The sequence below is a fragment of the Phragmites australis genome, chromosome 5 (assembly GCF_958298935.1).
Source record: "Phragmites australis chromosome 5, lpPhrAust1.1, whole genome shotgun sequence".
Taxonomy (NCBI): Eukaryota; Viridiplantae; Streptophyta; class Magnoliopsida; order Poales; family Poaceae; genus Phragmites; species Phragmites australis.
In genome coordinates this window covers 35,803,731-35,875,819 of record NC_084925.1, presented here as the reverse complement: position 1 = coordinate 35,875,819, position 72,089 = coordinate 35,803,731, and the positions used below count along the sequence as shown (strand labels likewise).

At 46.5% G+C, this 72,089-nt stretch overlaps 3 protein-coding genes and 1 pseudogene across 3 annotated transcripts; 1 reads left to right on the top strand and 3 right to left on the bottom strand.

The window, feature by feature from the left end:
- Positions 1-15,432: 15,432 nt before the first annotated feature.
- LOC133918019 (probable enoyl-CoA hydratase 2, mitochondrial) lies at positions 15,433-34,807 on the bottom strand (annotated as a pseudogene).
- Positions 34,808-36,805: 1,998 nt separating this feature from the next.
- LOC133919437 (phospholipase A1-Ibeta2, chloroplastic-like) lies at positions 36,806-38,796 on the bottom strand. Its single transcript, XM_062363823.1, has one exon. The coding sequence runs from the start codon at positions 38,668-38,670 to the stop codon at positions 37,087-37,089; it is 1,584 nt and encodes a 527-aa protein (XP_062219807.1). The 5' UTR covers positions 38,671-38,796; the 3' UTR covers positions 36,806-37,086.
- An 8,488-nt stretch (positions 38,797-47,284) lies between these two features.
- On the bottom strand, positions 47,285-51,084 carry LOC133919436 (GTP-binding protein YPTM2). Its single transcript, XM_062363822.1, has 8 exons — positions 50,915-51,084; positions 49,440-49,512; positions 49,077-49,124; positions 48,924-48,971; positions 48,154-48,225; positions 47,903-48,058; positions 47,684-47,787; positions 47,285-47,591 (listed from the first exon to the last, which is right to left on the bottom strand). The coding sequence occupies exons 1-8, from the start codon at positions 50,926-50,928 to the stop codon at positions 47,495-47,497; spliced, it is 612 nt and encodes a 203-aa protein (XP_062219806.1). The 5' UTR covers positions 50,929-51,084; the 3' UTR covers positions 47,285-47,494.
- A 4,072-nt stretch (positions 51,085-55,156) lies between these two features.
- Positions 55,157-56,134, top strand: LOC133917624 (uclacyanin-3-like). Its single transcript, XM_062361502.1, has 2 exons — positions 55,157-55,354; positions 55,547-56,134. Exons 1-2 carry the CDS (start codon positions 55,201-55,203, stop codon positions 55,993-55,995), a joined length of 603 nt encoding a protein of 200 aa, XP_062217486.1. The 5' UTR covers positions 55,157-55,200; the 3' UTR covers positions 55,996-56,134.
- Positions 56,135-72,089: the final 15,955 nt, after the last annotated feature.

Here is a 72,089-nt window from a genome sequence, read left to right as displayed (position 1 = left end):
AACCTCGTCCGGGGGCTACAACACCGTCGCTTGGTCCAAGGTCTGCCGACCTCTGGACTACGGTGGACTCAGTATTCTTGATGTCCGATGTGCCGGGGTGGCCCTCCGCATGCGCTGGCTTTGGTGGCAGAGGACGGACCCTGATAGGCCGTGGGGCTCTCTTCCTTTGCAGCATGAGCGCCCGGTTCTTGCTCTCTTTGACGCTTCGACGACCGTGGAGGTCGGCAATGGTAGAAGAGCGCTGTTCTGGCGAGATGCTTGGTTGGGCGGCAAGTCTATTCGCTCTCTGGCTCCTGATCTCCTTCCTTGCGTTGCGCCTTCGGTGGTCAACTCCAGAACTGTGGCTGATGCTCTGTGTGGGCACCGTTGAACCAGAGACTTGTCAGGGCCGCTCCATCTGGACATGCTTGCCCAGTACCTGCGGCTATGGGTTCGGTTGGATTCTGTCCACCTCTCTTCTGGTGAAGACTAGCCGGTGTGGAGGTGGACCGCAACTGGCGAGTACTCGGCTCGTTCCGCATATAGGATGCTCTTCCGGGGTTCCGAGTTCTTCGTTGGGGCCAAGTTGATCTGGAAGTCTTGGGCGCCCAGAAAGGTGAAATTCTTTGCCTGGCAGGGTTTGATAGGGAGGTTGTGGACGGCTGATCGTCGGCAGCGCCACGGGCTGCAGGCGGATGGCTCTTGTGCATTATGTTCCCAACTCCCAGAGACGATGGACCACTTGCTTCTCCACTGTGTCTGGGCGAGGGAAATCTGGTGGCGACTGCTAGGAGTTCAACCTCCTCTGGATCATCCGTCTTTTGGTGATTAGTGGCTCGACTTGAGAGGTAGAGTTGTTAAGGACCTGCGCCGTGGGTTGGACTCTCTTATACTACTTGCTGCCTGGACAATTTGGGTGACGCATAACAACATCGTGTTTGTCGGTGTATTCGGAACCAGGGGTCCCTAAGTCCCGAGACCAGGCCGGCCATTCACCACATGTCACCACCCTGCAAGGTAAGAAGAAGCTAAGTCCCGGGAGAAGGTGCTCGGGGCCGCCGCCTCTGGTTCCCGAGCACCCTAGCTCCCCGATGATCCGCAGAGCCCAAATACCGGGAAGGAAGTGCTCGGGAGAGAGTGCTCGGGGCTGCACGTGGCAGCCCCCGAGGACTCGGTGCCCCGAAGGTCCCACCAAGTGCTCGGGAGAGAGTGCTCGGGGCTGCACGTGGCAGCCCCCGAGGACTCGGTGCCCCGAAGGTCCCACCAAGTGCTCGGGAGAGAGTGCTCGGGGCTGCACGTGGCAGCCCCCGACGACTCGGTGCCCCGAAGGTCCCACCGAAGTGCTCGGGAGAGAGTGCTCGGGGCTGCACGTGGCAGCCCCCGAGGACTCGGTTCTCCGAAGGTCCCACCGAAGTGCTCGGGAGAGAGTGCTCAGGGCTGCACGTGGCAGCCCCCGAGGACTCGGTTCCCCGAAGGTCCCACCGAAGTACTCGGGAGAGAGTGCTCGGGGCTGCGCGTGGCGGCCCCCGAGGACTCGGTTCCCCGAAGGTTCGCGCAAGGTCATCCGATGACCCGAAGGGTCCCATCGTCGGGGTGTCATCCAGTCAAAGGCCCAATGCCGCATTTAATAGGCACGCGCGGCCTGACATCCTGACATCCTGACATTCTCAGCTGCCCACGCCCCAGTGTCAGACCCTGCCATGCACTGGCAGGGGGGCGTGGGTCCATTAAATGCACGGGTCCCGTCCCGTTTCACCCGGGTGCCTCGGGATAACGTTGCCAGAATCGAAGCGCTCCGCCGGCCACCCTGCCCTGGTAGAAAGACAAGACAGGGTGGACGCACCGGGCACCTCTGAGGCTGCCCGGTGGGCCCCCTTTATGGCGCCCGGAGGCTTCCACAGTGGCGGGTGGTCGGATGCGCGCCGCATTTCTCCACCGCCCCTGTCACTTCGCCAAGACGAAATGATGACGCCTTTCTCCGTGGCACCTTGGCATTTGGCATCCCCTCTTTCCCATTCAGGATATGTTGAGGCTGGCGCGCCTATAAAAGGAAAGGATGGAGAACACGTAAAAGGGACGGGGAGTGTGTGAAGAAGAGGACGCAGACGCTCAAACCAGCTCAAGTCAAGCTAGAACACGAGAGCCTCAAGCTCTCAGTAAGTGGCTCTCTCTTGTAATCAGATACATCCTTGAAGAATTCCCTTCAAGGGCAGATATAACACTCACACAGGAGTAGGGTGTTACGCCTCCGTGCGGCCCGAACCTGTCTAAACCCCAGTGCACCCATTTTTCTCGCATCAGGGCGATCATCTCCCACCAGCCATTGCATTTGTTTCCGTTCCCGCTTATTTCCCAAACAAGCTTATCCAGGATCATCCCCCGGCCGAATCTCTAAAAAGGGGTCTCTCGGGATCCCTACGACAGGAGTTCATCCTCCGACAGCTGGCGCGCCAGGTAGGGGGGAATATCCCTGGATTGTTTGTTTCACTTTTTTCCACAGGAAAAGATGGCCGGTGGGCACCGTCTCCAGCGTTCCGGCTCCACTTCCAGTGACGGAGCGCTGCCCAACGTCAGAAGGAGCCCAGTCGCTGCTGCATGTCAGCAACAGCCGCCATCCGCGGGCGCAGTTCTTCCCGCTCAAGGGGATCAAGGCGCTGGGCCCTTCAGGGCCACCGCCGCCGCTGCCGACTCAGTTTCCGATCCCCAGCAGGTGGACGGGACCCCAGCCGCTAGGTCCGCCTCTGGACCACGTCGGGTGCCGCCTCGGCGCAGGCTCGCTTTCAGCGAGGCCAGCCCAGGGAGCGCGCTGCTTGCAGCACATGCTCTCCTTAGGCACCCGCCCGTTCAGGCCACGCCGAACACTCCGGAAGGTCGGTGGATCCAAGATGTCGTTGCTTTGGTCAGCACTGCTCGTCGTCAGGTACAGGCCGGGAGTCCTCGCACCACTTCCCAGCATGGTGCCGCCAGAGTCGGCTCCTCAACGGGCAACACCCGCACGGGCCGAGGGGTCTCTAGGCGGAGTGCCATCCCCCTGGCCGTATCTGAAGCCCGGGACCTTCGTTTGCGCCTTGACGAGCGCAGGGGCCGCGAGGATGCCCGGGTTACTCTCGAGCGTCAGCGGGAGACCCGGCAGGGGGTCGGGGCAGAGGACCAGGCTTCCTCTCTCCCGGCCCAAGGCCACCGGGGATCCCCGGTTCATCGCCACTCGCCACCAAGGACCCCCGCTAGCGCTGCGGGATACGGCACCGGCTGCCGTGCCTTCACCGCCGAGCTCCGTCGGGTCAGGTGGCCTTCCAAGTTCTGCCCCGAGCTGCCGGAGAAGTACGACGGGTCCATCGACCCCGTCGAGTTCCTCCAAATCTACATGACGGCCGTCCAAGCGGCCGGAGGCAGCGAAAAGGTGATGGTAAACTACTTTCATGTTGCCCTGAGGGGCTCCGCCCGCTCTTGGCTTATGAACTTACCCCCAGGGTCTATCGGCTCCTGGGATGACCTGTGCCACCAGTTCGTGGCCAACTTTCAGGGCACGTTTACGCGCCCCGGTTTGGAGTGCGACCTTCACGCCGTCCAACAGCAGGAGGGGGAAACGCTACGGCGCTTTATACAGCGCTTCAGCCAGGTTCGCAACACCATTCCTCGAGTGGCCCCCCATGCTGTTATTGTTGCTTTCCGGCAGGGCGTCGCGATGAGCGGATGCTCGAAAAGCTAGGTACGCACGAGATCGAGACCCCTGCGGAACTCTTCGCACTGGCCGATAAGTGCGCCAAGGCTGCGGAGGCCAGGGCGTGGCATGCTCCTCGCCCCACCTCCGACCAGCCAAGTTCTTCCCGCTCCGACAAGCGGGAAAAGAAGAAGAGGAGGAAGCGTGAGGCCGCTCCCATTGAGCCAGCCCAGGTCCCTGCTCATAGGGTGCCGCAAGAGCCCGACCACCGGCAAGAGCGCCGGCCGGGTGTCGATCGACGCCCCGCCAGGGCCCCTGCTCGGGCTCCTCCTCGGGCCTCCGTACCCACCAGGAACTCGGCTCCAGCAAGGGCCCCGGCTCCAGCAAGAGCCCCGGCCCCCGGCCGAGTTCCTGTTCCAGCGAGGGCCCCCGTTCCCGCGGGGCCCGAGCCAAGTAAATGGTGTCCCATACACCAGACCAGATGGCACGACCTCACGGAGTGTCGTACGGTCAAAGGACTCGTGGAGCAGCGCCAGAGGGAGCGCGACGAGTCCCGCGGAGGAGGCGATATTGAGGTCGCCCCCAACAACCCCGAGCTCGGCTTCCAGGAGCCCGAGCATGCCGTCGCCTTCATCGACGGGGGCGCTTACACACCCTGCTCGCGTCGTGGCATCAAGGTCATGCGACGCGAGGTGTGCTCGGCAACCCCGAGCGAGGAGGCCACAAGACCCCTGAGGTGGTCGGACGCTCCGAGCACGTTCAGCATGGCTGATCACCCCGCCAGTACTGCAGTCGTGGGACGGCTACCTCTGGTAGTGTCCCCCACTATCTGCAATGTTAAGGTCGGCAGAGTGCTGATCGACGGTGGTGCCGGCCTCAACCTCCTTTCCAAAGAGGCTTTTGAGAAGCTGCAGGTGTCCTCCGGACGCCTAAAGCCGTCGCTCCCCTTCTGTGGAGTGACCCCTGGGCACTCCCTGCCCCTCGGGCAGGTTGAGTTGCCTGTCACGTTCGGGAGCCGGGACAACTTCCGCACGGAATGCATCCTCTTCGATGTCGCGGAACTCCCTCTCCCCTACAACGCCATCCTCGGGCGTCCGGCGCTTGCAAAGTTTATGATGGCCGTGCATTATGCATACCTTACGGTTAAGATGCCCGGCCCCGTAGGCTCTATCTCTGTGATCGCCGACTCCGGCGGCGCCGTCTCCTGCGCTGAACAATCATACATGGCTCTGGTCTCAGCGCAGACCGAGGTCGATGGCTCTACAGGGGGCCCGGGACCCTCTTCATCCAAACCCTGACTCGCCGCCGACACCTTTGTTCCAACGAAGGAGGTCGTGGTGGGCGAAGACGCTACCCAGGTTGTCCGTATCGGCAGCGACCTGGGCAGCCAATAGGAAAGCGCGCTCGTCGCCTTCCTCTGGGCTAACATAGACGTGTTTGCCTGGCAACCGTCCGACATGCCCGGGATCCCTAGGGAGGTGATCGAGCATCACTTGGCCGTGCGTCCGGACGCCCGCCCGGTGAAGCAGAAGGTCCGGCGGCAGGCGCCAGAGCGCCAGGAGTTTATCCGCGAGCAGGTCAGCAAGCTCCTCGACGCCGGATTCATCCGAGAAGTCCTCCACCCCGACTGGCTAGCAAACCCAGTCATCGTCCCGAAGGCCAACGGCAAGCTTCGCATGTGCGTGGACTACACCGACCTTAACAAGGCTTGCCCTAAAGATCCCTTCCCCTTACCTCGCATTGATCAAATTATAGATTCAACTGCGGGATGTGATCTTTTATGCTTCCTAGATGCAAACTCTGGGTATCACCAGATTCGCATGGCCATAGGGGACGAGGAAAAAACTGCTTTCACCACCCCGGTGGGGACTTATTGCTACATGTCAATGCCTTTCGGCCTGCGCAACGCTGGATCCTCTTTCCAGCGCGCTATTCGTATCACTCTTAACTCGCAGGTTGGCCGCAACGTCGAGGCTTACATCGACGATCTCGTGGTCAAAACCCGAGACCGCGCCACCCTGCTCGAGGACCTTGCCGAGACTTTCAACAGTCTTCGCTCTACCCGCCTCAAGCTCAACCCGGAGAAATGTGTCTTTGGGGTGCCGGCGGGCAAGCTCCTTGGTTTCTTGGTCTCTGGCCGAGGGATCGAGGTCAATCCAGAGAAGATCCGGGCCATCGAGCAGATGCGACCCCCGGTTCGACTCAAGGAGGTCCAGCGCCTCGCCGGCTGCATGGCAGCCCTCAGGCGCTTCATCTCCAAGCTCGGGGAGCGAGGGCTCCCCCTCTTCAAGCTTCTGAAGAAATCCGAACGTTTTGACTGGACGCCGGAGGCCGAGCAGGCCTTCCGTGACTTAAAGAAGTACCTTACTTCGCCACCCGTGTTGGTGGCTCCCTCCCAAGGTGAGCCCCTACTACTTTATGTTTCGGCCACTCCACAGGTCGTGAGCATAGTGCTGGTGGTGGAGCGCGACGAATGTTCGGGGTCGGCTGCTGGGTCCCAGCTCCCAGAGGCCCCCGACCACTCACTTGTCCTCGTGGCTCCCCCTGGGCAAGGGGACGAGCTCGAGCACACTGCTCTTCCCAGCCAAGGAGTCGAGCCCGAGTGCCCGGCCAGCCCCGACTGTGCCGCCAACCCTGGGGGCTGCGGTAGCCCCCCGGGTGGAGCCGCCGTCCGGGCTCACCGGGTGCAGCGACCGGTGTACTTCGTCAGCGAAGTCCTCCGGGAGGCCAAGACAAGGTATCCCCAGGCGCAGAAGCTACTCTATGTCGTGCTCGTCGCCTCCCGGAAGTTGCGCCACTACTTTCAGGCGCACAAGATCTCGGTGGTTACCACTTATCCACTGGGACCCATTCTCCGGAACCGGGAGGGCACCGGGCGCGTTGTCAAATGGGCGGTCTAGCTGGCGGAGTTCGACCTACACTTCGTCTGTCGCCAGGCAATCAAAAGCCAGGCACTCTCCGACTTCTTGGCAGAATGGACGCCCGTCCCCTGCGTCATCCCAGAAGAAATCTCTACCTATCCCGGGTACGACACGCCCGGGTACTGGGTCATGCACTTCGACGGTTCCCTCTCGCTTAAAGGCGCAGGGGCCGGAGTGGTTCTCACCTCCCCAACAGGTGAAGAGCTCCGGTACGTCGTACAGTTGCAGTTCCGCGCATCCAACAACATGACGGAGTATGAAGGTCTCATCGCCGGCCTCCAGGCTGCGGTGGGGCTCGGGATTCGTCGCCTCCTGGTCAAAGGGGACTCCCAACTGGTCGTCAACTAGGTATCCAAGGAGTACCAGTGCACGGATCCTCAAATGGCGGCGTACGTGGCTGCAGTCAGGAAGCTCGAGAGACGCTTCGACGGCCTCGAATTGCGGCATATCCCTCGCCGCGACAATGCTCTGGCCGACGAGCTCTCTCGCCTGGCCTCCTCACGTGCGCGTGTCCCTGCCGGAGTCTTTGAAGAAAGACTCGCACGGCCTTCCGTCCTGCCTGCCGAACAGGATGAAGGGGAAACCTCAAACTCAATTCAGGGGACCCCGGCGGTGCCCTCAGTGGGAAGCCCCGTCAGGGCGCCGCCGTCCGGCGAGTGCGCTGTGCTCGCCGAATGTTCTCAAGATGCCTCATGGATGTTTGACATCCGAGGGTACTTGAAAGAAAAGTTCTTACCCGAGGATGAGGCGTCTGCCGAAAGAGTTGCTCGGCAGTCCAAGTGCTATGCCATAGTAGATGGGGATCTCTACCGACGTAGCGCAGGAGGTGTCCTCCTGAAATGCATCTCTCGGGCAGAAGGCGGCGATCTTCTCGCTGAGGTCCACGAGGGCGAGTGCGGTGGCCATTCATCGTTCCGCACGCTGGTCGGGAAGGCCTTCCGGCAAGGTTTCTACTGGCCTACAGCTCTCCAGGATGCTTCCGAGCTGGTTCGGCGTTGCAGGGCGTGCCAGTTCCATGCAAAGCAGATTCACCAGCCAGCTCAGGCTCTCCATACCATTCCCCTGTCATGGCCTTTCGCGGTCTGGGGTTTGGACATTCTGGGTCCATTCCCCCGAGCAGTCGGGGGCTATGCATACCTATATGTCGCTATCGACAAATTCACCAAGTGGCCGGAGGCGGTCCCAGTCATCAAGGTGACCAAAAACACGGCGCTCCAGTTTATCCGCGGCATCACTAGCCGCTTTGGCGTCCCCAACCGGATCATCACCGACAACGGCACCCAGTTCACGAGTGCCTTGTTCGGGGATTATTGCGAAGATCTCGGCATCAAGCTTTGCTTTGCTTCCGTCGCTCATCCTCGGAGTAACGGGCAAGTCGAGCGCGCCAACGCGGAGATACTGAAGGGCCTCAAAACCCGGACCTATAACGTGCTCGCTAAACACGGGAAGGGATGGGTAGACGAGCTGCCAGCCGTGCTGTGGGCCAATCGGACTACGCCAAGCCGCGCCACCGGGGAGACTCCTTTCTTCCTCGTCTATGGCGCCGAAGCAGTCCTCCCCTCCGAGCTCACTCTGGGCTCCCGTCGAGTGCATGCATACTCTGAGGGTGAGCAGGAGCGGCAAAGACGCGACGACGTGGATTACCTGGAAGAGCGCCGGCGGCGTGCCGCTGTCCGCACGGCTCGGTACCAGCAGAGTCTGCGGCGTTATCATCTGCGCCATGTCCGGGCCCGGTCTCTCGAGGTGGGGGACCTAGTTCTCCGACGCGTCCAGTCGCGCGAAGAAATGAATAAGCTATCCCCTGTGTGGGAAGGTCCCTTCACCGTGATCGCGGTCCCACGCGCAGGTTCTTTCAGGTTGGCGACGGAGGAAGGCCAGCCCCTCCCGAATCCGTGGAACATCGAGCATCTCCGACGCTTCTACCCGTAGATGGTCGTACTCGCGGCTCAGGTCAGCAAGGCCGGGGGCTTCTCCCCGCCCAAGCAGTCCGAGGGCTTCGCCTCTTGGGTAAGTCGCTGTCGCCCAACCTTGTAAATATTACGCATTCAGTATTTCAATAAGCAATCGCTGTGTCAAAATATTTTTTCTGGATTCCGTATGTTTAATCTGTCTGGTGAGGTGCTCGGTTGTGCGAGAAAAAGTTCGCTCTCTCTCTTTTTTCCCGTTGATAAAAGAATCCCGATCGGTATGCATGCGAGCAGTCGCCGCTAACTTACGTCCGGCATGGTAGGCTGTGGTGTTCGGTGTCGTGACAGGCTCCCGGGCACTACCAAGTTTCGGGGTGCTCTGGGTAATCCCATCGCTCGAGCTGCTCGAGTAGTCCGGAGCTCGGGCCCCCGGAGCGGGCTGTCGGTGCTCGGTCTGGTTTGTCATACCCGGGCGCCACCAAACCATAGGACCTCTGGGTTATGCCTCTGCCCGCTCTTGTCCGCCGGTTTGGGTGTTCAAGAGGTCTCGGGTCGAAAACGAGAGCAGTCTATAGCAAGTACCGCACTAACAGAGCGCACCAGACAAAGAAATCCCATTTTTCTCTTAAGTCACAGGCTGGCGATCGCTAGCAGCTCGGCCGCGAGGGCTTCAATGCCCCGGTCCCTGGTCAGCCCCAAGGGTCCTCGGGTGGTCCTACCACTTAGGCATGGGTGGTCGAGATCACCCGACCCTAGGAGCCTCGTGCGCCTCCGGGCGCTCGGGCGCCCCATTAAAAGAATTAAGTTCCCGGGCACCCGAGCTCGAAAGCACATCCCTCCTGGATCGGTGGGCCAGAGGGCCGACAGCTGTCCGGTGAGTGGTTATATTCAGACAAGTCTGCTTTCAGTAAATTTATGTTCTCGAGTCATTCTGGGGGGCTCTCGCGCCTTAATCTGTTCGGTGAGGTGGTTTCCTCGCACGCAAAAACCCTGCCGCGTGTCTACTTTTTCCCAGAACGACAGAGCGGTTTGCAGAAAAGAGTAGCGCGCTTGCGATAATGTCTGACCGAAGCCCTTCGTGGTGGTCGTGGTGTTCGGTCCGCTTTTAAGGACCCCGAGCACTACCGAGTCCTCGGGTACCCTGGGTAATCCTATCGCTCGAGCTACTCGAGTAGTCCGGAGCTCAGGTCTCGGGGGCAGGCTGTCAGTGCTCGGTCCGGCCCGTTTCAAGCCCGGGCACCACCGGACCGCGAGGACTCTTGGTCACATTCTCGCCCGCACGCGTCTCCCTTCTACTAACTGAGTGGTCGCAAAGTGAAAAAGTGTTCATTAGGCACGGCGTGTTCCGAGCAGGATCAATCCATCTCCCGGGCAAGGAAGTCTGTGTCTTTGTTCTTAACTTAGGCAATGCGGATTCGCGAGAGCTTGAAGGCCGACTGTGCCAGCAACAGAGATCAAGACAACTTCATCCTCGGGGACGGGAAGGTCGGGAACGGCCCGACTGAGTACTCCCCGGGACTTCAAAGTAAAACATCAGAAGAAGCATCAAACACTTAGAGAAACTGGAGTTGCGAGCCCAAGGAAAAACTGCCATTTAATATTCACAGGATATTTACAAGGCATTTTCTAAGGGTTCACTCCTACATCTACAACAAAAGAAAAGAGGGCACAAAAGGCCTAGTCGGCGGCAGAGGCGTCGGCTGAATCCTCCGAGTCGTCCCCGGGCGCTGGCGGCGGCGGCACCTCTCGCCTGAAGCCGGCCGCCACCTCAGCGGCGGTACTCCGGACCGCTGCCCGGGCGGCCTCTCCCTCAGCCTCGACCACTCCCTCCCGCGCCGACTCCAGCGGGAAGTTAGGGTCCCTGCTTCGGTAGCAGGCCAGGACGTGCTCGGCCACTGCATGCGCCAAGCCACGTCCCTCCCGGGCGGCGAGTTCCTGGACCGCCCAAGGCAGGGCCTCGAGGCACTCGCAGACCTGCTGCAGCCCCAACACTTGTCGTGCGGGGCCGTCGCCCTTTTCGCCTTCAACGAGCCGTCCGAGGCCACCCTTCTCTACGGCCCGCCGCATCCGCCGGAGTATGTCTTCCAGCATATGCTCGAGGTTGACCCACGAGACAAAGGCGGTCTCGAGCTTCTCCTTGGCGGCCCGCAGCTGTGCCTCGAGTCCCTGGTCCCCGCCTGGACCAGAAGAACTGCAAACTGCTGCGGGGGCGGCAGCCTGCTTCGTCTTGGCCACCATCTCGGACAAAGCGCGTTCACGGGCGGTCAGTTCCGCCTCGTGCTTCGCATTCTGCTCCGCCCTGGTCACCACGGCCGCCGCCGCCGCGACAGCCTCGCCTTCTCGGCGACTCAGTTCGCCTTCTCGGCATCTCAGCTCATCCTCCCGCCGGGCCAGCACATCCTCCTGCTGGGCCACCGAATCCTCCCGGGCACCGAGATCCGACGCCGATAGCTCGTTGTCCACTTCCCGGATGGAGACGTCCTCCTCCCAGCGCTCGATTTCTTCTCTGATCTTCCGGAGGTCATCTTCCCGGCGCTGGAGGTCGGCGCGCATCTTATCGGCCGCGCCCTCCCGGCGGATCAGCTCGGCTTGCCGCTCCTCCGCCGCCTGCTCCCGAGTTGCGACTGCCGCCTCCCTCTCCTGCGCCTGCCCCATCCTGGCAAGGGCCTCGGCAGCTTGCTGCCTCGACGCCTCAACCAGGCGGGCGGCGTCTTCTCGCTCCCGCGCGGCTTCTGCCCGCGCGGTCTTCAAAACTTCCTGTTCCCACGCGACTTCCGCGCGGATGTCTTCTAGCAGCTTCTGCTCCCGCACGGGCCTCCTCTTGAGCGCCCGCCAGCTGCGCCTTCTCCAACGCCAGGCGGGCGCGCTCGGCCTCGAGCTCCCCCTCCTTGGCGTCCACCGCTGCGCCCAGCCGCCTGACCGCTACTTGGACGCCTTCAATAGCGGCCAGGAAGGGGTCGGCGGGCTGGCTGGGCGCCGGTAGGGCCCAGGCTTCTCCGCCAAATGCCTCCAGGGGGGCCGAGCTCTCTGCAGGGCCCTGCGCTGCCATCCGCCCCGGGCTCTGCCTGCCCGGGGTAGGCTCCGCCGGCGCCGAGGTCTCGGACGGCGGCCGCATTCCCGCATCGGCCGCCCTGTCCGCCGGCCCCGGCAGAGCGTCCTCCTCCACCATCATCCGCCCCGGGCTCTCCGCGCCCGGGGTAGGTTCCGCCGGCGCCAAGGATCCGGACGCTTGCTCCGTCCTCATCTCGGCCGCCGCCTCCGTCTCTCTCCCGCTGGCCGCCACGATGATTGGCGCCTCCACCGTCCCGGTGCCCGCCTCCGTTGTAACGGCAGGCGGGCTCGGCCCTGGTCCCGGCGCCCGCTCTTTCTCCGTCACAGCAGCGCCTGCGGCCGGCCTACGGGAGACGAATGAAAAATACCGAGGCTTAGTTCGGGTCAGAAATGCCCATGGAGAAGCAAGAAAAGAGACTCACCGGTACCGCCATTTGGCCGCTGGGAGCCTGATGTCCGGGTCCGGTGCTGTCGGTCCGGACTCCTCCTGCCGCCTCTTCCGCTGGGGGCTCGGCTGAACCGCTGCGCGGGCCACGGGCGCCGTCGTGCGGGCCTCAGGTGCCGCCGCGTAGGTCTCGGTCTCCACCATGCGGGTCGCGGGCGCCGGTGCAGGTCCCATCCGCACCAGGCGCGGTTCCAGCACCGGAAATGCCGCCGCTGCCGTTGGCGACGGCGGAGAATCCGGCACCAGGATCAGGGCCCGGGGACGCTTTCCCCGGTCTCCCAGCGCCACCTCCTCGACGACTTCGGTCGCGACCTCCTCCTCGGCACGACGGCTGCTGCCTGCGGTGACCCCTTCACCAGCCCGTGCCGAGCTGCCAGCGACCTCCTCGCCAAGTAGCTCTTCCAGCCTGGGGAGTTAGGAGGCCTCGGGACTCCGGCTTCGTGGCCGATCCACAGGCCCCTGGGCATCGAACTCTGGCAGCTCCACCATAATGGCCACCCGGTTGGGGTTGGCGCAGAGCGCCATCTCCGGCCACGGGAGCTCCGTCCGGCTCATGTCCTCCGTTCCGGTGATCACCCGTGTCATCCCCCGCAGCTCCGCCTGCCCCAGATCCCATCTCGTGCCGATCTGGGTCCTGGTGATGTCCTCCGGCCCGGTGTAGAACCAGCTCGGCCGGGCCCGCTCTCGCAGAGGCGCCAGCCGACGGCGCAGGAAGTCCACGACCACCATGACGGAGGTCAGCCCGGACTCGCGCAGCTCCAGGATGCGCTCCAGCACCGGCTTCAGCCTCGCATCTTCTGGTGGCGGCGCCTCCCACGTCGATCGCCGAGGTTCCGCCGCCGCCTCCGGCAGCTCGAGGCGCTCGTGGGGGTCGACGTCGACGAAGAACCAGTCCCGTCGCCACTCCTCCCACTTGCTGCGCAGCACCTGGGGAATATAACGATCCCCCAGGCCGTCTCGAAGCCGAAGGTTGCAACACCCCGCGACGTCCGCCGTGGAATGCCCCCTCTTCTTCCCCACCGGCCGAAGGACGAAGAAATGGCGAAGCAGCGTCGCCGACAGCATCACCCCCATGAACATTTCGCAGAGATGCGCGAAAGTCGCCAACACCACCACGGAGTTGGGGCTTAGGTGCACCAATTGAATGCCGTACGTCTTCAACGCTTGCAGAAAGAAGGCGGAGAACGGCGGCACTAACCCCGCCGCCACGAAGGAAGTGAAGAGGACGGTCCGCCCAGGGACGGTCGTCGCCGGCGTCAGAGTCGCTGGCCTCACCACCACAGCACCTTCCTGACCCTCCGGCACCAGCAGCTTCCTAATCTTGTCCGCCGCCTCCTCGTTCCTCAGACGAGACTCCGGCAAGATGCTGTCCGAAGTCTTGTCCCGGCGTCCTCCTCCAACCCTCGTCATCTCAACAGGATGGAAGGTGTTTTTGGTGGTGAAGAGAGAGAGAAGGGAGAACGCTCCGGTCGCCTGGGAGTTTCCTGAGGGCTTCGGAGCACAAAGAAGGCAGGAGCACAAGTACGAGAGAGCGTAAAGAGGGGAACGGACCGATCCTTTCTCCCTTTTATATCTCAAAGTTCAAAAACTGCCGCCCAAAACGGTTCGCTCGGCGAAGCATCGCCTCGATCGACACAACTGCCAGGCAAATCTCCCGCCGATCGCGCGATGTCAGCGGCTGCCACGCGTATTTTCCTCGATCTGCGCGGCGACCGCGCGTGCCGTCCGTATGGTCATTATACCCTTCGGAAGTTGTGTGGACACGCGTCCACTCGTTTTTCCCGTTGGGGCGTACTTGAGGTTCGGGTCCGCAAGGGCCACCTCTCGAAAGCTTGCCACATGGCGTCTGCACCAGCCTCGGCCTCGGCCGCGACGAAGGGCCCATTCGCAGTCTCCGTCCCGTCACCTACCAACGGGCCCGGGGGCTGCTGTCGGTGTATTCGGAACCAGGGGTCCCTAAGTCCCGAGACCAGGCCGGCCATCCGTCACATGTCACCACCCTGCAAGGTAAGAAGAAGCTAAGTCTCGGGAGAAGGTGCTCGGGGTCGCCGCCTCTGGTTCCCGAGCACCCTAGCTCCCCGATGATCCGCAGAGCCCAAATACCGGGAAGGAAGTGCTCGGGAGAGAGTGCTCGGGGCTGCACGTGGCAGCCCCCGAGGACTCGGTGCCCCGAAGGTCCCACCAAGTGCTCGGGAGAGAGTGCTCAGGGCTGCACGTGGTAGCCCCCGAGGACTCGGTTCCCCGAAGGTCCCACCAAGTGCTCGGGAGAGAGTGCTCGGGGCTGCACGTGGCAGCCCCCGAGGACTCGGTTCCCCGAAGGTTCGCGCAAGGTCATCCGACGACCCGAAGGATCCCATCGTCGGGGTGTCATCCAGTCAAAGGCCCAATGCCGCATTTAATAGGCACGCGCGGCCTGACATCCTGACATCCTGACATTCTCAGCTGCCCACGCCCCAGTGTCAGACCCTGCCATGCACTGGCAGGGGGGCGTGGGTCCATTAAATGCACGGGTCCCGTCCCGTTTCACCCGGGTGCCTCGGGATAACGTTGCCAGAATCGAAGCGCTCCGCCGGCCACCCTGCCCTGGTAGAAAGACAAGACAGGGTGGACGCACCGGGCACCTCTGAGGCTGCCCGGTGGGCCCCCTTTATGGCACCCGGAGGCTTCCACAGTGGCGGGTGGTCGGATGCGCGCCGCATTTCTCCACCGCCCCTGTCACTTCGCCAAGACGAAATGATGACGCCTTTCTCCGTGGCACCTTGGCATTTGGCATCCCCTCTTTCCCATTCAGGATATGTTGAGGCTGGCGCGCCTATAAAAGAAAAGGATGGAGAACACGTAAAAGGGACAGGGAGTGTGTGAAGAAAAGGACGCAGACGCTCAAACCAGCTCAAGCCAAGCTAGAACACGAGAGCCTCAAGCTCTCAGTAAGTGGCTCTCTCTTGTAATCAGATACATCCTTGAAGAATTCCCTTCAAGGGCAGATATAACACTCACACAGGAGTAGGGTGTTACGCCTCCGTGCGGCCCGAACCTGTCTAAACCCCAGTGCACCCATTTTTCTCGCATCAGGGCGATCATCTCCCACCAGCCATTGCATTTGTTTCCGTTCCCGCTTATTTCCCAAACAAGCTTATCCAGGATCATCCCCCCGGCCGAATCTCTAAAAAGGGGTCTCTCGGGATCCCTGCGACAGGAGTTCATCCTCCGACAGTGTTCAATAATAGTCATTCTTCTACCGCATCGATGTCGGCTTCCATCTGGAGTGCGGCGGAGCAATGGTGCGCAGCCGGAGCTGTTCACCTAGCTACGCTTATGGCTCACTTGCGTAACTCTCGGTCAATCATATAAGCTGTGCAATGCGCTGTAGCTGGTTACTGCCTGTTGCTTTTCTCTCTGTATTTCTTCCCTCTTTCTTCCTTCTTTCTTTCTTCGTCTGTGGACCTAAGGGTCTATTGTATCTAACCTCTAAATTTGGCTACCGAATCTCTCTTCCGGGTCTTTCTTAATGCAATGATACGCACGTCTCCTGCGTATTCTAGAAAGAAAAAAAAGACCATCCTGAGTGTGCAGGAGTTGCTCGTAGCATTCTTCTTCAACAGCCAATGCCGAGGAAATGTCTACCTCTGCCCCTTCATTAATTGCCTTTCTTGGCCATCTTTATCGCTAACGGACCCTGAAAGAAATAACTAAGCTCAAAACATCTAGAATGATGGGTGCGGTGATCTAGCAGGAATTGATTCAAGCAAATTAACCAACACAAGTAGAAACTGTATTTGCTGGGAATTTTCAGATGGCAATAATTTTGCTAGTCTTTCTTGTCAAATGAAGCACATAACTCGTTCAGCAGCTACTTACTTTCTGATTTATCTCCCGTGCAAGTTCAAGAGCTTTTTGATAAGCCTCACCAGCAGGATTGCAGGAACACAGTAGTTTACTACGCCTGTCATGCAAATATACATGTCAACGGTTATTCCTAGAAACAAGAACTCATAACAGCAGAAAGAAAGGCAAACAGGCTTGACTTACCCATAGTTAAAGCTTCCACTGCATCAAATCTATGACCGGTGAATATTAGTTCCTTTGCTCTGGACCTTCCAACAATCCTAGGAAGGCGCTGTGTTCCCCTAGCTCTATATATTGAGGCAAACAAATGCTAAAAGATGAAGCATGTCACTTTGAACTGGACCTCCAAAGAGTTCTCAAGCTAATTTCATTGTGATATAATACTCAAGTATTATAAACAACACAACATCCTTTTCTTTATAATAAAAAGCTTACAATAAAGGCTGCAATTTTCAACATGGCAAGGAAGAGGCAAGAAAGTTGTGTAACAAGAACAGTTTCGACTAGTGCTGGAGTTAAATTCACAAGGCTAGCACAACTCCAGCACTATTCAAGACATATTTCAACAATATTTTTACTTACAAAAGTAAAGTGCCATCTTGGCCACATACCCAGGAATAATAGCAAGGCTAGTCTCTAGCAAGCTGAATTTTGCATCCTCCCCTGGTAACATTTTGAAAAGAAAAAAAGGAATTATGTTCATATGCTTGAAAAAAAGGAACAAAACTTGTTACCATAAAATGGATGGAATTTGATCTCTGCAGATAAAAGCACTACCGCATATGCAACGATCCCATGAAAGAGCCAATTCTAACCCACCCCCAAAAGGAACCCCTTCAACAACAGCAATCGCTGGAATGGACAATGCCTGTTTATACAGTTTGCAATGTGTAATATTCTAAACAAAAAAGATATATTAACATCTATGTGGAGCCTTCAGGAAACTATTGGTCCGTAGTATGAAAGCTGAACATGCATATAACATGACATTGATCTGGATAGCTTTCTCAAAAATTGCCATCACCAAGGATATGCTGGATAATCAAACATCCAGGAACAAACCTCAATGAGAATGTAGATCTAAGGAATTAACAAATTCCCGAACTTCACTATGGCCCATTAACCCCCTTCCCTGTCAATAGTTCTTATATTGTTATCATGATTCATGATTACATTATAACCAGCACAATATACAGGACAGAGGAAGTAAAACCATCGCACCCATCATGTTCTATACAATGAATACATGTTTTTAGGTCTATGACTAATACCAAGTCAAAACTGACCCTTGCTTCATTAATTCAGGAAAGTTAAACATATTGCTTCATAAATCTGACCCTCCGCTTATGTTACTTGTCCTGTACATTTGTGCTGAGTATAAAGTTTGTAGCGCAAATCATCCAACTGGTGAAACATAACTCTGACCCTCCACTAGCTCTTGACTCTGTATTTTATCAATTTATCACTAAAATGTAATAGCATGCATGATGCATCCAATCTTTTCTAAATCATCTTTTCTCATATTATTTCGGAAGCCAACTACCCTCTATGCTGTCGCAACTCAACCAGGCATTATTTCCCCTGGGATCATTTCTTCCTTGATTCATCTTCCAGAAATATCCAGTGACTCCCCAATTTTGTTTTCAACACTATACCAAGTTCACCACCCATTTTACATGCACAATTTTGTCAACTAGCCATCAGCAATGGCTTTAACCATGCCACTCATAAATCACAAAACATCTTAGTGAACCGGTCACTATGTGATGCCTTCAAAGGAATTCCACATTGCTAAATGCAATGAAGCTGTTCTCCACCAAATGAGTCTGGCGCCGAGAGCTTCTGGAGGAGGACGGGCCCCGCCTGGGCGAGGATTTGGAGGGCGCTGTGGGGGGAGGCTGAGGCGGTGGTCGCAGGCGCGTGGTGGCCGGAGACGGCGAGGAGGCCCCGGAGGCAGCGCATGCTGGACAGGAGCGGCAGGTGAGGAGCCGGGTAAGACTAGGACTGGGAGACTGATGACTGGGCAGAGAAAGAGAGAGACGAAACGATAACCGTTCGATACTGGGCCGTGGTCGGTGGCGGACGAGAAACGCGACGCCATCACGCTGCCGTGGTGGTCTGCGGCTATGACAGAGCCATGCGCGCGCGTGGCGAGAAGACAATGGCAATGCGTCACGTCCTTGGCACCGGACGCTGAGTAGCCACGACTACATCCTACGAGCACACGGGCGAGGCAGGAGCGGCCACTGTCGCGAGGAACAGGAACGGCGCGCCCTCGGTAGCGAGAGCCGCTGCCGCTGCTACCGCCCTGCCCAGTCTTAAAAACCATCGGCGTCCACGAAAATTGACTCCAGCGTGTGCAGTCTCACGCTCCACCATTATATCCGCTCTCTAATGGCCATCTTCAATTATATCCTCTTCATTTCATTTTCTTCTCGATTTCTTTTTTTATTTCTATTTTTTTATTTTATATCCCTTCATGATGAGAAAAAACAATCATTAAAATACTGAAGTGAACGAAAATTTCTTCACAATAAAATTTTTATTTAAAAAAAACCGTTGGCCATGGTCTTAACACAGGACTCGGCCGTTGTGGAATCGTCCGCGAAAATCCATTAACCTGGGCGCGTTTGCACGGGTGACGTGTGGGCGCTGAACCAAACAAAGACCCTCGCGTGTGGGCGCTGAACCAAGGTGCTCTTAATCACCCGTCTGTTGGTGCCGCCACCGCGAAAGATAGGGATTAGGGAAGGTGCTGCATGGCCATGTGGCCGCCATTTGGCTGCTCAAATGATGTTAACATGTATGGAATGGCACTTGGTTGTATTCATCAAAATTTCTTTGTACATGTAGGGCGTGTTATCCATAGCTTTCGATGGAGCAAGCCGATGGCCAAGATTGAAGTGCGGGGTGAGAGAAATAGGCAGATTTGAGTGGGTTGGACAATTGTCGCGTTGTGGTTGAATGAGGTGGGTGGAAAATTTGTTTGAATTGCAAACTTTAAATGTTTTTTCTTCTCAAATCGTAAGTTTCTTAATCCATTTGAACCAACATGTTATCTTTACTATATAAAATAGTAGATGGTCTACGCATCATCTATTTCCCTACTCTCATCACTATTTAAAATTCGAATAATTTATGTACTTTTGTCATCTATTCTCGTTGTTCAGCTTCTCCGCTTTGTTACCGACTATAGATATGAAATCTATTTTACTAATGAAAACAAATAAATAAATTAGGAATAAAATTACCGGATAATCTTCTCGTCGTTTTTATCTTATATGAAATTAAATTACGATATTACTGGTGTATTCATTCAGTAGCACTCTCATGCTATATCTACATCTTCATACATTGAGTTTATACTTGATGTTTATATTTTTGTTACAACGTATAGGCACTTAGCTAGTTTAGAATTAAAATAAATTTAAAAAACTACAACTATTTTAACATATATTAAAAAAACTACAATTTTTAGTGCTCATTTCAAAAACGTATAACTAACACATATTGCAAAAACTATACTTTCTCACTATAGACCCACCTATTATCCTTTAGCAATATATAGACCCACAGTTAATCCTCTTATTACATACCATAGAGGATGACAGGTAAACCCACGGTAAAATAGTTGTAGTTTTTTACAACACGTATCAAAATAGTTATAGATTTTTAAAATAAACACTAAAAATTATAGTTTTCTACAACCTATATTAAAATAGTTGTAGAGTTTTAAAATTTACTGATATAACTAATGCAACAAACAGGGCGAGCTCGTCCTGCATACTGGGCTATCCTAGCCTGTTGCTTCGCACTGCTGGACCATGCGCTGGGCTGTGGAAAAATGCGGAAAAATAAAGAAAGAAAGCCTGCTATGCCTTTTGGGCCACAACTAGGTGGGCTTGCTTAATTGAGAGTGGGCTAGCGAGCCGCGCTACATGGAAGCTTACAGTAGCACGCCCGGCCATATAGGAGGTCCTGTATTCACGGTACAGGAGCCCCAGCAGGGAAACAAGACTTTTATTTTCATATTTTCTAGTATAAATATTAACAAAAAAAATACTTTGGTTAAAAATATTTACAGGAATAAACGTCTACCGTCTTCTGAAAAGACTTTCAAATAGCAATAAGAGTGTCACAGTGGCACGACCAGCGCCACCTAGCCCTCACTGCCCTCTAGTGGGGCGGTTAGAGTTTACTGATGTAGCGAAAATGATCCGACTAGCCTATGATTACGATTTTAGTGATTAATGAAAATATATTCATTGAGACTAACATGTTTGTTAAGAATATATATTAGTAGGTCACATAGATGCAATACATTAAGAAGCCACCACAGTTGTGACAAAGTTTGATTGAATTAGAGAAGTTTCAGGAAGATTTGCCTCACCAGATAGTCTGGTGCAAAGAAGTCTGCATTCACTGGAGCATTATGTTCAGAGAGTGTTAGCCTCACTAGATAGTCTGAAGCTCAGTAAGGTGTAGCATTAGAGCTTTATCTTAAAAAAGAGAAGAGCAGAACTGAAGAAACTACCGGATAGTCCGGTGTTGATAAAGAAGGTGCTCACCAAAGTATTTTAAATCGGGACAGAAGAATTTGAACTCACCAGAAAGTTTGGCGACTAGCTGAAGAAATATATCGCAGCAATTCTTCCAGAGAGGGTTGCAAGTATTGAAGATCGGTGAACAACGAACCAGAAGATCTAGTGATAGGAAGAGAGTGCACAGGAGGCTTCACCAGAGTATTTCTTGCAGAGGCGATTCCAAGTGTCGAAGAACGAAGATGAACTGACCGGATGGTCCGGTGTCAAGAGAAAGTGCATCGAAGGCTTACACCAAAGTGTTTTGCACAGAGAAGAAGTGGCACAGTCTGGCTCAGGATAACTCACTGGATAGTCCAGTGATAGGGATGAAGTATACACCGGAGTGTCCGGTGTTCAGGATGACTTTGAGTGGAAGTCCAACTTCTAGTTTCTGAAGATGTACCCACCAGATGATCCGATATTAGTACTACTGTTCTCACCGAATCATCCGGTGTTAACAACTTTTCTGAGTCGTTGGGTGAACAGCTAGTGCGCGAGTTTGAGACTATGAATACCCCTTCACTCAGTCATTTGAAGGTGTGGTATGCTGCTAGAGTCTAGAGAAAAACATAGACACTTAAGAAGACATCCAAGGCACCAAATGCTTAAAGTGATCATCTAAGGTAATTAAGTACAAGATTAATGAGTGATTAGTGCTTATAGGTCTAGAGAGAGTGTTGCTAGGTGATTGCTACCTAGAAAGTGGATCAAGAGGTGATCCTAGCTTGTAGTAAGTGGTACGTCGACGCCTTGAAGTCTTAATGACTTGCTGGCAACTTGAGTCATAGTTGCTCAAGCTTGTTAACCCTCCGACTTGGTATGGAGCGCGACAAGATAAGTGTACGGGGACGTGGAGACCCTTACCTTAATGGCTCAAACTCCAAAGTGAAGGCGGCGTAGTGAGCGGAAGGGATATTAGTAGTGAGACCTCGCCTTGGTGGCTTGGTGGCTTATCGTGCTTGAGGTCTTGTCTTTATGACTTGGTATCTCAAGAGCCTTGATCGGAAGAGACTTGACGACCGGAGTATATCCTTTGTGGAGCTTCAACGTTGACTAGGAGTGGCATTCATGCTGTCGATACCATGAGATAAAAAAAAATTGTGCTGAGTTTACTCTCTCTACCTTATTTACATTTTCACATTTATATTCTTGTAATCTACCTTTACGCATTTATCTTACTAGAGTAGTTTGTTAGGATTGGCTATATGTTACAAAACTCTTTTGAGCGGTAGAGTAGACACACTAGATAAACTTAGAGCACACTTAGATAGAATTTGAGATAGGTTTATCTTTTGATGTTTTTAGAGGCGATTAGTTTCTAAGTGTCATAATTCACTTCCCCTCTTAGAATGTCACTGATCCCCACAACTGCCCCTTGAGAGGGTGGTAAGAGCCCACTCTCGACGTACCCCTTATCGCCCTCTCGCTAACCACTCGCAAACCACCCTATACGGCAATTTGAAAAATATTGCACATTCATTCGGCAAAAAATGTCCGAGACTAACCGCCCTCTTAGATTTTTTTAAATTACCATATACACTTCACGGAGTGGTTCATTTCATCCTTAGTTTTGGTTCGACGTAATTTTGTTGTCACGTCCCAAATTCTTAATCACGCATTTAAGCAGAATCATGCTTCTTAAGCATTGTGCTAAATTTTGCATAATGGTAATTCGAAGCGCTAGTCCACTTCATTAAAAATCATTTGGATAAGAGAAAGAAAATTAGGGGAGAAAATAATTGAAGTTGCATTGGAAATACCCATTTTCTCTAACATGTGGCCCCACACCAACCACCCACTCTCTCTCTAAAGTGGGTAGCACCCCACCTGCCCTCTCTCTCTCCTCTCCTCACTCCACACGTCCCACCAAGTGCAGCACACAGCTACAGCTCCTCCCTCTCTCCCTCTCCCACTCAAGCACTCACTCTTTTCTTCCAAAATCCGAGCTCCAGTGGAGGATTCAAGGTATGCATGTGGTACCATTGCATTTTCTAGCTCATGAGCTACTCATCTATCCAATCCATTTTTGTTTTCGTGGAAGAATCGAGTAGTTCTTAAAGTTTTGGTATTCTTGAGCTTTTTGGAGCAAAAATAGGATTTTAGTTGAATCTGAGCTCTAGAGTCATGTTGCTAGTTGATGAGTAAGTTCTAATACCCTTAGACTATCTCTAACATGTCTCATTTAGGCTTAAAAAAGATCACAACTCGAATCAACCAAAAATCCACTCGAGAACAGCTTTTTTAGGCTGGCTCGGATACTCTGGACTCACTCGGATACTCCGGGTTAAGCAAAATTTGTCTGTTGAATTGTGTTCAAAATTGGTTAGGGTTTAGGGTACGAGATTGGTTTAGAATCTTTTGGATAGGGCATATGCACGTTTGTGTAGCACAGATTTGTAAAATGAGTCAAATCATCCGAGGGAAAAATCATGAAGAACCCAAGTCTGTATCACTCGGATGATCCGGACAAACCCGGAGACTTCGGGTAGTTATGTGATCATGTAGTCGAGAGCTTCGTTCGGAACCTCACTCGGAGTGTCCGGTACATCCTGGATAGTGCAGATCAACCCGGAGGTTCCGAGTCAAGTTAGAATAGTGCTAACTAAGAGCCTTCACCGGAGGATGGCCCGGATACTCCGAAACTCGGACATTCCTGATTCACCCGGATACTCCGGGCCAGTCAAATAAAATGCAATAACCGAGCACCTCTTTCGAAGGGTTACCCAGAGGGTTCGAGCCCGGATACTCCGAACCATTCCGAATACTCCAGATGGCTGTTAATTTCCGGATTTCGTTTAGCTCGTTTAGTATTGTGTTGATCTGCATATCTTATACTTCTAGCATGTTGTTAAGCTTTGTGGCATACTTTTTGCACTTCATTTATACTCATTTGCATTGCACACGTTGATCCTTTTTAGAGATCACCGATCTGTCGATCCCGAAGGCCGAGGGCGATCCCGAGGTGCCCCACCTATTTGAGCCAGTGCATCCAGGCAAGCAACTAAGCATATTGATCCCTCTTGTGTAATTGGATAAGTTTAAAATTGATGAAATATGCTTATGTATGTATGCATGTTTAGTGAGTCAGTGTTGGGTACCAATGGATAGAACCTATGCCAATTGCATTCCTCTACCTTGAATACTTGTGTATTTACATTCTTTGTAGCCTTGAGATGTTGTCAATGTCTAGGTATGAGTTCGACTTATATACTTAGCCATGCTTAGGTCATTCGGTAGAAGTCGAACGACGGCGCATCCCGTTGTTCGCGAGCATAGGACCTTCTTATGATTACATACACTTATCGAGGTTGAGATGGTTGTATGAGTGGTGAGTATGAGACGAGGTGTGGGTGGTGCTAGGATGTGTTTTGTCTTGCCCGAATGTGGAGTTCCCCTGGGTAGGTCGGTAGAGGAAATCGGATACCGTAGACCGCTTTGTGCCTGTTAAGCACCGATCATTGGCATTGTTGGCTTTAGCACTTACCTTACTCACCACATACCGATCTAATGGTAAGGTGAGCCGAATACCTTCGTAGCTGTGGCTTTTTGGGCTTGGACATCGACGGTGTGAGCGGGCGGGCTTGTAGCGGTACTAGTTTGCTCCGGGAGTAGTTCTAGTACCGCCGCGTCGAGCGATGCATGATCCAAACGGTTGAGGTTGGTTGGGAAAGGTTTTCACGAGTACCCCTTGTGTGCACTTTGGCCGGTGACACAAGTCGTATGATCCTCATGTCGTGTGGATTCAGGAGTATCCCCTGCATGATGTATAAACAGTTCGAACTACCGCGCTCTCGGTCATGAGCATGCTTCTGTCCATCTGCATCAGTCGTAGAGTTTCGAGTATGGTTTGTGATTCAGTATGTGGGAGTTGGTGATGTTGGTACTTATTTCTTATTAATATACATGTTGCTTACAGTTACTTTTATTCAGTTGTTAGTTGCAGGGCAGTTTTCATATATTTTGGATAAGTTTTAGTCGCTCACACCTATGTCTAGGATGCTTAGTGCTTATGTTTTACTTAACCTGTGGTTCATCCTTGCTAATGATCAATGCATAATACTTGGAGTCGAGCTATATATATGTGCTCTATATGGTTTAAGTCTTGCAAGTACCTTCGTACTCATGCCTGCGCTTTCAAGTACTGCTGTTGCTGGAGAAGATGCTGTTTTTGGCTACTTCGTGCCTGCCGATCAGGGTGGCGGGCAAGAGTAATGCATCCTACTCTGAAGGTGGTGTTTTGAGACGGTGCCTAAGGGCATGCCATCCTCTTTTATTGTTCATACGTTTAACTTTTAGCTGCGTAGTTCTTTGTGGTTAGGAGTTGAGGGGTTTTGTCTCCTCCTAGCTCGCTTTTGTTGTAAATTATTGAAATCAGTTGCATGCTTAATACTTGTAATATAAATGTTTATTACTCACTATTTATTAAGCTATGTTGTGATGTACATGTTGGAAGGTATGTGTTCCGATCCTTAGGCACAAAACACATGCCGGGACTACCAGGATGATATTCTGGTTAATCATCGAGGTTGTGATTATGAATGATGATCCTCCTGGTGATTAATTAGAATATTATTTGGACGGTTCCCCACATTTGTCGACATATATTTATGTAATTGATGTAAAATTGTGTGAGTTATTTTCTTACCGAAGTAACGTTGGGAGGATACGGAATATAATTTATCGAACCATAGTAGTTATAAAGAACAATTATCATATTACGTAGAACGGAGGTTACATACGCTAATAAATATTACATAGAACATGGGGTTTTTCATCCCAAGGGCCCGAGTAGGCCTTCGTAGTCAAAGTGACGTGCGTCCTGACAGTATCTGGGGTGTATGTGACCCATGTACATGTACACGAGACGTACCACCTTAGGTACTCCTTGTAGGCTGGGTCGGTGAAAGGACGAGCTCCTCGATAACATCATCAAGGGCATGGGCCCATGTCGGGACGTGTGGCGCTAAGTGGTCTACCTGAAGGTTGCCACCAATTGGCCCTTACGTGAATACCTGCAGGTCAACCATGTTAGATAGACTATAAATGATACGAATGATATAGATTATATATTTAAGTTTACTTACCTATGAACATGGGGCTGAACAGCATGAAAGTTGATGAGGGGGAACACCTGGAAGTGTCCGAACGGCCTTATCACGCGGTGGGGTGAGTACTCCTCGACGTAGATGTCGAAGATGAGCGACTTCTTTCGTAAGCCCATAGTCCTTGTCGTGATCGCACAAAGGAGAAAGACCGAAAGGCGCGCTGCCTTGTATTTGCAAGTGGTTGTAGGGGGTCCAGACCACGTCCTCTGGACGCAGACGGTCGAACTGCACCCTAAAAAGCTCGCACGCGTTGTGGTCCTGCTCGTGCACCCAGTGCATCTGTGGAGAAAAATAGTATGAAGCTCAACTAAAAATAGTATACAAGTGAAACAAAGATATGTTTTCTACGTATTCGACGGTGACACCACATTAAGCCCATGGTGGCCCCGTCCTCCTCGAGTTCCCCGTACCATTCCTCAGGATACAGGGACTGGTCCACAACAGGCCGGTCAATGGTAAACCTCTCGTACGACCACAACTAGGCCTGTTCAAACGTTGGGCTGGGCTGGGTTTTGGGTCGAGCTTTGAAAAGCTTTCTGTTCACCCTCCATGCCTTGGCATAACTTATTGTGTGCTGGAATCTTTCCTTAATAGCATGAATTATTGATCATGACTCATATTTTTAGGTTGTTCATAATCTCTCCATACATCATATTAGTAACAAAAAACAGATGACATAACTCTATTTTCTCATTATGACAGCTATGCTGCATAACTATTGAGCACTCCCAATGATCAACCCACTTCCCCCTGAATGCGTGCACCCGCCACGGACAATGTAGGAACCAAATACTTGACACCGTACTCCATTTTGCTTGACTTCGCAATCTTGAACTCCTCTGAAGAGACAACAATCAGTATTTCATTGCATTAATAACAACCTCACTACTAGGGTACATAGCACTTGTAGTGGACTTAATCCCAGATATGTTTTGCTTTGCACAATAAAAAACTTTGCAACCAGTTAGACTTCTATTCTCATGACATTCCTACGGTGTTAGATAACCATCACTGACCACTAGCTATGGAATATTTTATTTCTCCACTCTGTAGGAACCGAAGCACTTTCCTCCTCATCAAATGAATCCTCATTGGCAATAGCTTCCTCGAGCTCCTGATCCTCCCTCTCCATCTCTTCAATTATGCTAGAGATGTGCTCCCTCTCGTAGGCCACACCTCTCGGTTGCATCACATGCACATTCCAAACGTCCTTCTCATCCCCCACGGTTGCTTTATCTGCTTCATCCATCACTACTTGACTTGTTCCTGCTAATGCTTCTTCGACGTTTATTTCTATTGGATCCTTCTAATACACCCCAGCTAGCAACACAAGAGGGAGACCATGTTCACATGCTATATCAACATAGTGCCTCTAAGTAGCTGTCGCGTTAATCGGGATGAGCTCCTCGATGTATACCTTAGTAACACGGCTAAGCACAGCTCTCATCTTAAGCTTATGGTGCTGATGATCCAGTTGAAAATGACGCATCAGCCACTTACACATGCCCACTATTATCCTATCATTGCTTTACTAAGTCCCGTCACAACATACTTAAATCCAGATAGATCTACACCGCTAGAATCATAACCAATATGACTTTTACCATAATATATATGAAAATATAGCTTATCCGACATACCTGGAACATCCGAAAATATGTCCAACATTAATACCAAAACCCTATGCTTTTGATTATCAAAACTCTTACAAAATTACCAGAAGCAATGATCATCTAACAATACGTTTAGTTCACTGCAATCAATATTACTCCTAAGCAAACTAACCAATTTAAACTCATTAAACCCCCATATACTTAATAAAAATCTTTAATTATCTATAATTACTATCTACATAACTATTTTGTAAAATCTACATAATCATGACTACCGTACTCTAAATAGAACTATATATTTTATGACTATCCTACCATGTTCAAATATATCTTTACAATAAACTACAAAAGATAGAAAATCCTCATTTCCTGATTACCATGCTAAACCCTAGGTCTCATTAATGTAACTACAATTTTATCACTAAACACTAGATCTAGTGGTAAAAGATTTACGGAAAACCAAGATCCAAGACATCCGCAAATCAAAAACAGTAGAACTTCACTGTTACCACCCTCTCATCTCCTCTCCTCTCCCTTCCCCTCTTCCTTTTTTCTAAAATAAAATGGTAATTTTGGTTGAATTTTAGCCCTTTTATAGGAGTTAACCCGCGGGAGGGGGGCTGTACCGGCTGGGGGCAAACCGTCCTCTGAGAGGACAGTACGTTGGGATGAGCCTTAACCGCTCTCTCAGAAGACGGTAAAGTCTAACCACCCTATGAGAGAGCGGTAAGAGCTAGATGATGTTGGCCGTGTTACTGAAGTACTTTTACCGTTTTTTTTCAGAGGACGATTCCTACAAATATTTTTAGCTAAGACATATTTTTATTAATATTTTATGCTAGAAAATATAAAAGTAGGAAAGTCGGGAAAACAACATCACTACTTCCCTCCCCTGCGGATACAGATATCCTTTTCTCGGCAAAAGCAGCCAAGCCCTCAAGGCGATCATGCGTGTGCAGCAGCTGCTCGTAGCATTCCCCTTCAACGGCCAGTGCCGAGGACATGTCCGCCACCTCCGTCCCCTGATTGATTAGCCCTCCTCGCCATTCTTATCCTCAAGGGACTCTGCAAGGAGGAGAACCAAGTTCAGCGCAGCTACAGGCACGGACCGCTGGATCAGTGGTCTCGATGAAATTACTCCTGCAAGTTTTATTTATTTATTTTCGATGAATTTGTTAATGCAAGTTGACTAATGCTGGTAGAAACTTGTTCTTATTCAGAGTTCTGTGGTAAAAGGGAGTTGTGAATGTGTACTATGCCATGTAAATGCTTAATCTGGCATCTCATTATCTAAAAAAAAAAATCTGAAATCATCAAGAACTTTATGCGTTGAAATAATCAAACGAGAATGATCCTTACTTGCTGAGTTAGCTCACGGGCAATGTCAAAAGCCTTTTGATAAGCCTCCCTTTCTGGAACACAATAGTTTGCTAGTCCTGCAACGCAAACAGGCATTTAAGAATCTTTCTAAGAAGTGATAATAGTAATAGGAAGAAAGTGTAACAAGGCCGGCCTTACCCACCATTACTGCTTCAGTTGCATCACATCTATGCCTACTCACCCTGTGAGTATCGTAGTTTATTTGTTTACGCATCTGTTTTTTTCTTTCTAAAAAAGTTATGTTTTTTGTTTATTTGAAAAATTGTTTTTAAAATAGATGGTTGGTTTTCATAATAAATTTTTAGCTTCTCAGTATATAGATTTTTAGAAAAGTATTTTTCAGAGAGCTTCTCAGCTTTAGTTTATTTTTCTTAAAAACAGATTTATGACTTCTTAGAAATCACTTTTCCAAACCCCCATTTATTTTAGTTTTTAACAGAAGCAGAAATAGAACCAAAAACACAAAACAATCATGACCTCAGTTCTTTGCTAGTTTCGGTAAGGTTTTGTACAATTTTTAACGTTTCGTCCAGAAAAACATGTATACTTAAGTCTACAGTCAAAACATGCAATGGGCACGTTAAAAAACGCAGTCAATTTTGATTCGACAAAAATATACAGATCATATGAAGTCGTGCTCATTATCTAAAAAAATGTGAATTCGTGCTTGTCAGTATCACCTTTTTAACATCAAAATACCAATACGACTATTTTAGGGTATCATATTCATGCGGATGTCTACCTGTGCAAGTTACTTATGTTTGCATCAGTTGTTTTCAACTTTTGTTAGCCATGTTGACCAATAACTAATGTTAATTATAAGGTCAGTCTTCAAGCATAATGTTGGCTTGGTCTTCCTGAGCTATTGAATTATATCGCAGATGCACAACAGCTAGTTTCTCCCGTATGAGCTACACAATTTATTTTTGATGAAATCGCATCTAGCGACGGTTAAATTTACCGCTTCATTATCAAGCATAAAAACTTTTGCACTGGTATGGAGATTCTTCAAGTATGACTTACAATTCTGCTTCAGGGCATCTTGAAAGATACTCGAACAATTCGTTTACACAAGTAAAGAACTGTGTTGTTTACGTAGCCAGGTATAATAGCAAGGCCTGTTTCTGGCAGTCAAGTATTGCATTTTCCCCTGAAAATCAGATTAAAGGCATGCATGTAAATATCCAAAACAAAGGAGCAAAATCATCCCACGTGACGGACATAATTTGGTATATTCCAGATTAAAGGCAACACCACATATGCGGAAATCGCATGAAAGAGCCAGATCTAGCCCACCACCCAAAGCAGCTCCTTCAATGACAACAATTGTTGGAATAACAAGCTGTGATTTGTAAGTACTGTATGAACAACATATTTTTTCGATAATAAAAATTTTATTTACTCTCATCGTATATCAAGATGATACAAACATATACGAGTTTATTTTTAGCTTATGTATGATTCGGATGCACACATCCAAATAAAAGAAAAAAAAGGAAACAAAGAATTCATAAAACATATTTGAAAAAAGAGAAAAAAGATCCAATGCAAGGGCTAGGATAAAGAGACATCTGTCCAAAGCCTAGACTCCCATCCAAACTAGGTAAAGTACTATTTGACCATCTGATCCAAATGCATGCACGTCGCTGCCACCATCTCTTAATGCTCATACCGCTGTAGCACAGACCACGTACAGAATCAACACATACATATATAAATAACTTACAAATTAATGATAATGTTATTTCTGTATAGCCATAGCGTCCAATAAAAAGTTACCGCTGCAACCATTACTTTCATTTTCTATTGTTTACTAATACCAGGAAACCAAATTTTCAACATGTTTATATCAACAACATACAATGTAAAGAAAAATAAGTCACGTACAGAATCTGTACAGAGATGCGCATAACTAAATGTTTTTCATCACTCGTTCTGTTGACTTACTGCTATAGATGCCAAAGAGCATGTCAAAAGTTTAGTTCCAGGTACAAACCTGAAAGGACGAGACTGTAGACCTTAAGGAAGTAGCATATTCTCGAACTTCATAAGAGCTCATTAGCCTCCTTTCCTGTTAACGATATTATTGCTCTGAGATGTGACTCGACATGATTTCATGATTCACCATACAGTGATTGTGATATTTATTTATTCCTGAACTGATCCAAAGGTCAAATACATGGGCCACCGGCAAGGAGTCGAGGCAACTATTATTGTATTAATTATGATACGTCAAACAAATTGGTTGAGAAATCAATGTCATCACGCGGTGTGCAAAGATGATTTTTTGCACTATTCTGATGTAGTACATGATAAAGTCTCATGACAATCATTCTGTAGCTGCTAGTGCTAAGAGAGGAAAAATTGGCTAGAAATTCTCAAAGAAACAAAAGCACCCGGCCTTTGTTTTGGAGGGATTAATCATGATTAAATATCAAAGAAAATAGTCGTCATTGGATGTTATTAAAAATCTTTGAGAAGATAAGAAATAGTCTGAAAACACAGAAACAATACACCCCATAAAAATTAAGAGGCTTAAAACCAACAAGAACCATCATTAAAAGAAAAAGAAAAAGAAACGAAATATTAAGAAGAGGGGACAGGCGACGGAAAAAGCGAAAGATTTCTAGATTAATTTTCATTGTAGTATGATGTGAATTTATTTGTACTTAATACATAATAATATTATACTGAATCATATCTAGAGCAACTGTGAAGTTCATAAATCTTCTAATCATTCACCTGATAATTCATAGGTTCTTCTAATCATTCACCTGATAACTCATACGTGTTCCTCTTTAAGCTACACTCTTTAGTCTTCACTAATTATTGACCCTAGAGTTTCTAGAACTGTCCTTCAAAACATTCTTTTCCAAAGGAATTGTCTTTCAAAACAAGAACATCATCTCTTTTTTTTTTCTCATATACTTAGATGGTCCTCAAGATACCGACTCCTCCAAATGCTGTCTTAACCATGAGCCTTTGTTTTCCCCACTCCACTCCACTTATTCTTTTTTTCTTTAGCTATTAAATTTAGTAGAGCACATGATTATTTTTTAACATCAATGTCAGCATTACACTATGGATGTGTTTGGTTTCTCATACGAGATTTTGTAGAGCTGCATCGTATAAATATATTGAGGGAAGCAAACTGAGCATAGTTATATTTGTTAAAAAAATAGTGTTTAGCCGGTTGTATCTGTTTGAACAAGCTATGCTAAGTTTATATTTAGTTTATTAAATCCGAGGCCGCATGAGCGGATATAAGAGTTGAGATTATAATTAGCTACTTGTATGAAGATAATTTTATGACACTGACAAGTGAACCCACCTGTATGAGCAGATTTAGAACCTGCATCTGCCGGACCAAACTGTGGAGTGAAGTTCATTTTTTAGCAGGAAAATGCAACCCCCCCCCCCCCGGCGCAAAAGTCATTTGGATTTTGACTCCCCCCAGAAGTTGTTTTGTTGCAAAAATAACCCCAAAAATTTGACTTTGTTGGGAAAAAAACCCTCCAAAAATTCAAAAAAAAAACAAATCACAAAAAATTCTAAAAAAACTAGAGACAATTCGAAGACCTTCTATGAATTTTGTTTTCAAAAATAATATCCTTTGCATCATATTTTATGGAGAGGAAGTTTGGAAAAAAAAAAAGAAAAATGCGCAGCTCATTTATTAACTCATGTTATTTTAAATTTGTCATATCTACCATTATTTTTACTACACAAATAATTGTTTAAGTAAACTAATAAAAGTGGTTTCACTAATTTTGGCGGTGTTATGGATTAGTTATGAATTAATCTATCTGTAACACATTTACTCAATCCTGCATGTTACAATAACTATTTCAAGATTACATGTATTTTTAGAAGATAGAGGATCATGTAAGAAGACTAAAAAAATTAGTTTCATAATTTTTGGATTAGTAAATAATTAACTATGCATTTAACTCGAATTAATAAATGAGCTGTGCATTTTTCTTTTTTTCAAACTTCCTCTCCATGAAATATGATGCAAAGGATATTAATTTTGAAAAAAAATCACAAAAGGTCTTAGAATTGTCTCTAGTTTGTTTTAGGATTTTTTTTGTGATTTTTTTAATTTATTTTGAATTTTTGGGGGTGTTTTTCAACAAAACCAAATCTTTGGGTTTTCTTTTCAACAAAACAACTTTTGGGGAAGTCAAAATACATGTGACTTTTGAGGGATTTTTATATTTTCCCCTTTTTCAGCGGACTATCATTTCATATTTTAAGCATAACTTTTCGCTTCGAACTCTGATCTTGATTATCTTAAACTATAAAAAGCTTGCGAAGAGCTCTGCATGATTGTAGACAGATCTATCCCATTTGATTATATAAAAATTCATAGGATAAATTTAATTTATTTATCTCTTTGTTCCGACTTTGATTACTTCTGCTTTTGTTGCATTCATATGATCTACTAAAACAAATATTAACACACATGTGAGTTATATTGACTATATTATTATTAATTAATAAAATTACATGTATATTTTTAAAAAACTATATTCGCTACCCAACCAAACACACTTCTATCTAAAATTATACACTTTCACAAACCAGGCTAGAAAATATTTGCGTAACTAAACACACCTTAATTCACCCATCAATTACACTGACAACTTTTTACAACTAATCTTTAATCATCTACAATAATCAACTCATCTAGAATTCGCACACGCACCTAAAGTCGTTTTCATTTGTCTTCTACTCAAACTAAAACTCTGACCAGTCACTCTCTGTTCATCCAATTGTCGTGTCCAATGTCTGAACCCATCTCACCAAACAGGACAAGTCCAGACCTTGAGATGGGCGCCTGCACAGAAAGCCCCCGGCACGTAGGTCGCAACAGAACGACCTTCGCCGTCGCGTCGGCCTCAATCTTCTCTGTCGCGCTCCGCAGTCTTATTTCATTGAAGTGACAATTCTCTACCGAGAATGATAAATAAATCCTTTAAATCTATGATAGTAGATTATATAATAAATTTGTTATGACAGAGTGAAAAGAAAAATCAAATGCCCCCCTCGTCACATCGTAATTGATGGCGTTCTAGACCTTCGGCCTCTCCAGCCTCAGCTCTACGATTCCTGATCCGGTGATCCCGCCTCGGGTCAAATAATACAATAGAAGGAGGAATTTTACAATAACTCTTAAAAAGGGTGAAACTTTTAAGAAAAAATTTACAATTTACTACTGAATAAGTCTCCATTCTATAATCCGTCATTGAATAGCTTCAATATCTTTTTATACCATTGAATAAATTATTTTGTCTACGATATACCATTGCTATCAATTTAGCTCTGTTAAGTACGGTAAAAAGACACATATACTCCTGATTCTCATCCCTTCGGTCTCCACATGCTCCTTCTCCTCTACTCAGATGCACAATTAAATTTTTGCATGCACAATAAAATTTAAACTAATTCTCTTATTTTTTAAATAAATAAAAAATCACTGTAGGAAAAAATGTGTTGGCTTTTTAATGAAAAATATTTTCTATTTTTCAATCTGCAGTGAAAATATTTTCTATTTTTTTCCTGCAGTGATTTTTTTTACTTATTTAAAAAATAGGAGAATGCCTGCTCTGAATAATCCCCCCTTTGCCGGATTATTACCAATATAATCATAAAAGGCTAATTTTTCGGGAATTTTAGACCAAGCTTCTGATAAACTAAGATTTTTGGCTAACCCATCGCTAACTCTTCGATATATTTCTTGCTGAAAGTATCCCTGATCCCACTGATAACGAGTAGGCCCAAACAATTCGATTGGGGTAGTTGCCGATCCATACCACATAGTTCCGGCAACTACGAAAGCTGCAAAAAAAAACAGTTTAAATTTTATTGTGTATTCAAAAAATTTATTGTGCATCTGAGTAAAGAGAAGGAGCATGTAGAGACCGAAGAGGTGAGAACTAGGGGTATATTTGTCTTTTTACGGGATAGCAATGGTATATCGTAAACAAAATGACTTATTCAATGATATAAAAGGAAACTAAAGCTATTCGATAGCGGATTGTAGAATGAAGACTTATTCAGTGGCGAATGTAGATTTTCTCATTTTTAAGAGGAGGCAGTGAAATAGAGCCTAGAGGGGCCGGGTCACGGACCAGAGTCAAGTGCGGAGAGCTCCTGGACTCTGCATGCGGACGGGCTCCAGTTGGGCTAGGATTTGGTAGGTGCGCGTGAAGAGAGAGAGAGAGTAGTGGGCGGTGGTGGATACATAGGTCGCTGGAGCTTGGCGGTCGGCGAGGTGGCCGGAGACGACGAGGAGGCCCCAAGGGCTGCGCATTCTGGAAAAGGCAGTTGGGAGGCTAGTTTGGTGCTATGACAGTGATGTGGGTAGTTAAATGCTGCTTGTGATAGCTACTTTTTTTTCACAAAGAGGGTCCACACCCCCAGCTACAGAGGGACTGAAGGGTGCCACCGGGAGAAGCGTTGGAGATCGAACCCAGATTGCTCCCTCAAGAGCTAGCCTCAGAAGCCTAAATCGGCTCACCAGCTCCCATACAAACTCCAGGGATCAAACCCTGGCAGTGGCCAAGGCACCACCGTGCCTTCCCACTGGGCTACAAACCTGTGATAGCTACTATAGTTGAGTTCGTGGTTGCAAACGTCCAATTAAGACAATTGGAAAAATAGCTTGTAAAATTTAACTTGTTCAAGCAACCTTCAACTGTCAAAGCCAAATATGATTCGTGAAAGGGAGATTACGAAATGCCCACAGTCAAAATACTATTTAGTTTGGTAGCATGTACATGTTGACATATATGCCATAAAATGAGTATGTATATAATTCCAATCATATAAATACAATAACTGAAAAGAGAGCCACCTATACACATGGTAGAACAAATGTATATCTGAAAAAGGACAGTATAAATACCTATCATGTGTATCTTAAACAGCCTGATTTCAGAATATAGCATATGAGCAAGTACTCCAAAGGATGACAGCACATATGAAAAGAAAAACTTGATTGCTCTCAGATTTAAGTCAAACAATTGGCCCCAAGACTTAAAAGTCTTGCCCCCTAATTGTTCTAATGATCTCATCAATGATTGGGCTATTACTAAGATCTAGTATTTGTAGCTTTGACAGATCAACAAATTCTAGCACTGGACAGTGATAATTGAGTAACAGAGGGTCTGAAAACTGAATGTCTAAGTCAATGTTATTCTCACATGTATTCAGAAATTAACATGTATATACAATGACCAAAATTCAGTGACATAAGCCTTCTCTGAACATATGAAATTACGAGTTCAAAACTGAAGCAAGGAGACCACAGCCACTGAACAGAAAGAACGCTATCTGAACATGTATGAAATTCAGAACAGGATAACAACCAGAGCCGAACAGCTCACATATCCAGTGCATCACAAGCCTAAACAATATTGTACTCAGCTAATAGCCCAATCTCAGATCATTCACAATCATCACAGAGCATAGTGTTGACTAGAAGGAGGAGAAGAGGATACTCACAGTGAAATTCGACCAAAATCGAAATTAAGAGAGGCTAGGCATGGCTCGAACGCCGCTGTCCCAGAAAACCTAGCACCCGTCGTTGCCGGCGACGTGAAGGAGATCGGAGATACAAAGCCAACAGCTCTGCAATCGGCACGAGCTGGCGAGCCTAAGCGATGCAGCTCCGGATTCCAACAGGAGGAACACCGTTGGCCGTCACCACCGAGCGCGCAGCACTCGGTCCAGCAAGCAACAGCCAACCCAAGAACAGAGAGATGCAAGTCACTTCCTTTTCCTCTTTTCTATCTCTTTTCTCCCACGGATTTGAGAGGAAATCAGCCCCCAAAATATATACGAGAGACTCACCTGGCTCCCATATCCGGATGAGCACTGATCTCCCTCAAAAACCGGCCTCAATCCACTCCCTTCTCCTCATCTCGCACGCCTCAGATGAAAGAGACAGCAGGAGAATCGGAAAATCCCAACTGAAGCTGCCGCCGCCGCACTCTCCAGGGAGAGCACGTGGTCCTTCTCCCCTAGGGCAGAGCCCTCTCGGGAGATAAACGAAGCCGATGGGCCATGGACCGAATTGGAGTGTGGACCAGTAGAGAGAGAAGAAGCAGGGAAAAAGGCCCAAAGATAATTTCCGATAAGAAAATCCCAAAAGTGACAACAGTACACTCATGAACATAGTGTGTTACAGCCTGCAAAATATAAAGCACTGAAACACCGTAAACTAGGAAGAGCTAGCACAAGCTCTTTGGGATCAAACGACATCCAAGTTTTGGTCTCGCTGGCGCTTTCATGTTGAAAAATTCAATAGTTGAAAAATTCCTACTTGTCTTGGAGACTTCGACAATATAGGAGAGTCGGTCTCTCTCAAAAGAAGTGAACTAGTGAACAAACTTCTTGTGCCAGGGTCAAGCTTTCACTTAATTGATTACGTCGCGCACTTACGCTTGCTTAATTTTCGTGTACATGCATCGATATCGAAAAAACAAAACGAAAATGAGAGAGATTTCCCCGCTCGCACCCGCAACTAACGAAATAATTCTTCTTCTACAAAATTTACAAGAAGGTCCACTGAAGTAGACGTGATTCCCGTCACGTCGAGGGGCTCGCGACGGCGCAGTTGCCGTACGCAATGCTCCGGCCAACGTCCGCCGGCGCGGCGGGGTCGACGCCGAGCTCGCGCGCGCGGTTCACGTACTCCTTCTTGACGTTGCCCCTCTGCAGCTGCAGCAGCCTGATCACGCTGCGCCGCGCGTCGTGCCGGAAGGGTCGTCCCGTCCCCGTGAACCCGTCGATGAGGTGCAGGTACGCCTCCAGGTCGTGCCGGCACGCGGGCCCCGCGTCCGGGCGGAGGCACGGCGAGTTCTTGCTGTCGATGCGCAGCTCAGCGCCTACGTGCTGGTACTGCTGCTTCTTGAGCGGCAGCTGCGGCGCCACACCGGGCACCTTGGTGACCACGTCGCCGGCGTTGACGATGCGCAGAACGTTGACCTTGCCGCTCTTTTTCAGCCTGTCCACGAACGCGCCGTTGCCCACCTTCGGCCCGCCGAAGGAGACCACGGCGACGGGGGGCGCGTCAGGGATGGACGAAGCGACCTCGTCGGCCACGAGGAGCGCCAGGGCGGAGCCGAGGCTGTGTCCGACGACGGTGATGCTGAGCTCCTCGCCCTTGTACTTCTCCATGAGGCGCCGGACCTCGTCCATCACCTCGGCCGAGAGGCTCTTCGTCTTCTCCCCTTCCGTCTTGTACAGGCTCAAGAAGCCCCGCGCCACCTTGGGCTCTTCCGCTCCCCTGTCCGGGCCGTCGCTGCTCTCGCCGTCGAGGGGCACAAGCGAGGTGCGGAGGTTCTCGGCCCACTCGAGGCAGGTGGCCGTGCCGCGCAGCACGATGGCGATGTCTCGGCGGCCCATGCGGGCGACCTCCCTCTCGGACTCGCACACGGCGACGTAGCCGATCCAGTTGGACTGCTGCGTGAGCCACTCGGGAGTGTTGGGGCGCTTGGCCCACGGCGGCAATGTTAGAGCGGAGGTGGCGAAGAGGCTGCGCGTCGGGCGGTAGGAGCGGTCGGGGAGCATGAGCCCACGGTGCCTCGCCGACGCCGTGGGCAGCGAGTGGAAGGCCTGGTACGCCGCCTGCACGAAGTCGCCGTAGCGGAGGAGCTCGCGGCGGAGGTCGGAGTCGAGCGGGTCGAGGAGGCCGGCCCAGCCGCCCTCCCCGTGGAGGCTACGCCACCGCGGCGCGATGGTGCACCTCGGTGACGCTCGCGGGGAGTCAACCGAGAGCAGCTGCTGCATGTGCATGAGGCTGCGCGGCGACATGTGTTCGTCGGCCGCGGTGTGCGTCCTCATCCCGGGCATGGGCACGAAGAAGGACAGGTTCAGCGCGTTGAGCAGGCCGTGCCTGACGTTGAGCGTCTCCTGCTCGCTGTCCTGCTCCTCCTGCCTCGGCACCTGCGGCGGCTTCCCGAGCACCCGGTCAAGGTTGGCGATGTGAGCCCTGGCGCCATCCGCCGCAGCCGCCGTGGAACCCCCGGGGCTGGCCGAGCGGAGCGCCTGTCCCTGCGTGCTCCGGTTCAGCGGCGACGGCTCCCGTCGCGGCGCCGTGCGCGGCTGGACCGCGGGCGCGACGTGCACTGGCGCGGTCGTGGGCGCGGTCACCACGGCGGCAATTGTCATTGGCTCGCTCCTTCGTCAAGTAGTAGCGAGCAGCTCAGAACCAAATCGATCTAGCAAGCTACCTGATAGGAGTACTGCAAATCACAGGCCCCGATCTAGCTAGCTACCCAAATGTGAGATGTCACGGCGGGCGACGGGGTTTTATAACCGGGAGGAAGAGGCCAGAGGCGGAGAATTAATGGTGGAATGGTTGCCACTTGTAACTTTGACGATGCGGCTCCATGACCCCGAAGCACGCTGACGAAGTCGCGGGTGGCTTACGCACCCTGCTGGGTAGGGCGGGAAGGATAGGCCGATTGGCTAGCGCGCGCAGCAGCTACCGCGGAGCCGAGCCCAAGTGCCCGCCGTCAACTGGTCCGCGTCCCTGCCAGCGTTGCCAGCCGCGCCGCGCTGCGATATCCTCCCACGTAGCTACGCGGTGCGCGGGTGCGTTGGACTTTGCTGCCGCAACTCGGCGGCGTTCCTGTCAGCTCGATGCGCTGCCGTAGAGCAACTCCAACGGAGTCGTTATCCGGCTCGGCATCGTCACATTTGGGGAGTTGGTAAAAAAATCTTCCTCCAACTGGCTCTCCAAATTAGCCTCGCTATTTTGACGCTCGCTATCTGGTCTGATAAGCTCGCCACCTTTGGGAACGGGAGAGACTTACTATCTCCGGAACTTATCTCCGCGGATGACCTGTGACCCGTGTGTACAGTACTCGTCAACTCTACTATTCCTTCCTATATGCTCTATTCAAAATATTAGACTTTTATTGCTCAAAAAATTCATGAATTTTTTATATGTGTTCTATAATCCATGTGCAACCTATTTTAATTGTATTCACCTAAACAGCCTATGTAGAATTTAAATTAAAATTATTCAAAGAAGTCTACTTTTATAACATGTAACAATTGTTAGGGTCTTAAATAAATTCTGAAAAATATGGAAAAAAATCACTAATATTCTTCTTATGTGATGGACTAATTTCTAAAATTATTTATAGCCCTAGGTTATATGGTGAAAAAGCGAGATCTATTATAATACTTTATTTATATGCATTTTTATCATTTCATACGATATTTTTCTTTTAATTCAATTTGAATTCAAATATATACAAAATTTAGACATTGAAAATATAATCATTGTAAATATTTTTTATTTATAGAATACTAATAAAATATAGGTGAGTGAAATTTAGAAAGCGAGATTTAGAAAATCGGTTGGAACGTGTGAAGAAATAGAGAGAGCATCTTTTAAAGAGGCTCTTTATATAAAAAAAATAGAGAGCGAAATTTAGGGAATCGGTTGAAGATGCTGTGACCCGATCCTGGTTTTAGGCCCGTTTGGCTGCCGAATGGTTCCGGATTCTCGGCAGTTTTGATGAATCCGGCAGCCGAACAGTTCTGGCCAGCTCGATTCAAGGACCGAGAGAGAACCGATTCAGCCCCCATATCTCAAAATACATATCTTTCCGTATAGATTTAGACCTTCTAAAAGATTTTAAATCATCTACCAATTTTTATATAGGTTCTATAATCCATAAGCAACACATTTTAATTAGTTACACTTAAAAAGGCATAACAGAATTCAAGTTAAAATTCATTAAAGTTGATTGTTTTGCAAATTCTATGAATTTTAGAGCTTTAAAAGGATTCCCAAAAATTAGAAAAAAAACACCAATATTCATCTTAATTAATGCACTAATTTATAAAATTATCTCCAGCTCTAAGTTATATTATGAAATTTCAAGTTCCTTCACATGACCTCACTTTTCATGAATTTGATCAATTCCAATTAAATTCAAATCCATGCAACAATTGCTAAAAAATGATCAGAGATGTTGATCATGGTGTATATGCATGCCAATTGTTATTATTGTTATTATAATGTTGTTATTGCAAAAAAAATAACATATCAGTAAAGAGAAAAATAATCAATTACACCACCATCATCTCTTTCAGAAAACTAGATCCATATAACTAACCAAACGATTTTCAAAGATAGTTTTATTTCAAAGATAATTCTGGTTCATAAGAAACATTTACAAGTAAAATCTAAAACTAAAATATTTCTGAAACAAACTGAACCCTCTCAAACGCACCTAGTATTCGTCGAGGAACACAGCGCGTGTCCACATGGCCGTGTGCGCCCAAATCGCGTCAGGTCTCTGGTCTCGTCAAATGTTTAGAGCGGTTGGGGTAACACGCGACTAGGCCTGGGTTCACATCTGGTGATGTATGGCTCTCCGATGGATGCAGTGTTGACTACACAATGCCATTAAACAAACCCAGCTACTCTACGAGCTGTGGTTCGTCAGGTCAAACCACCGTGTTTGTATGCGCTGTCCCTTACCCCTGAGCCTGAATTCAACTCTTGCCTCCTGCTGTAATGCTGTTGCTTCCGAATCTGATCGACTGATCCGATCTAGCTCTCCCATTTGGAGACATATTCAGCAAGATTTAAACATCAGTCCCGAATCATTTGTAATATAAAACGAATCATCTTTATAACAAATCCGGCGGGGAGCTCGGTCACTGAACTTAGATCACCGTCATAGGTTTCACGAGAACTCATAAAAAGGAGTTGGTGTGATATGAAATACTCGGTATCGACGTACGGGATGGACTGGAGTCGTTGGTGAAACTAATCTTTGAAACGCAACCGCATTTGAACTGGAGTAAGGAGGTCAGATGCACCGGAGTCGTTGGTGAAAATAATCTTCCTCCTTAACTTTCTCTCTCCCCTCTTTCAACTGTTCCACCCGAGCTCTCCATACCATCCACCCAGCCATTAGAGTTTAAGGTTCTGTTTCGGACAGCTTAATTTTATAGAGTTTTTTACAAGCTGAATGCTCTAAAAAGCTGTTGGCTGAAGAAGCTAGGCGTTTGACTCGTTGATTCGGAGATTGTCTATGCTGAGTATAAAATAAAATGTATGCCCTTGAAATTGATGATGACCTTTTTTTTTCTGAATAGGCGTCGAAGACAAATTTAAATTGATTTTTGACAGTTTAAGATGTACCATAAGAATATTGCAATAAATAGAAACAATGACAATATTGTAATAAATTGGAACCATGAGAATATTGTAATCCATTGCATTGTGTCCCTCTAAAGTAGCAAGAACACTCGCATCATGGAACAAAGTACTAGTCACGGGTACAGACAATAGTTATATTACCAAAACGGTGACAATAGAATCATATAAAGCACCCATATCAGTTTCATCTCCTGAATCACTCCCATCATCTATGGTAGCTTGGGTACTATAAGCTCCATCGTCATCATTGTAGTTTTCAAAATCAGCATCATGTATGGTACTCTCTCGAATGAAATTGTGAAGAGCCATTACTGCATTTATGATTTTAGATTGTTTCTCTATTGGATAGCTATGCAAGTTTAAAAGAATGCGCCACTTCATCTTTAAAACTCCAAAGCAACGCTCGATCATATTTCAGAGGGATGAATGTGCATAGCTGAAGACTTCCTTGGATCCCGCAGGGTGACGATCATGTTGCCAATCAGAGATATGATACCTTTGTCCCTTGTAAGTGCTAGAAATATTTTTTGTTAGGATATCATGAATTGATGAGATAATATTTTCCTATTTAACAAAGTGTTAGTTTAATGCATGATATACAAATATTTGTGAGATAATTTATGCCGGTAAGTAATATACCTTCTGAGGGATATGAGAATTATTGCTTGTATGTTACCAAAGTATTCAATAATACGCGAGTGTCATGAGCATATCCTGGCCAACCGGTGATAATAAATGTGAACCTCATATCAAAGTCACAAACTACCATGATATTTTACGAAGCATATCTATATTGGCCAAAGTACTTAGGTTGTTCATTTAAGGGCATAGTCATAGGTATATGTGTTCTATCAATTTCACCAATACAATCCTTGAAATGAGGCTAAAACCTAGGTTCTCAGAGCCTAGAATGCACTGTTGTAAACTAAGGATATTTAAGCTTTATTATGTCAACAACCATTCGATTGATACTATTTAGTACCCAATAAACTTTCTACTAACAGTTCCAATAAATGTCCAAACTTATTCATTACTTTCTAAATAATTGAGGTGCACCACATGCCCATAGAAACATTCCTAAGGCTTCCTTGCTACAAGTTCTCTACTAGATTGCAAGCTATAGTTATTTACCAATGTTTCGTGAAGCCATCGGAAAACTGTCATCCTCATTCTAAACATATCATAACACTTGTCACTATCTTTAAGTTATGCCTCAACCCGTTGAACTCTATTCATGATTGGAAGTGTCCTAGCCTACACTTGTCACTATCTTCATCCTTCTTGAGTCCCCATGGTATGAGCCCATGGTATGACATACATTCCAAAGCAGCATACGCAACCATAAAATCATCATCATTTTTAATCGCTACCATTATCTATGTCAGACCTAATCAAATTACACTTGACTTAAGTCGATTAAAACATAAGTAATTACGAAACCCAAAATCACAACATATACCGTTTACAACATAGTTTGATCACAAGATATGAACAGAGTACATAAGTTTTAACTTTTATTACAGACCTTATTCTAAGTTTCAGTTTCTACTTAGATCAGAACTTTCAAGCGCAACAAAAAGATATTAATAAAACAAAAGATCAATGGCACCATTGCATATAACGTACCACTGGGGCTAACTCAGACATTCGATCTCTACTCCTGACCATCTCTAGCATGAGTGGGATAAAAGTATCTGTAAACCAGTTCGTTGTTATCTGCATCAACTTAAAGGCAGCACCATAAGTACGGAGATAATCGCAAGACTTACACAATATAAGTATATACTATCCTGACTCTAAGGATAATACATTGAGTGAATAACAAGGAATAACACAAAGTTAAGTTGACTCAGCGGAAAGTACTTTAACCAATATAATGATGTAAACAACTAAACCCGACAATAGACTCATTATTCATGCAAACATACATAAAGCGTAATTTATCAAGTTATACAATACAAGATCCAAAGTAGTAAGTTGAATATGCTTAGATTCTTAATTTACTGCTCTGGTGGTTGCTTGATACTCTCGACGCAACACTCATATAACTCCGGTAGATTGGTGCTGCCTTCACTCGTTTGGACCGTCAGTGTAACACTCTCTAAACGAATCAAGAATGCATACTTAAAAATTAATAGAGCACCGCGTTTTTGAAAATATTTGCAAAAGACCACCAAATGATTAGAGTTCCGAAGTTTGAAACCCCGGAGAAGGCAACCTAAGTGCATATAGATTTAAGTGGTTGGCGGTCAGACCGATATTGAAGTGGTTGTCAAACCACCGATGTGCAGAAGGTTTTGGCCTATGACGGTCAGACTAATGATGTCGGCGGTTAGGCCACCATCTAGCAATCAGACCGGTCTTATTGGCGGTCAGACCGCAAGATCCTGAAGACACCACTTTGCAAGGCTGCTGGCGAAGGCTCCGACGAGGCTTTCGACCATGAATGGTATCAAAATACTCTATAGGACTAGTGGAGTGCTTATAAAATGATTTGGACAACATTCACCGAACTAGACTCAAAATACCCCATGGATAAGCTCTAGGCTAGGTTAAACTTGGATCCATGCGACATGGGGATCGATTCGAGCTTGGGAATAGCAGAAAAAAGGTAGGGGATGACTTACCTTAGTATAGGGAAACCTTCTATTGGAGGGGATGACTCTAGAGAAGCTCCGATTTTGAGATCGGGCTTCGGGGTGGTTTGGGGTTTGAGGTGGATGAACTCGTGTGGAAATTTCACCGACGACGTGGGTGAAGGGGATGAGCTCGAGGAAGCTCCCGAGGAGTTCGAGGAAGTTCCCTCCATCTATCTCAGATCGTCATGGACGTCGAGGTGGTCTCTCTTGGTGTGGGTGAAGAAGTGAGAGTGAGAGTGTGTGAGAGAAGTTGGCCGACTTGCTTAAATGGAGCTTCTGCGTTGTGGTGGTCAGACCGCATGAAGGGTCAGTCAGATCGTAGAAAGCTCACGTGACAAGCCTACGTGCCTGCCCCTGGTGGTCAGACCACGGGGACTCTCGGTTAAACCGCGACGGCAGTCTTATGCAGAAAACTTGATTCTAACCTCCCTTTCTATTCTTCATCATCTCCAAGGTATTTATGATTTTTCTAAAAGACTTTAAACCATCTCTAGGTACTTTTGAAACATATTTAAACTTAAGTTATCAAATAAATACATATAAATATAATGTCATGATGATTATAAATATTTAATCACGTGATATTTTTTACACACAGTCGAAGCCTCAATTGTTACAAACCAGCGTAAGGGTAAAAGCAACCCGTGATTAGAACTAGGGGTCAAATGAACAGACTAATACTTTAGGTGGTTAGGTAAACTCACTAAATACTTCAGGGAGTAGAATATACTTTTTTCTATCTTTTAAAAAATAAGATGCTACAAGCATGGTGTACTGATCCTTCATAAAGGTTCAGATCTAACTAGAGATCTTGGGCTGCGTTGTGCGTTGTGCCCTCATTCTTGCAATCATCAGTACCGATATGACCGCGACCTCCGATCGCACTTATTTGGCCATTTCGGCAATTTCATTCGCGTCTTCTTCCCGCAGCGATAGGATTCTTGTTGTGAATCACCGTACAGAACCTGCGCCACCGTCGTGCTCCGCGTGCTGAATTCATAGCTCGGCCGCGGGCCACCGCTTATGGTGGACGAAGATTGCCGGGCTTTGTCTGGCGAATCTTGTTGGGGGGCGCCGGCCATGCGTGCACAGCCACTGCTCGCCTTCCTGTAAAGGTCCTCGCTTCACGTCGAGGCGGTCTCAAGACGCACGTGTTCTGTTCTTGCGTTGAGTCTGGAGTGCCATAGCCCGACACGGTGATCTGTGATGTGAAGGAGAGCACCTGTCAGTGTTGCCACGTTGGTGTGGGAGATCAGCACGAGAAGCAGTCGAAAGAGACCCCGCGGGTTAATTAATGGGAAAAATACAAAAATCTTCAAAAAATCACTTGATTTTAACGTTCCCTTAAAAGTTGTTTTTTAAAAAAACTCTCGAAAATTTGACTTTGTTAAAAAAACTCCTCAAAATTTTTAAAAAATATAAAAAATATAAAAAAAAACTAGAGACAATTATAAGACCTCATGTGAATTTTTTTTCAAAAATAATATCCTTTGCATCATATTTCATGAAGAGGAAATTTGAAAAAAAAGAAAAATGTGCAGCTCATTTATTAACTCATGTTATTTTAACTTTGTCATGTCTACCGTTATTTTTACTACACAAATAATTGTTTAAGTAAACTAATAAAAGTGGTTTCACTAATTTTAGGATGTTATGGATTAGTTATGAATTAATCTATCTGCAATATATTTACTCAATCTTGCATCTTACAATAACTATTTCAAGATTTCATATAATTTTAGAAGATAGAGGATCATGTAAGAAGACTAAAAAAATTAGTTTCATAATTTTTGAATTAGTAAATAATTAACTATACATTTAACTCGAATTAATAAATGAGTGGCACATTTTTTTTTTCTTCAAACTTCCTCTCCATGAAATATGATGCAAATGATATTATTTTTGAAAACAAATTTCACAAAAGGTCTTACAATTGTCTCTAGTTAAATTAGAATTTTTTGTGATTTTTTTAATTTTTTTTGAATTTTTGGGGTGTTTTTCAACAAAATCAAATCTTTGAGGGTTTTTTGCAACAAAACAATTTTTGGGAGGAAAGTCAAAATACAAGTGACTTTTTGGGGGGTTTTGCATTTTTTTTCCTTAATTAATTTACATGTTCTTGCATTAATTTACGTTGTTGTTGTTTTTTTTTTTGCGAAAGAGGGATTTATATTAAATATTCAGCACAATACATCCCCGAATTACAAAGAGCACCCTAGCAATAGCAGAAAATACAAAAGAGAACACCACGATTCTGGTTGCCATCGTCTGTCTTCCATTCCGTCTGCTCGCCGACGCAGCAGCGGAGAGCAGTGAAGATCGACGAAAGCAGGGTGCGCTCCTCCTTCCGGTCCTTCCTGCTGGCATTGACGAAGAAGCCCAAGCATTAATAGGAGCCACAAAATCCAACACCCCGTGACCCACCAGAACACATTGTAGACTCGTGAACGTGAAATTTCTAGACTCTGAAAATGTTAGCAACAATCGATGCACCGTAGACATTAGAGAAAATCAGGGTTTTGTCTCGAAATCGGCCTTGCCCCGACAAAAGAATATCACTTCACCTGTCAACCTTCTCCAAATGCTTCCGGCAAAAAGAAAATAAAATACTTCCCCAAATGCTAGTATGGCATACATATAGATACAGGATGCAGCTATAGGCGTTGGTGGCGGGCCATGCGGCAGGTTATGGTCGTCAAATTGGCACGATAGAGGCAGCGCAGTGCGCACGTTAGTCAATAGAGAAGAAAAGGCACATCACATCCACAGATTAGTGAGAGACCATCAGGGACCCAGCACGGGGCAGAATGATTGCTTACGAATATCATCGCCATCACCCAGAAAGCAGAGAGGGAGTGGTTGCCCACGCAGAGGAACAATTTTACCTCGCTATGTATATGGAATCAAATCTTGCAACGCATGGCTTACAAACAGTGACGCTGTAAATAGAAAAGAATGAAATAAACTGATGCTGTTTGCTCCTTAGTTGAGAGAACACAAAAGAGCCTCTCAGCGAAGTTCTTACATATTTGCAGCTCTCTAACCATCTGATCAGCAAGGGAGTTCGTTCAGAATGAATAACGCAAATACATTTGAGTGAGCAATCGGCTCTAATAGTGCGTCGAGCCGTCGAGTTTACACACGGAAGGAAAGAAACCAGATAATCTTAGGACGAGCAGCAAGACGTCTTCTGGTTGACAGGTTGCCCACGGATCTGCACCGTCGGTGGCCTTGCGTTTGCTGCGGCTGGCTGGCTGGCCATCCTGCGAACAGCAGCAAGTAGGATCTCATGAAAAATCTAGCGGGGTGTCAAGATAACAATAGCATTACTCAATGATGGTGGAATTGGCTGTACCTGTCCTTGATGGACGCGGCCATAGCCATGAAGGCCTGCTCCACATTGGTGGCGTTTTTGGCACTTGTCTCCATGAATGGGATGCCCATCTCATCAGCAAACGCCTGCATGATATTTTAATCGATTAATGTAAAAAGCCTGAAGTCGTCGAAGGGAGGTGGCAATAATTAAATATTGCCAACCTATTCGCAACCTATTCATGAAGTTTGTAGAATTCACCTTTGCTGTTTCAGATGACACAACTTTGTTGGCAGTTAGATCACTCTTGTTCCCAACAAGGAGCTTGTTAACATTGTCACTTGCATAACGGTCAATTTCGTTTAACCATTGCTTCACATTGTTGAAGCTTTCTTGGTCTGTCACGTCATATACAATCTGCAAGCAAACAATACGATACAAATAACATTATCAAATGATCGAGATGGATGACAAGTTTCAGAAAGACTGCTTAGTTCAGGTGGTCAACTTACAATAATTCCATGAGCTCCTCGGTAGTAGCTGCTTGTGATTGTTCTGAAACGTTCTTGCCCAGCAGTATCCCACTGCAACAATTTCAAAACCAAAAACCATGTTAGTAGAAGAATTACACAATAGTTATAGTACACATATTGATATTTTTGGAATGAGTCTAGAATGTTGGTTATTGATACGAACAGCATTTCCCTTAGTTCAATAAAAAATAGATTATGGTATTCTCTATCTTGTTGCTATAATTTTGTAAGTTTGTTAACAATCAATGTCAAAATTACACTCCTAATATTACATAGCAGAGATTACAAAGTTTTTAATAGAAGCAATTTGTGGAACATTTCCTGTCATTACTACATATTTGACAACAAAAAATGGCAAATCGACCATACACAACTACATCTAAATAATACTAAGATTGAAAATCCTTCCCCAGATCAACATAATGCAATAAATTGACAAAACAATATCGACACCCTCACTCTTAATCATAAAGAATCAATTGTACTCATGAAGCAACCAAGAATAAAGTATGGTTCATGAACAGCAGAAATATTGTCATTTGCTAACCAGAAGCCAGTGGGAACATAAGTTACAAAGCCTTCAAACTTATTTTATAGAAGATCAGCCACAAATATCTATATTCGTGGACAAAGGATATCCAAACTTTTTTGCTTGCCAATTTATCTAGGTAAACTTAAGTCAAGCATAAAATAACAAAGCGATCATGTCATGCATATGTTAAAGGAAAAATACAGCACAACAATCTTACAATTTGAAGCTTGATGGTCTTCCCATCTTGCTCTACTGTCCGAATTTTCTGCAAAAATGATCAATAACTTATTGATGTGCCACAAAGCAAACTTTAACTAAAGTATGTGAGCTCTTTTTTAGGGATAAGTAAGTGAATTTTATTTGTACTTACAAAATCAACTCCAATTGTGCTGATGTAGCTGTCCAAGTACGAATTATCCTAATCACAAAAGTACAGTACAGTAAATTAGTAACATTCTACAGTATGTAAGAAAAGATTTAGTAAAAGGTTCAAGAATGATGCTTTAATAAATAAACTACATTGTTCCAAAGTGATGAAGCAGAAACATGAAAAGGATCTCTCAAAGATCTGTGCATTTATAACCAGTACTATTTGGCTGCAGTTGTAAGTAAGTCACACTGCACATTTCTGCCAAAGTGCATTTACAAGTACCGCGTATAGCTAAACTGAAAAATTCACCATTGCAGCAAAGAAGTATCAATGAGTAATTAAGAGAAGAAATGCACACTTTACCGCAAATCTGAGGAGCAAGCATGACTTCCCAACACCAGAATCACCAATAAGCAGAAGTTTGAAAAGGTAGTCACTGAAATGGAAAAAAGAAAACTACAGTAAGTACTGCATTACGCTGACAACATAAACTACTAAGAACTCTCATTATCATCGATACAAATGGCCTCATACGGTCCTAAATCGTGCTCCTTTCCAAGTTCCAAATTTATCACTATTTCAATTACCAATCTAGCATGATCAAATCCAGACCCATATTTGAATCATGACACCATTGTATTGTGTGTTATGTGTCGAATATCCAACTATGAGTTATATGCGCATAAGGAGTGCATCATATACAAACAGGGTATATACGACGAATATTCAACAGCTCCAGATATCATGGAAACAAATCAGCGGTACCTAATACACCCGAAATCAAAAAAGTACATACCAGGAAGGTTTAGATTGGTACCCAACCCGATACGTCCAGTATTCAAAACAGATCTATCTACTTGAACGTCAAGAAAGATAACTCCCTATCGACTACGGCTGAATAGGAGTCGGTATCTCACCCCTATATAAGGCGAAAAGGCTGGAGAGGAGGAAACGAACAACGAACAAGACAACAACACGAAAGACACAACAAAACACACGAGGGAACAAGAGAGAGAGGCAAGCATCAACAGAGGAGTTACTCGACAACTTTAGCCCTATGATAGATTACATCCAATCAACTCCTTGTAATAGTCCTAGCCATCTTGTTTGTACTCGAAATTATCAATACACAGCAGCAACACCCCACATGACGTAGGGTATTATCAATACACAGTAGCAACACCCCACATGATGTAGGGTATTACTCTAATCGGAGGCCCGAACCAGTATATATCGTTTGTCTCGTCTCGTGATTAATCCATCCACTCGAAGGTACCCGGTCAATTTACGGACATATTATCGGGAACTAATTTTCGACATTATGCTTAGGTCACATTTTTTCCAGGTTGGATTCCATGAATTATCAGTCTCTCCAATAGTTCAGCAAGGCTACTACAACAGTTTCGAAATAAGACCAGTAAGCTAATAGTCTGAATTTGGCTAGCCCGGTACCTTCAAAGCTTATAGATATAAGGTTTATACAAAATACAACTGCAATATACACCTCATTCTTACGCATTACACTTGTTTTTCCATGTTCGCCATACAACACATGGTTATAATTGCTGATGAGGTTCAAATGCTTATAAGCCCTTTATGTTCCTTACACCCTTTGGCCCGCAGATAGTTCTTCCACCACAAAGTTCCAATTCAGGATACGAATCCCCAGATCCCGATCCAAAGCCTGTGATACCCACCAGCCCTGACCCGATCAGATCCCCATACGATCCAATCGGGACTCCAGAACCGCAACAACAAACCAAAACCCAACAAGTTACGACAGTAAGAGCTACCCAGATCATAGAGGCCGGGAAGGGGAGGAGGATCGGAGGCCTTACTACTCGGGATTCATGTCGAATCCAATCCGGCGGAATTGCTCTCCCGCGGCGGTTTGGAGCCGAGGCGAAGGGAGGAGGGGTGGTCCGAACGAATCGACGGATCTGGGGGAGACGCGAAGAGGTGGGTGCCTCGGTGGTGGTAGATGCAAACGTGGGAGTTTTTCGAGGGGCGGAGCGATAAATACTCGTCGAGGGAGGGAAGGAGAGCCGCGTCCCGCTCCCGCGTGGCGTGGCCGCGTGGGTCGTCGGGGCGGGCGCCAAATTACGGAGCTGGCCTTGCGGGTGGGGAGCCGTCGGGCCCGCGTTTGCTTCGGTGCGACGGAGCCTGTAAATGGGTTGGGAAATGCATCTTCGCATATGTTTTGGCCTATATGTACGGTTTATTTTGATCGTTTATTATTTTAATTTAAAACTTATTTATTTGTTGATTTTTTATCTACTTTGTTTAGAGACAGTGTATGTATTTCTTCTTAGTAAGTTAAATTTTATATATTTTGACTAACATTTAATCAAGTTAGAGTAAATTTTGTAAAATTATATATAGTTTGATAAAATTACCATAAAACTATATGTTTAAGAAGTTATATCTCAAACCTACATATTTAATACGCTAACGTATCACAAAACTACAAAATTAAGAAGTATATCGCAAAACTACATATTTAATGTCTCAATATATCACAAAAATACATATTCTAGCCACATAAAATCTATAGTCTTGTGATACTTAGCACACCAACTATATAGCCAGGAACGGGCAGAGCCCCTCAAGGCAACATGAAAATAATTTGCCATCAACTTTTCGCTGCCTCCGGCCGCTTGAATGGCCGTAGTGTAGATCTGGAGGAACTCGACGGGGTCGATGGACCCGTCGTACTTCTCCGGCAGCTCTGGGCGGAACTTGGAGGGCCACTTGACCCGACGGAGCTCAGCGGTAAAGGCACGGCAACCGGTGCCGTACCCCGCGGCGCGGGCGGGAGTCCTTGGTGGCGAATGCTGGCGAGCCGAAGATTCCCGGTGCTCGTGGGCCAGGAAAGAGGAAGCCTGGTCCTCTGCCTCGGCCTCCTGCCGGGTTTCCTGCTGGCGCTCGAGAGTGACACGGGCGTCCTCGTGGCCCCTCCGCTCGTTGAGACGTAAGCGGAGGTCCCGGGCTTCGGACACGGCCAGGGGGGCGGCACTCCGCCTGGAGGCCCCCCCGGCCCGTGTGAACGTTGCCCGTTGAAGAGCCAGTTCTGGCAGCGCCACGCTGGGTGGTGGTGCGAGGACTCCCGGCCAGCACTTGTCGGCGAGCAGTGCCGACCAAGGCGACGACATCTTGGATCCACCGGCCTTCCGGAGTGTTCGGTGTGGCCTGGACGGGCGGGTGCCTGAGGAGAGCATGCGCTGCGAGCAGCGCGCTCTCCGGGCTGGCCTCGCTAAAGGCGAGTCTGCGCCGAAGTGGCACCCGGCGCTGTCCAGAGGCGGATCTGGCGGCTGGGGTCTCGATCTTCTACTGGGGGTCGGAGAGTGCATCAGCTGCGGCGGCGGCGGCCCTGCTGGGCCCAGCGCCTTGGTCCCCTTGGGAGGGAAAAACCGCGCGCGTGGATAGTGGCTGCTGCTGGAACGCAGCAGCGACTGGGGCCTCTTGGGCGTCGGGCAGCACTCCGTCACTGGAAGTGGAGCCGGAACGCTGGAGACGGTGCCCACCGGCCATCTTTTCCTGTGGAAGAAAGCAAACGAACAAATTCAGGGATATTCCCCCCTACCTGGCGCGCCAGCTGTCGGAGGATGAACTCCTGTCGCAGGGATCCCGAGAGACCCCTTTTTAGATATTCGGCCGGGGGATGATCCTGAACGATTTCGTCGGAGAAATAAATGGAAGTGGAAATAAATGCAACGGCCGGTGGTGGGGGATGATCGACCTAGTGCAAAGAGAAATAAATGCACCGGAGTTTAGACAGGTTCGGGCCGCACGGGGGCGTAATACCCTACTCCTGTGTGGATGCAATATCCTTCCTCAAAGGGAATCCCTCAAGGATATATTTGGTTACAAGGGTATATTGTCTAACAGAGAGCTTGAGGCTCCCTTGCTCTAGCTCTACTCTTGCTTGCTTGCGGTGTTCTTCGGATGCTTTCTCGTGTATCTCTCTGATCTTGTTCGCGTCTCTTCTGTCTTGCTGATCTTGTTTGCTTTCGTCTTTCTCAAGGATCGGTCCCTTCCTGTGTTGTCCATCCTTTCCTTTTATACACTCGCCGACCACGACTTACCCCAAATGGGAAAGAGGGGGCTCGAGTTCCAAGACGCCACGACTGAGAAAGACGTCATCATTCCCTCTGGGCGAAGTGACAGGGGCGGTGGAAAAACGCGGTGCGCATCCGACCGCCCGTCACTGTGGACGTCCTGGCGCCGTTGAGAGGGCCCACCGGGTGGCCACAGAGGCACCCGGCGCGCCCACCCTGTCTTGTTCTTCTGCCAGGGCAGGTGGCAGGCGGAGCGCTTCGATCTTGGCAACGTTATCCCCGAGACACCCCGGATGATACGGGACGGGACCCGTGCAATTAATGGACCCACGCCCCCTGCCAAAGCATGGCAGGGACTGACACTGCGACGGGAGCAGTTGGGAATGTCAGGATGTCAGGATGTCAGGCCGCGCATGCCCATTAAATACGGCCTCGGACCTTTGACTGGTTGACACCTCGCCGACGGGTCCTTCTGGGTCGTCGGGGCATCGGGTGATCTCGCGCGAACCTTCGGGGAACCGAGTGCTCGGGGGCTGCCACGTGCAGCCCCGAGCACTCTCTCCCGAGCACTTCTGTAGAACCTTCGGGGAACCGAGTGCTCGGGGGCTGCCACGTGCAGCCCCGAGCACTCTCTCCCGAGCACTTCTGTAGAACCTTCGGGGAACCGAGTGCTCGGGGGCTGCCACGTGCAGCCCCGAGCACTCTCTCCCGAGCACTTGGCTGTTCGGCCCATCGGGGAACTATGGTGCTCGGGGGCGAGCGGGCACCTCCCCGAGCACTTTCTTCCCGGTACTTGGACTCTGCGGGTCATCGGGGAACTGGGGTGCTCGGGGACCAGAGGCTGTGGCCCCGAGCACCTTCTTCCGGAACTTAGATTTTCCTCATCCTGCAGGAGGGATCTCGCGGGATGGTGACACGTGGCGGACGGCCGATCTGATCTCGGGACTCAGGGACCCCCGGTTCCTGATACACCGACACCTCCACATAGAGAAATATTTAACTTTTTATTATTCTATCGGAGTGATAATTTTTCACCGAGAATGATAAATGAATATTTTACGATACAGCCAATGGAAAGCGTCATGTTTGGTTATACAGCGCTAAACTTTGAACTCGCGAGAAAAATTTTGTGACTACTGAATACTAGTAGTTTGCTAACATCTGACATAACTGCTTCCACCGAGACAGGGTCCCTCAGATCTTCATCAATATTACAAATGCTGGCAACAGTTACAGGATTGGCCCATCGTCGATCATTTGCCGTCTAGCTCACCTGCCTGATAATGAAAAACTAATCGATCATTGATGGGCTGAGATCAAATCAGGTCCACGGAAGGTACGATACACAAACTATCAAATTGATTTGTTCAACGGTTCAACCAAAACTCGCTAGCTACATATTTAAGCTGTACCTTTCATGACTCTTCCCACCACTTCACTAAAGTATTTTTTCTTTTATCTCGACCAATGCTACATTTCTTTGGAACTATATTGCATGTTTTCTGTTTGCGCGGATATGAAAACAGTAGAAAATGTTATACATGCAGTGACGAGAAATGTTAGTTTTAATGGTTCCTGAGGAATTATAACAGGTCACCTCAATAAACAAGAGACACCTGTCTTTGTCGTTACCAAACAATATAGAAGAACTGTTTACTTGGATAGTTCAGGAGAAGGAGCACTGCCAAGTCACTCGATTAACTATTGAACCTACAATTGAGTAGTGGCTAGTGACCAAACAACTAAAAGCATCGATACGAATTAATATATCCTCCTCTTGATTGGAAACAACAAATCAATCTATACGGTAGCTGATTATTTGTTGGTTTTGGTCCGTGTGCATCGCTACAAATTGTTCAAGGAATCAGGGGACGCCAAAGCAGGGAGAGTTGGTGAGGAGCATAACTAACCCAACTGCACCAAAACATATATACCAAATCACTTTTAGTCAGCACCTGCCTCGCCTCACCGGTCCTATATAACCACTGTCACTCCAAGTCATTGCAGTCACTACATCTTGTACCCATATATCTAAGGAGCCGACCCTCGTTCTTTAGGCTATTATCATGGCTGCCCTTATAGCAGGTCTGGTGCTCCTCGCCGCCGTCGCTGCAGCGTACGGCGAGGATTACGTGGTCGGCGACTCGTCGGGGTGGAGCAGCGGCGTGGACTACACTACTTGGGCGAAAGGAAAAGCCTTCAGTGTTGGAGACACACTCGGTAAGCACGGCAGTACTAGCTTCAAGTCTTGGACTGTGGCCTAGTCTTGTGGTTGGACCACCGAATGGTGCACGGATTTACACAAGTAGAGCTTGATAAGATGGTCCACATGGCAGTTGGACTGTGTAAGTGTAGTGATGTATTCTGTCTTGCCGAGGCTGATCGTGTACACGCCTACTGGGTGGCATGCAGTGTTCCAGTACAGCATGATGCACACGGTGGCGGAGGTGAGCTCGGCGGACTACAGCGCGTGCTCGGCCAGCAACTCCATCCAGTCCTACAGCAACCAGAACACCAAGGTCGCGCTCACCGCGCCTGGCACGCGCTACTTCATCTGCGGCACCCCGAGCCACTGCGGCAACGGCATGAAGCTCGCCGTCACAGTCTCCCCCGCGGCCGTCACCACCCCGGCATCCCCGCCCGACGCGCCGTCGGCCACTCCCGCCACGCCGTCGGCGCCCGGCACCGAGACGCCCTCGGAGGAGACCACGCCGTCCACGTCGACGCCCGCCGCCACGACTGCGCCCACGACCAAATCCACCTCGGACAGCACCGCTGCCGCAAGCGGCGGGGAGGCCCGGCTCGTGACGAGCCTGTTGGGCGGGGCAGCGGGGCTCGTCGGCCTCGCCCTGCTGGGCTAGGCGAGAGGCAGTGCTGTTGCCGTTCCCGGCCCCTCCGTTTGTCGAGTTCGATCGTTTTACAGTTCACACACTTGTATTGTTGTTGATGCGTCGGGAACGTCTGATTCGAGACCCGTGTCACGAACACTCTTGATCTAGAAAAAAAATTATGTTCTGTGATATTTGGTCCCGCCTCGCGCTGCCTGCCTGTGCCCTGTACTCCACTCCGCGCCGTCTGTCGGGGGCTCGCGGCCGCTCGCGGCGCTGTGGCGCAGCCGCGGCGGATGCGCACACACACAACCCACGGAGCGAGCTATGCGCAGGCCAGAAAAATACCAGAAGAGCCAACGGGTAGGGGCCCAAATCCTTGACGAATTTGCAAGTGTGAATCCGAGAGCAATGCAGTTTTGGCCCGTGAGCCCAAAACTGAACCAACCTTTGCCAGTTCGTAACCAGGCGCCACTGAAACAAAATTAAAACATAGAGCTGAAATATTCATACTAAAACATAGTTAACAAAGTAGCCACCAAAAGCTAGATATTACCATATTAATTAGAAAAATAGAAAAGATCTATATCATTAATTGTTATGATCATCTAACGGTCTCAATTAAACCAAAGACTCCATATAAAATACAATTAATAAATAGTCAAATTCAGAATTAAAAATTATAAAAAATTAGTAGTTTGATTTTATTAAAAATTTGGGAGAAAAATACCTAAATAAAGAGTCCATGTAAAATATAATTAATCAATAGAAAAGTTTGGAATGAAAAACAATAGAAAATTAATAGCTCGTAAGTATTGGGAAGAAAAATATCTGAATAAAGAGTCCACGTAAAATACAATCCATAATTATTGAAATTAGGATTAAAATAGGAAAAATAAGGGTCCATATCAAATAATCTTGAAAAAAACCTAAAATAAAAAATAAATAAAGTTAGTAACATGGTTTATATAAGAATTCAGAAGCACTGTACAGCTAAAGATCACGGTATCAAGTAAGCAACAGGACAAAGCACAACACATTGATTGCAGATGATAGAATCCATAAACTCCATTAATTACAAATGAACATCAACAGCTACATGGATCAACAGGAAGAAACATAGGATCAGGTTACTATGAGAAGATATGGGTGTCGTTATGTTGTGCTCGAACTGCGCAATTCAAGGTCATGATGTGAGGCATGCAATAGGGTAAGGTGCAACCCGCATTCTACGGATTGCAGATGATAGAAGCCATGATCTCCGGCAACAACAAATTGGTACTTCTATTTCCATACAAATTGGGAAGCAAAAGACCTAAATAAAGAGTCCGTGTAAAATACAATTAATCACAGCTAAAATTTGGAATAAAAAATAATGAAAATTTACTAGTTCGATTTTTGTATGGATTTAGAAGCAAAATATCTAAATAAAGAGTCCACATAAAATACAATTTATAATAATGGAAATTATGATTAAAAATAGCAAAAAGAAGGGTCCATATCAAATATCCTTGGAAAAAACTCAAAATAAAAAAAAGTGATATGGTTTCTCTAAGAATTTAGAAGCACCGTACAACTCAAGATCATGGTGTCAAGCAGGCAGCAGGACAAGGCACGACATGTTGATGGTAGATGATAGAAGATATGACCTCCAGCAGCAACAAAGGACATCAACGAATCTGTGGATTGGCATGATGATACATATGATCGGATTGGTAGAGGAAAATATGGGTGTCGTTATATTGGGTTTGGGGCACGCAACTCAATGTTGTGATGGGGTAAGGCACAACCTTCATCCTGCAGACTGCAGATGATAGAAGCGATGACCTCTAGTAGAGACAAAATGATATCAACAAATCCATGGATTGGCAAGACGATACATAGGATCAAATCGGTAGGGGTAGATATGAGCGTTGTTATATCAGGCTTGGACTGCACAACTCAAGGTTGTGATGCCATGCATATGATGGGGTAAGTTGGTCACGAATCTAGTGGTCGTGGTAGTAGGGACGATGAGCTATATTTGACCAAATTTACTAGGTAATTTAAAAATCACACAATAGTTTTTTTGCCATGTACCATAAGATCATAGTGTCAGGTAGGCCACGAGACAAGCCACAACCAGGACAGAGGGTGCAAATGGTTGAGGAGCGACCTGTGGTGGCGACAAGGGACACTGAGGACACTAGAGCCTAGCTTGGGCCGTGTACTTCGTGGTTACGGCCACATTGTGGTGTGGAGCTACATTTGATTTAATTTATCAGAGAAGTTAAAAAATCTAATAATAAATTTATTGTTGTATAACACAAGATAGTAATATCAGGTAAACAACAAGACAAAGTACAACCATATGTCATAGATGATAGAGTTGTGACCTACGTCACAATGAGAAGAGATACCTACAAAACCGAGGATAAACAAGGCAAGATACCAACGGCAAGAGCTGATCTTGGGCTAGGAAGCTTATGGTCGTGGCGAGCAGGTCAAGAGCAGGATTTGTATCTTTATTTGGATAAAGACATACCTATACAATGTTTGGCTGAAACATTAGAGAAATTCGGAAATCAATAATTATATTTATTGATTGATCGTACATATATGAATTTGCAATCGTTTGAAGTATAAAGAAACAATGTAATAAAACTAGCCACGCAAATACATGGACCACCTTGCTAGTTCCTTCTTGGCCGTGGATTAGATCGCTTAAATCCAGAACACATAATTTGCCTCCCCAAATAGCTCAAAACTCCCTTCTGAGGGACCGCACGCGTACCGTCCAGTTTGCAGTCCGAGCCGGCCTCTCTCTGATCTCTACAGCCTGCTGGGTGCAGGCTTACCACAACACTGTCGTGAGGCCCCTTCGGCCCTTCCTGCCTACTGCCTAAACGGGCCCCGGCGCACCGCGTGGTTACATGATTCGCAATCTCTCTTTTTTTTTCAAGATGGCAAGGGGTTTTACGCTCTTCCGATTTTCATTCTGGTAAACAGCAGCCACACCAACCATCACAATCATTTTGTTTTCACCTCTAAATTTCCTAACCGACTCATCACAGAGCTGAAAGTCACCTTTACAACATTCCAAACAAAACGAGCCAAAGGACATGAAAAGAACAATATATCTATACTTTCCTTAGACCATCCTAACTGATTTATGTCAGATCCAGAATCCATTCATCAAGGGATTTTCGTTCACTTCAGCGCTCCAACAATTTCTCTTTACGGTTTCCGTCACGAAGGAATTCCTAAGGTCATTATTCCCTTCAGAACGGGATTATCTCTCTTCTTTTCCTTCACAAATTCCTTCGAAAGAAAGCTGTTGGAGATGAGAAAATAAAGAGAATAAGAATGAAAAGGAGAATCAAGAAATGAACGAAATGAAGGAAATATAGTTAGGGATGATCTTATCTCCACAGAACTGGCACTTATCCTCACCTTAAACTCTAATCTTAACTGGAATTTTAATCTTCCACATAAATTTATGTAGAAACCCCATAGAATTATTTTTTAATCAGAATAAAAAGATTTCACTGTAAACTGACCATTCTTAGTGATCAGTGTCCAGATTACCTTATCTACCTCTTCATTTAAAGGCACACTTGAACATCCATTTATCACAGTAATCCAGTCCTTCAAAGTTTCACTAGAATGGTCAGTGTCCAGATTAATTACCCTATGCGCCTCTTCATTAAAGACACACTTGAACATTCATTTATCACACTGTAATCCAAACCTTCAAAGTTTCAGGCCACAAAGGCCTTCTAAACTGTATATGATCCCAACCTTTCTCAAACACCTCAGCTACGAAAATTATCTTTATTAGAAGAGATATTATCGCAACCTCTGTTGTATACGGGATAAGTGTTCACGTGCACATCTGCCGTGAACGAATACAGAATTCGGATAAAGCCTTGCACCATGAACCTTATGAGCAAAGAGGCATGCCACACCGATACCATTAATCCTTGCAGCTCGGTTGTGCTCGGCGTTCTCATATATTCCCCAGTCCCGTGCTTTGGTCCACAACTCCACAGCCGCACTATTGCGCAGTGGCCCGTCCAACCACATCTTGAGCGAGAAAATGAGGCAGAAGGCACCTTTTCATGAGTGGAAATGACACGTTAACACAAATGAACCGGGACGCATTTCAGCGCGTGCATGCGTCGTTCAGGTTCAAGCATCCGTCACTTTCTACCGCCCTTTTCTTGGAGCCACGAAACAGCTCGTATTTGGACCGGTCGTGGCAAAAGCACCTTACCTGTCGCTTGGTTGATGGGAAATCATGCTATGCAGCTCGATCACAAGGTAAGAAAATGGTGCCAGTGCAGTACCAAATGCTGGATCCGCGCCTTTGCCCGTTTGCCGTGAGCCTCGCCTCGCCGGAGCAAGAGTCCCAACGGATGCCTTGCGTAGCGCGTCCGCATCTGACCCGGGCTCTGCCATGCCGTCTCAATTCTCATGCATGGCGTGCCTCCGAAGCGACGACGGCGGCCCGCCGGCGGGCGGGGCAAACGTTGTACTTGAGCAGGGTGCAGAAGGAGCGAGGGGGACTCGAACCAGTTACACCGCGAGAATCTCCCGTAGTGAGCACGCACGCTGAAGCCAGGCTTCGAAACGTGGGTGCGCAGGGAGCACACCGGCGTCCCTTGCCAACTGAGCGTCAGCAATCCATATCCTCTTCCTTCAGACATGACTGAAATATTTCAGTTTTAGAAGTTGTAAAAGGTTGTTTAACTAACCAGATTATGCAGCAGGCAGACACAACACTTGTAGACGACAATGCCAAAATATCCCTAAATTCGAGTCAAATTCGTACTGGATGGCACGCAATGTTCTTTCTAGAGACTCACCGCAACGGATAGAACGCTATTTTTCTTTCTATGGCTTCCTCATTTCAGTCCGCTGGCATCTTTTTTCACGCCTGACACCGGACTAATTCGTGTTAGGCCCATCGGCTGGGCACGCTTGCTTAAAAGAAAAGGGCCCAACCAAACACACACACATATATAAAAGAATACATGTCCGTTATATATTACGTGTGTGTATATATATATATATATATGTTTGTTTGAAAAAATTGTATGTGTAAGTTATTGTCGTCGTTCAACGGATGGAAATAAGATCTCAGTTATTAAACAGACAAGAACTTATAGATCCTAGATTTTAGTGTATTAAATAATAGGAGAGGGGAACAGTTCGCCCGTTCAGTGGACGATAACTAGATCTCGCTCGCTCAGCGAGCAAGATCTCAGTGGCTGCGACACCGGGCGGATCCACTCAAAAGGTCTCGCCCGTTGAATGGGCGAGATCTTTTGGGTATTTAGTACGACCGTGCCAACCTTGCCGGCGTCAGTCGCTCATTTCATACTAATACAGCCGAGAGGAGAGGAGAGGAGAGGGGGGGGAGGGGAGAGGGGGAAATTGTGCGGCAAAGCCCTGCCGGAGGAAAGAGGTATGTTTTTTCTTTGATTTTTTATAAATCTGGTAGGATAACCACTAGTACTAGGTTTTGACATAGGTTAGATGCTAGATCTAATTTTTTTTTTACAAACCTAGTAAGATAGCCACTGGATATAGGTTATAATATAGATCTAGTTTTAAAATTATGGTTAGATATAGTTTAGCGATTAGATCCTTTTATACGTATTTTTTTAGCAATTAGATGTAGTATTTAGACATATCTTAGTTAATAGATGTATGATTTGGACATAGTGTAGTCATAACTAGTTTGATAGATGTATGATTTATAGGTGTTTGATGTAGCGATTCGGGAATATTTTGTTATGGTATATATTATATATTGGGCTATATTTCTAATCAATTTTTTATTGTAGATGTAGTTTTACATAATTATTTATGTTTCATCGCAATAATGCTAGTGTTTTTGTCGACAGTTACCAGGTATGTCGGATATGTTGAAGTTAAGATTTTTTATGGAGACAATGAATTATTATATAGTCTGAAAGGGGCAGTACTGTCCGTATTTCACTCAATGAACAAATGTATCTTGAGACCTATGCACAAAAATGTTGAACACTTTTATGTCTGATTGATGCGGGGTTTCAAAATAAACCCCGAGGTTTCAAAGATTACAATTAGCATTATGGACAACTGTAGCGAAAATAGCCATATTAGCATTTCTGACAAAGAGAAGAAGACTGAGGACCTCACAAGATAGTCCGGTGATCTGCACTGGATAGCACCAGAACATTTTTTATAGAGAAGAATGCAAGTGCAAAGACTGAAGATAAATAGGCAGATTTGATGCCAATTGACAATGATCAAGTGGTGAGAAGAATACTTCAAGCTCTTATTCCAATATACAAGTTGATAGTTTTCATCATTTACGACAACAACGACATCAAGAAGATGACTCCAAGTCAAGTGCTCGGCAAGATCACCACCCATGAGATAACCATAAACATGGGGTGGAAGTCTCTTCCTCATCCGACACCAATAATCTTGCTCTCACAAGCAAACAAGCATTATACCCACACATGAAGGTGAATATGAGGAGGCAAGAGCAAAAGTTAAGCTCAAACGAAGATGAGAAGATGGAGATGAGGATGAAGAGAGCAATGAAGATGATGAGCAAAGCACATCAAGTGATGAAGAAATGGATCCCGAAGTCACCAAGCTTATTTCTCAAGTGGAGAAGAACATTAAGAAGATCAATGCCAAAATTGATTATTGAATCTCCATGAAATACTTTGTCAAAATAATTGATCACATCAAGGAGCATAAGAAGACCAAGAGCAAGAGGGAGACAAGGGTAAGAGCCAAAGTATTTGCAAGCATGAGAAGATGGGTGAGTGACGATGAAGATTCAAGCTCAAGTGATGAGAGCTTCACCACCCACTCCTCTAAGAGAAGCTCTTTCTCAAGGTCGTCATCACACAAGCTATCATCATGCAAGTGCTTTATTGCCAAATATATGAAAAATGATGTAAGTGATGATGAATTCGATGAGGATTCTCCCTCCTATGATGAACTCCTTCATTTGATTAATGAGCAACAAAGGGCCTTTAAGAAACAATTAAAAGATCTTAAGAAATTTAATACACTTAATGATATTAATGCTACCTTTGTTTCTAATTATGAATAATTATTGAGCAAATTAATTTGCTAAATAAGCAGTATGATGAGCTTAAGGAAAAATTTGAGTGCATTGAATCTCAATCTAAGGCCTATTTGGAGCAATCTACTACCTTTCTATTTAATTTTAATCCTAAGAAAGATGCTTCTACTTCTTGCAATGATTTAATTGATATATCATGCTCACCTTTACAATGAGATATGTATTTAGAATATTCTTGTAGAACCATCTAATAAACTCATCGCGCAAAAAAAAAAATGATGCGCTCAACCAAGAAGTCGAAAAGCTCAAGAAGAATTTGGCAAGATTAAAGGGTAAGAACCATGTTCAATCTCCTTAAGATAACCATGCAATCATGGTGAAGAAGTTTGCAGAGGGGTCCACTGCGACATGTTTCAAATATTATCAAGAAGGTCACAAGTCCTTCCAGTGCAAGCAAATCCAGAAGGAGATTAAGGAGAAGAAAGCAATCAACCTATCCAACACGATCTCCAACATCTACACCAAGTTCAACTACAAACTAAGACCAAGAACAACCACTACAAGCTTAAGAAAAAGAATAATAGCAAAGTGGTTGCACATATAATTGAGAGAAAGAATCGACAGTCAGCCAGAAATTGAATAGCTCTTCTTCCGAGTTAGTGGATCCAGAGGCAGGGGAGAGAGTGGAGCCTATCGAAGCACTCTTGAGAGTAAGATCCTTGGCTCCTCTTCATTCTCTACAGGGGTCTCTGCCCACATGGAAGCGGGGCAGAAGGGTGGAACCAATCCATTTAGGTGCCCAAGGAAGTCATCACTAACATGAAGGGACCCCAATCGATTTGGGTTTCAAAAAAGATTTGAAGCCCAAGACGACTATGGGGTTTTGAAGACTTGACTCACAAAATAAGTGAAAGCTTAAGAAGCTAAGTGTATAAGATTGAACGCTTTGATAAAGATCATGATCATCATATACCCAAATCCCCATACAAAGGTAAATAAGGCAAAGGTAATTGAGCTAGATGCAAAATCTTTCAATTGTTGTAGCTCATTTGCGTGGTTTAGGATTGTATATGTTTATTTCAATCTAGTACAATGCATAGTGTAGGTTTTCATATGGTAAGTTGGTTATGTTTATCTTTTTCTTATGAACAACCTATATGATTTATTAGTTGTAGGTTCTTTTCTTGGCATTAGTTTCACAATTAATATCTTTCATGTGTCATGAACCAATCTATAGGGTATCTTTCCCATTGTTATTAATAAAAAGTGCATATATCTTGCAAGTATTCAAAATTTGTATGCACACATTTAGGGGGAACATGTCCTATAGATTGTGATTTTGAGACTAACATGTGTTGCTAAATGTATCTCTTGTAGTCTCATGGAGAAATCAACATGTCCCCAGAGGCATGCAATGTTTAAATGCTTCAATTGGTATCATTGTTAATTTATTTCTACATTTAAGATACCTCCATGCATGATATGACTTAAACTTTCTAACTATACTTATTTTCTAGATGTGCATATATTGCAAATTCCTACAAGTGGTATTCATAAGTGGATCTCATTATATGTATGCACATATAAAGGGGAAGTTTAGATTATATCATGTGAGTTTCATGAATTATGATCCTTGTTCATTCTTTTTTAATTGATATCAATACCTTCTATCCTCACAATTGGTATATCAATGCATCCTATCCTCACAATTGGTATCATGAATTATATCTTTACAATTGATATATCTTTTTAATTAGTATCATTTCATTGAATCATGATTTATGAAGCTCTCTTCCATATGCTCTAACGTTTTTTCTCGAGTTCAACATATGTTTGTAACCCTTTTTGAAATTGTTGACAAAGGGAGAGAAGTTTCATGACCAAAGGAAGGAGCAAAATACAAGATGCCTAGAAATACTAAAGTTGACAAAGGGGAGAAGAAGAAGATACAAGAAACAACATGAGGCACCTAGGTTAACAATGAGGAAAAACTTTTGCATTAGTCGATCAAGGGAGATAGTGGCAATGGAGAAAGAGGGAGTCACAACAAAGCGGGACTAAGAGGTAAGAACATGCATCCAAGTAATGTGGTAAGACTTTGTGCTTTTTATAATTGATATTATTTATTATTTGTCACTTGCTTTGGTTGTATTGTCATCAATCACCAAAAATGGGCAAATTGTAGCGAAAATGACCCTATTAGGCTATGATTGTGATTTTAGTGATTAATGAAAATATAGTCATTGAGACTAACATGTTTGTTAGGAATATATATTAGTAGGTCTCATGGATGCAATATATTAAGAAGCCATCATAGCCGGGATAAAAATTAATTGAATTGAAGAAGTCCTAGGGAATTGATTTCACTGGATAGTCTGGTCCAAAGAAGTTTACACTCACTGGAACTTTGTGTTCAGCGACTGTTAGCCTCACCGGAAAGTCAAGTGATCTGTGTGTTGAACTCACCGGAGCATTTCTGACAAAGGGGAGAAGGTTGGGGACCTCACTGGATAGTCCGGTGATCTGCATTGGATAGAACCAGAGTATTTCTTGCAGAGAAGAATGCAAGTGCAAAGACTGAAGATCAACCCACTGGAAGGTCCGGTGCTTGGTTTATGGTCACCGGATTATAGCACCAGAGCATTTCTTGTAAAGGCGACTGCAAATGTTGAAGACTAAAGAACAACCCACTATAAGGTCCGGTGTTATGAAGATCAATGTACCGGAGCATTTTACACAGAGAAGAAGTGGTGCGGTCTGCCTCAAGGTAACTCACCGAAAGGTCCGGTGATGGATTAAAGGCACATCGGAATGTCCGGTGTTCACAAAGGCGTTGAGTGGAGTTCCAACGGCTAGTTTTTGAGTTTGTACTCACATGATGATCCGGTGTTGGTACTACTGTTCATCCTGTGTTAACAGCTTTTCTGAGCCGTTGAGAAAATAGCTAGTTGGCGGGTTTGAGGCTATAAATACTCCTCCACTCAGTCTTTTGACATGCGACATGCTGTTGGAGTCTAGGAAATTTCATAGACACTCGAGAAGATATCCAAGCCACCAAAGTTCTTAAAGTGATCATCCAAGTCGACTAAGCACAAGATTAGAGAGTGTTTAGTGCTTATAGGTCTAGAGTGAGTTGTAGCTAAGTGCTGCAACTTGAAGAAGGGATCAAAGAGTGATCCTAGCTTGTAGTGAGTGGTACGTCGGTGCCTTGGAGTCTTGGTGACTCGCCGACAACTTGGGCCTTGGTGGCTCACGCTTGTTGACCCTCCAACTTGGTATGGAGGGGCGATAAAACACGTGTATGGAGACACGAAGACCCTTGCCTTGGTGGCTTAAGCTCCTAAGTGATCACAACAGCAAGTGACCGGAAGATAGGATAGTGGTGAGACCTTGCCTTTGTGGCTTGGTGTCTTATTGTGCTTGAGACCTTATCTTGGTGACTTGATAGCTCAAGAGCCATGACCAAAAGAGACTTTGCAACTTGGAGCATATCATTTGTGGAGCTCTAACATGGACTAGGGGTGGTATTAATGTCATCGATACCACGGAATAAAAATCTCTTGTGCCGAGTTTGTCTCTCTACCTTATTTATGTTTCCGCATTTACATACTTGCAATTTTCTTTGCTAGAGTAGGTTGCAATTCTCTTAAGCGGCAGAGTAAACACACTAGATAAACATAGAGCATATTTAGATAGAAATTGAGATAGGTTTATCTTGTGAAGTATTAGGAAAATGAATAGTTTCTAAGTATCCTAATTCACCCCTTTTAGGACGTTACCATTCCTCACAACAACCGAGTAAGAGATGGTGTGTACTGGGAGGTGTACCCGCTCTAGAAAGGTTCAATGTGGAAGAGGTACCTGCAGGATATTGTGCACAGAGGTTGGCTTCCTATATTGCTTGTGCAATAGAAGAATAAGGAGGCAATAGAGGAGATGCAGGGTGGGGGATACGTGGAGGAGGAGGGTGATGAGGAAGAGAATGATGATGATGTCGATCCGGATGGTACACATTCATCGGAGTATCCGACTGAACCAAATGGTGAGGCATACGAGGGGGAATGAATCCCTTCTCTAATTAGACAGATAGAGCATGATGATCTTCAGGCCAACGAATCCTTTGAGTATGATATCTCAGATGATGAGGACGATGCTTCTGTTCCTATAGTCTGAATTAATCCCAACTTCAACAATCTTGCGGTGAATGAGGGGAATCAGGTGGCATAGGAGTATACACAGAATGAGGTAACCTAGGGTGCTAGGTATCCTACCAGTAAGGTCATGAAGGATGCAGTGACTCAATGAGCGACATCACTTCGAGGTCAGTTTTATGTTGTGAAGTCAAGCAAGAAGGAATATGATGTCAAGTGCGTGAAGGCGGGTTACCCGTTGTGGATGCACGACTTCAAGGGGAAGTGAGTTGTTGGGAGTTGTCGATTATGGTCGACTACACTTGCATGATGGATGAACTTGAGCCCAACCACAGAAACATCACCTCAGCCTTTGTCGCCAATGTGATGTACGCCCAGATTGTGAACAACCTGAACTACGAAATATGGTCCATAATTAGGCAAATTGAGGAAGAGTACAAGTACACTATCAGCTACAACAAGACATGAAGAGTGAAGAGGAAGGCAATTGAGATGAGGTTCGGGACCTACGAAACATCATATGACAATCTCCTGGCAAGTACATCCTAAAGCGATATTTCTTTGCATTAAGAGCATATATCGAAGCTTTCAAGTATTTTTGACCTATCCTGTGCATCAACGACACTTTTCTTACTGGTAAGTACATGGGACAAATCCTGACTGCTATTGGGGTTGATGGGAACAACCAAGTTCTAACATTTGCCTTTGCATTTGTGGAGAGTGAGAACACCATTAGTTGGTATTGGTTCTTGTACCGTGTGTCTTATATATGACTGGCATGCTGGGATGCTCGCGACAATTAAGGATCTGCAAAATGGAAGAGACAATGGCTTGATTTGACATGTGCAGCCAGATCTACAGAGTAGGTGGTGCATGAGGTATTTGGGTGCAAACTTCTTCTGTTAATTCAAGAACAAGAACCTTATGAACATGTTCAAAAGTTTGTACGGTTAGAACCAGCAGTGAAAGTTTTATACTCTTTGGAAGACACTGAATGAGCTGACAAAAAAGCAAACACATGAGCCTGCATGGAGGCCCGTGAGCGGACCAGCGGATGAACCAGTACCTCTTGAGTCCCTGCCAATAGACAATGAAGCTGGCATCACGCAGAGGACCGGGTCATCTACCAAGTAATTTAGCGAGTGGATTAAGAATGAGCCGAAGCAGAAGTGGGCTCTTCTTTATGACACAAATGAGGCTAGGTACGACATTATGACTACAAATTTAGCAGAGGTTTACAACTGGGTGATGAAATATATAAGGGGGTTGCCGTAGGTGGGGATTGTAGAGTTCATACTTCAAGGGACCTTCAACTGTTTCAGGGATTGCTATGCGGTAGCACACATGGCGTTGAATGATGCTCGTCTGATTTATGAGACGAAGATGACTAAGTACATGGAAGACAAGGCGAAGAAGGTAAAGATACACCGGGTGAAGATCATGTGAACTGCACAACACAGATACGAAATTCTGTAGATATATTCGGGCCATTGACTCGTACAACGACCATTCCATAACAATCATAATAAACATGTCGACCAAATAAACGATGACATACACGATACCCCTAGTGGTGTATTGACGCTTTACCTAACATGCCTTAGGAAATGAAAAATAGACAAATCAAATACAAAATCAAATCCTCCGTCGACAGCTAGAACACATCAATATTACTCCCAATTGTTCCTCCAACCCACCATGCGATGCGGGATATAGTATCTTTTGATATTTCTAGCTCTCTCTTGGTGCAATTGTTCCTATAGTTCCTCGATGACGACGTGAATGTGACAGATGTATTCTTGAATATGTGGTTCTATCCGCATGTCAATCTAGTATTGAAACCCACAATCATCCATCTGGAAAAAGTGATAGATGAGATAAGTAAATGGTGTTGAGATAATAGAAAAGGAAGTTAGTATTTTTTGTTCGTACTCTGAAATGTGGACAACAGAAGAATCGACGACATGTGCCACTGAAATGCTCATAAACTTGGACAACAACGTCATCTTCATGCTGACATGGCGACCAAAATGAGCAAGGAAGAGTATTGTGGTTTCCGTAGTAATCTCTACCATAGATGACTAAATGGGGGTGTGAAGGCGGTGGATCGATGAGGCAATCGGGAGGATGAGGATACGCTATTGTCTCAATTCAATTCAAGGTCAAAAGATGTGTGAGTAGAGAATCAATTGTATTTTGTTTATATACAAGAAATCCAGGCGGTAGTGGATAGATGTGACAGCACTGAAAAGCCTATTGCCTAGACTACACCGGTCTATTAGGGGTAGCACCAAAAAGTCTATTCGCTAGACTGCATCGGCCTATTAGGGGTACCACTGACAATTGTATAGTTTCTGAAACCTACTCTACATTAAGGTGAAAACTAGCATCAGCGCGTAGGTGAAAGCGTGCCAGAGGCATGAGCTAGGGTGGGGGTGCCGTCCTGTCAGATAATTAATCGTTGGCTTGCAACTTTCCACATTAAAATCATTCACATTACGAACCCTACTACTAGTACGCGTGCAAACAGAATACAATGTTACATGATAGGGTACAACTTATTCAACTACAAACAGTATGATATAATGAAATATTACGTAAGGCTAAAGCAGTACATCAGGATATATTGCTACTAGTCATACTGAATTGACAACACCCTCATAAACTGCAACAACGATAGTATGATACATGTAGCATACGACATATGAATGCCTTACATGGAATACATTAGCAGTAACAAACTCAATGATCTGCACTAGTTGAACCACCCTTCCTACGAGAGGTAACAATAACTCATTCATGAACTTTTGCAGAATGAAATGATCACAATAAGCAACAACTTTCATAGAGAATCTCTGTTAAACATCAATGCCACAACTTTTCTAGCTTTCAAAGGCAATCCTATGCTCCAGCTCCCAGCTATGCCCATGTACTCAGTCCATGCACAAGCCCCTAGCCACCGTAAATAACCCCACCCTCAACTATGGATAGACCATTCATTCCTCAGCTCTCTCAACTGCAATGTCTTTGTTAGCACCACCAAGCCCACACAAGAAACATTGGGGGATTTTCATCCTCTAAGAGGTCGAACCGCTGATGTGCTTCTGTGGCGACCCTTGTAGGCTTCACGAGTCCCATGACATCTCCTACACATATGGCTTACGCTTCTTCATGTGTGCCAACTACCAGTATGACCCGCCTCAACATGAACCGTACAAGTACTTACCGGTATAGCAACATAAATCATTCATGTGACACTTTGCATATGATTTCATACACTTCTTACTAATCTCCCATCTTATTTCTGTCCAGTCTCTTCCACCTATATGTGATTTCATGGAATGGCTCGATATGGAGCAAAATAAGCACTAGAAGCGGTGGGTCGACATGAGCATACGGTGAAGGAGGGAAGTGTAAGAATGCCAGGAGTATGAACAATAACAGGAGGAACTGCGGTTAAAGCATTAGGAGGAGGAACGCATGAAGGAAGGCAGCAGAGGAGCGTGCCGCGCCTGAAACACGCGAAGCAGAGAGAGAATAAAGTGAGAGAGGGCCTCTCGTGCTAAGGCAGAGGGTCCTAATACCCTGCGAAATGGTAAATATCCTAGATGCACTCAGTAGAGAGCATATATTGTAACTCAACCTATTTTCATTCCCTAAAACATTTTAGATTTAGCAGTGACACACTATTAGGTTAGTCTTTACGCGTACCGTATATGTCAACGTTTCTTGTCGTCATCTTTTTATGATTAGAGTCCATTCGTGCAACGACGACAAACCCTATATCCTATGTGATGTTTATCAGTATATATAACCTTCGTGCTGGGTTATATAATAATTGTGCTTTATAACTACTACTGTTTGACAAATTAGATTTTGTATCCTCTTAACGTTACTTTACTAAAAAATTAACTCACGCACTTTTATATCAACTAAATAAAGAGATATCGACAAAATGACATCGAACCAAAATTAAGGATCGAATGAAATACTCCGTGATGCCGTTTGAACAATTATTTGCCAACTAGTATTTTTTCGGGATGAATATGCAATATTTTTTAAATTACCGTATACAAAATTTATATTAGAACAACAATTATACATATTACTATTCTACTGTATATTAATAAGATGTCACCCATTCAACAGATGACGATAGCCTAACCATACAATTTTTTCACACGGACATATATATATATATATATATATATATATATATATATATATATATATATATATATATATATATATATATCACCAAACATTGTCTCCTAAAATGTCCCCAATGAGTTCATCCAGGACACCTTCCTTCACGTCAGATTTTTTTTCCCAACAGTGCAGCTCATGGATAGAGGCGAGATGTCCACGCACATTCCGAAAAAAAAAAGATCTTGATTTAGGGACTGTTTGGTTAGGGTCAATGGAAGCTAAGTATTTTAAGGTGTTGCGTGTCACATTTTGTTTAGAACTATCGTCGCTCCACGTGACCAGTCAGTAACCATACAATCAGGCTCTTTGACCTAACTCCGTGACCAGTCCCCAGGTCACAAGAGCAAACCCCGCGACCAGTCCCTTCTGGTCGTGGGGCAGATATATGTCCGAACAGTCTAAATCACAATAAATACCTTTTCACTCGAGTATTTTCCTTCCCCAGGTCTTCTTTCGCATCGTCCAAAGTATGACCGGCGCAGAGTTACCGTGTCCCGTCTCGTAGCATTAAAAGCTACGGGACAACCTGATGGGCGTGGCAGGAGGTCTTTTTGCAAGTGCGTAGGCGGCGCGTGGGACGAGACAAGGCAGTTCAGGCGACAAAGATGACGCAGGCGGTGGAGCAATGTGATATGCTCTGTAGCGCCGTAGAGCAAATAGATAGTCTACTCACAGTAATGATGGACCTAGGT

Excerpts from the sequence above, each read along its gene's own strand:
- LOC133919437 (XM_062363823.1), bottom strand. The coding sequence starts at position 38,670 with ATGACAATTGCCGCCGTGGTGACCGCGCCCACGACCGCGCCAGTGCAC.
- LOC133919436 (XM_062363822.1), bottom strand. Across the intron at positions 48,972-49,076 it reads GCACAATTGGAGTTGATTTT|AAAATTCGGACAGTAGAGCA; the intron begins GTAAGTACAAAT and ends TCATTTTTGCAG. Across the intron at positions 47,788-47,902 it reads TGTCATCTGAAACAGCAAAG|GCGTTTGCTGATGAGATGGG; the intron begins GTGAATTCTACA and ends AATATCATGCAG.
- LOC133917624 (XM_062361502.1), top strand. The coding sequence starts at position 55,201 with ATGGCTGCCCTTATAGCAGGTCTGGTGCTCCTCGCCGCCGTCGCTGCA. Across the intron at positions 55,355-55,546 it reads CAGTGTTGGAGACACACTCG|TGTTCCAGTACAGCATGATG; the intron begins GTAAGCACGGCA and ends GGTGGCATGCAG.